The 72089-nt window shown below is 44.5% G+C and overlaps 1 protein-coding gene across 1 annotated transcript; it reads left to right on the top strand.

Moving 5' to 3' along the window:
* Nucleotides 1–42502: 42502 nt before the first annotated feature.
* YWHAB (tyrosine 3-monooxygenase/tryptophan 5-monooxygenase activation protein beta) lies at nucleotides 42503–70405 on the top strand. The gene is made up of 6 exons (XM_040330669.1): nucleotides 42503–42639; nucleotides 54492–54793; nucleotides 59617–59740; nucleotides 61256–61419; nucleotides 63264–63359; nucleotides 66237–70405. The coding sequence occupies exons 2-6, from the start codon at nucleotides 54500–54502 to the stop codon at nucleotides 66291–66293; spliced, it is 735 nt and encodes a 244-aa protein (XP_040186603.1). The 5' UTR covers nucleotides 42503–42639; nucleotides 54492–54499; the 3' UTR covers nucleotides 66294–70405.
* The last annotated feature ends 1684 nt before the right edge of the window (nucleotides 70406–72089 follow it).

The following is a 72089-nucleotide window of genomic DNA, read 5'->3' as shown; positions in this document are numbered from 1 at the left end:
ACAAAAGTGAGTATACCCCTCAAATTTTTGTAAATATTGAAATGAAACTTTGCTACAATGTAAAGTAGTGAGTGTACAGCTTGTATAACAGTGTACATTTGCTGTTTCCTCAAAATAATTCAACACACAGCCATTAATGTCTAAACCGCTGGCAACAAATGTGAGTACATCCCTAAGTGAAAATGTCCAAATTGGGCCCAAAGTGTCAATATTTTGTGTGGCCACCATTATTTTCCAGCACTGCCTTAACCCTCTTGGGCATGGAGTTCAACAGAGCTTCACAGGTTGCCACTGGAGTCCTCTTCCACTCCTCCATGATGACATCACAGAGCTGGTGGATGTTAGAGACCTTGTGCTCCTCCACCTTCCGTTTGAGGATGCTCCATAAATGCTCAATAGGGTTTAGGTCTGGAGACATGCTTGGCCAGTCCATCACCTTTACCCTCAGCTTCTTTAGGAAGGAAGTGGTCGTCTTGGAGGTGTGTTTGGGGTGGTTATCATGTTGGAATACTGCACTGTGGCCCAGTCTCCAAAGGAAGGGGATCATGCTCTGCTTCAGTATGTCACAGAACATGTTGTGATGGACTTGAAAATAAAATGAATATTTTACTAGTGTTAGAATCACTTAAATGTTGCTTTTCTTATATTCTTATATATTGTTTTTATATTCCTTTATTTCTTGATCGATATAAAGTGTAATACATATGTATGTGAGTGTATTAGAAAATTATTTTCCTTAAGAGGCATTATAGAGTTAACCAACCCTTCAGGATGTGATTAAGTGAAAGCAGATGTGTCATCCACTCACTACATCCCCCCTTCACCTTACTGCATTGAAAGTGGAGGATAAAGCTATTTTTCACCTCACCAAAGGAATTCTATGTGAGAATGGCAAATGAGTCTGAATAAAAGACACGAGAGGACTTTATGCCACATGACAAGAAGGGTGTGTGCAGCTTTCCCTGGAATGGACTTGTGAGGAGAAACCACCCTTTTATGTGAACTGACCAATGAGAAGTTTCATGCCAAGGGCAGGCCACACAGGGGAGGAGGGTAGAGTGGGTGTATCTGTATGATGTGAACCAATAAATGTATGCTTTGTGATTTCATATGGTTAATAAAACTAAAGTGAGGAGGGCTTCCTCTTCCTGTTAGGACTGCGCTGAGAAAAGGTGAGGATGTGAATCTTTTTGTCTGTAGATTGCACATATTTCACCATAGTAATTTGAATCAGACGGCAGGATGGGTTTCCCTCCTGAGAAATTGTGTCAGGGAAATTAATTAATCCACATCAATGTTGGTATTCATGGTTCCCTCAATGAACTGTAGCTCCTCAGTGCCGGCAGCACTCATGCAGCCCCAGATCATGACACTCCCACCACCATGCTTGACTGTAGACAAGACATACTTGTCTTTGTATATCTATCTATCTATCTATCTATCTATCTATCTATCTATCTATCTATCTATCTATATGTATTGTGATAGTACAGTTCCCTGCCATGGTAATGGTCGCCCATGATTCTCAAATAGGCAGGTTGAGGGGCTCCAGGGTTATTTAATGTGGAAGAATCTGTTTGATCAGTTTCCTCCAAAATTTGTAAAATCTACTTGGGGACCTGGAGCCCGGAGATTCCATAGCGATATGGGTGGGATGGAATCTCCAATCCTGGGACCAGGTTTTGGAAACAGCCAGGAGTCTGGCTGGTTGATTGAGCAGGTGGGTCCTGGGCTTATAGTAGAGTCAGGACCAGTGTTCTAGGCTCCACCCTCCCGAGGAGTCCAGGCAAGCAATGGAGAAGCATGCATGTCTGCATGGTATAGACAGAGGACCCAAAGCTGTGGGCTGAGCAGTACAGAAGCTGAGAGAAGGTACAGTGATTGTACAGGAACTTTGGTACATGGCCAAGAGGGCTGAAGTGTAAAGCCTAAGTGGCTGTATTTCTGAAGAGAGCCAGGTGGCTCTGAATTTTCGGTTGATTACTTTATTGCTGTAGCAACTTGAAACCCCTGCGTGGGAATTCTGGATGGACGTGTTTTCTTTCTTTTAATAAAAGTGGGTCAACAAGCCCTTAAAAAGCACAACTGGCGTGGACTCTGCTCACTGGTATGCTCTACACAGACGCTAAATAACCCCCAACATTACAATATATATATATATATATATATATATATATATATATACTGTATCATACTGTATTGTGTATTCCAGAATAATCCCAGATCAACTCATTTGGAATTTTTGTAATTGCGAGTCTGTGAAAATGTAATCGTCATGCTAATTTGTATCCATGCAAATCAGGCTTGAATTCATCGTAATGTTATGCTAAATAATATGCAAACAGATTGTTTTTGCTGTGTGTACCACAGCGTGAAGTTAAAAGGGGGGAAAAAATCTTCCCTAAATTAAAACACAGATCTTTCTTTTTTTTTATGGGGACATCATTTCTTCATCTTGCACCATGTGTCTTTTTTTTTCAGTGAAACCATGTCTGGCGTTACAAACTTTGGGTAGCAAAACCCACAACTACTGTCTGGAGCTTCCAGCCACAGAATAAATTAATGTCATGTATAATGTCAGTTTGCACATGGAATTCTGGGAGATTGAAATTCTCCATTTCTGTCTTGGTTAATAATTACATTTATTAGAAAAATTATAACAAACTGTTACATTGTTTCCTACAACATGAATTAGGTTTCTGAGTCTAAGGGCCCTTTCACACCTGCGGACTGTATGTCTGTATGTCATCCATCTGTCTTCGGATGAAATACGGATGTTCATCCGCTGACATCCGATCTCATCGGTCCCCACTATGGTCCATTTCTGCAGACAGAGGAAAATTCTATTTTCCATCTGTCTGCGGATCGGATGAACACGGACAGAGGAGAGCAGAGATCTGACAGGGCGGACCCTGCACAGTGTGCGAGGACCACCGCCTCATCTGCGGAGCGATCCCTGCTGAACAAGCGGATAAGAAAGGTACGGATCCTCATGGGATCCGTACATGTGAAAGGGCCCTTAATTAGCATCTAGCAGAAGCCAATACATTTTAACTATATCAAGAAAAGCTTAAAAATGCATTATTTTTAGAAATAGGGATGAGCCGAACATCCCCCGGCTCGGTTCGCACCAGAACATGCGAACAGGCAAAAAAATTGTTTGAACACCGTAAAAGTCTATGGGACCCGAACATGAACAATAAAAAGTGCTAATTTTAAAGGTTAATATGCACGTTTTTGTCATAAAAAGTGTTTGGGGACCTGGGTCCTGCCCCAGGGGACATGTATCAATGCAAAAAAAGTTTTAAAAACGTCCGGGAGCAGTGATTTTAATAATGCTTAAAGTGAAACAATAAAAGTGAAATATTTCGTACCTGGTGGTGTGTATAGTATGCCTGTAAAGTAGAGCATGTTTCCCGTGCTTAGAACTGTCCCGACACAAAATGTCATTTCTAAAAGAAAAAAAGTAATTTAAAACTACTTGTGTAGTACTACTTGTCGGGTCTCAGCAATACAGATCAAAGTCATTGAAAAAAGGCTGGGGGTTCCCCCCCAGTCCATTACCAGGCCCTTGGTCCCTGAACAAAAAAAAAGCGAGGGGGGTACCCCCCAAATTCCATATAAGGCCCTCCCCATGTTGAGGGCATGTGGCCTGGTATGGTTCAGGAGGGGGGCCGCTCTCTCGTCCCTGCCTTTTTTCCTGCGGCCTGCCAGGTTGCATGCTCGGATAAGGGTCTGGTATGAATTTTTGGGGGACCCCACGCCATTTTATTTTGGTGCAGGGTTCCCCTTAAAATCCATACCAGACTTAAAGCGGGAGTTCACCCATTTCTAAAAAAAATTTTTTTCTTCCCCTAGATTCCTGCTCGTTCGGTCTAGGGGAATCGGCTATTTGTATTAAAATAGGTGCAGTACTTACCCGTTTTCGAGCTGCATCTTCTTCCGTCGCTTCCGGGTATAGTCTTCGGGAGCGGGCGTTCCTTCTTGATTGACAGTCTTCCGAGAGGCTTCCGACGGTCGCATCCATCGCGTCACTCGTAGCCGAAAGAAGCCGAACGTCGGTGCGGCTCTATACTGCGCCTGCGCACCGACGTTCGGCTTCTTTCGGAAAATCGTGACGCGATGGATGCGACCGTCGGAAGCCTCTCGGAAACCTGTCAATCAAGAAGGAACGCCCATTCCCGAAGCCCATACCCGGAAGCGACGGAGAGGATGCGTCTCGTAAACGGGTAAGTACTGCACATATTTTTAAATAAATAGCCGATTCCCCTAGTAATAACGAGCAGGAATCTAAGGGGGAAAAGTGCCCTCTAAGGGTGAACCCCCGCTTTAAAGAGTCTGGTATGGATTTATGGATTTTTGGATTTTTGGGGGGAACCCCCACGGTTTTTTTTTTTAAATGGCGCAGGGTTCTTCTTTATATCCATGCCAGACCTGAAGGGCCTGATATGGAATTTGGGGGGGACCACCACGCTTTTTTTTTTGGTTCCATTTTTTTCAATGACTTTGATCTGTATTGCCGGGACCCGAATGGCCCCGAGTAGTTTTAAATTACTTTTTTCCTTTAGAAATTACATTTTGTGCAGGGACAGTTCTAAGCATGGGAAACATGCGCTACTTTAGAGGTATACTATAGACAGCCCCCAGGTACAAAATTTTAAGGAATATTTCACTTTAAGAATTATTAAAATCACTGCTCCTGAAAAAATTGCTGTTTTAAAACTTTTTTTGCATTGATACATGTCCCCTGTGGCAGGACCTAGGTCCCCAAACACTTTTTATGACAATAACTTGCATAATAACCTTTAACATTAACACTTTTGATTTCTCCCATAGACTTTTTTTTTTTTTTTTTATTTCTTTATAAACAAGGGATAAACAAGGGAAGGGGTCCACAGGAACCACCACGACATTACAATAGTCAGCGTAAAAAGAATACAAAATAAAACAGAAAACAGCAATGCATACACAGCACATTCAAACTAGCTAAGTCCATACATTGCAAATCGTACGACGCATCAACTAGGTGGGGACAGTTGGCGTAAATGGCCTACCTCCCTCCGGGGTGCAGCTGCCGGCACACAGCCCGCAGTGTATCTTCCCCACCCTCCTGTGCGTCACAATCTTAGTTCACAGGGTTAGTCAGGCCGCCATGGTCCCATGGGCCCAGACCCCATACTATTTTTTTTCCTTTCATAGAGAATAGTAGCAGATAGAAAAGATAGAGCGAGAGATAGAGAGCGTAATGCCCTCAGCAGAAACAGAGGGAGGCGCCCAGAGGGGCGATCGGTAGGGAGAGAGGAGAAAGCGAGAGGAGGGAGGGGAAGGGTGGAGCCTAGGGGGGAAGGGGGGGTGCAAGGGGGTGGAAGGAGAGTCCACGAACATGGACCCTACATCCCATTTACCAACGGGGCAGTGGTCGCCCCAACTAAACCACCACCATTGTCCGATCTGGGGAACTGTCTACAAATGAGGTCCTCCCATAGACTTTTAAAGGGTGTTCCGCAGCTTTTCGAATTTGCGGCAAACACCCTAAATTGTTCGCTGTTCGCCGAACGGGCGAACAGCCAATGTTCGAGTCTAACTTATGTTTGACTCAAACATAAAGCTCATCCCCAGAAACCTATACCCAAGGTACCCCCAAAAAATAAACATAAATAAAGCATGGTCCAATTTGCTACAGTAAGGGAAAAATATTGTAAATTCCCGTGTTTAGCGAAACACCAGAGTGCAGGAGAATTTTTGTTTCACTGATACAAAAGTAAAAAATTGAAGAACACTATAAAAAAGTCTTAGGGCTCTTTCACACGGAGCGGATCTGTATTGATCCGCCCCTTGTGTGTCCGTCTGCTCAGCGGGGATCATCCGTAAAACCCAGCTGAGCTGTCGGCGGACAGGGCGGTCCCCGCACACTGTGCAGAGACCGCCCTGTCTCTCCTCCGCTCTCCCCTATGGGGAATCGGATGAATACGGACCGTGTGTCCGTATTCATCCGATCCGTTCCGCTAGACGGAAGAAAAATAGGGTTTTCTTCCGTCTGAAAAAGCAGATCTTTGCGGAGTCAGATCTTTACGGACGTTAGCGGAGGCTCATCCGCTAACGTCCACAATCCCATAGGGATGCATTGTGAGTCCGTAAACGGACTTGTAAAAAACGGACCGTTCGTCCGCCCATGTGAAAGGGCCCTTAGGGGATCGAAAAGCATCGGGACATGCATTTTGCTCCCCATATTGCTTTTAATACTTATGAATTGTTATCACTTTTTTATTTTAATATGTGTATTGTTTTTTTCATTAAAACCTCTTTATGACCTACACCATTGGAGCCCCCATTTTTTTCTTCTCTTTACATGAATTTGTGGAAGATACATTTTTTTTTTAGCCTTCTCCAGTTGGTTTCCAGTACCCATGCCAGGGTTCTCACTTATCTGAACCAGATCGTGTTTGGATGCTTGGAGGATCTTTTATGATTGCCATACCCAAGGTTTACTAGGATCTTCAGTATTGGAGTAGTCGGTGGCCGATGAACATCTGGTCTTCCTGCCCTTTCCTGGGTTGACAACATCTGACTACCTAGTAGGTAGACTCCATTTCCTTCTGGACTTCCGGTGACATCTCTGTGGGACATTCCAAGCTCGATCGATCCACTGTCGTACGACATTTGGGTCCAACAGTTGCGGTAAGCTCATATGTATTCCACCTCATATTTGAAGATTTCTGTTGGGAAGTTCCTCACCATCTCATGACATCTTCATCGTTTTATTGTTTATGGACACTACATTACATTGTTGTTTATATTATTCACTTTATTGATTTTAATTCCACATTTTGTTGTGGTGCAATTTTTGCCATTACATCCTTTGTGTCACAAATAATGGTCACACCCCATTAGGTGTATACAGCCATTGCTTTTTGGCTCACACGTAGCACTATATTACCATCCACATTTGTCTGAGTTTTGTCACATTCCTGTGTAGCTGCTTCACTCCCGTTCAGGGTTCATTCGTTGTTACACTTATTTTTTTTTTTGGGTAGCACACATATTTTTTCCCTTTACATTATCTCTTCAATAGCACCCACCAAATCTCTCTGGGAGAAGCTAAACAAGGAACCCAACAGCAATTGTTGAAGATAAATTCGACTTTGACGTAATGCAGATTCAGGTATTTTTCTATTAAGAGTGAGCCAATTCAGCCTAGATAGGAATGTGAATTGTTATTTATAATAGTTATTTGGATCTCCACGGTGAACAAGAATAAGTATAAATTATGATTATATTGCTTCTTTTGCACTGTGGGAATCAAGAAATTCTTCTTTTGTCTGCCCACTCACAATGTTGGGATATTTCTGTTGACCTTATTTTTTTGTATAATATGTTTTGTACACCGCTGTTATTTGAAGTGCTGGTATATTGTTCTATGTATTTTCTGGTATATATCAATTTTTATCCTTTTCTGTGTTGTCTGTTTTTTCTGTTATTCTTTTTTCAGTTGTCCTCTCAACATCTTTTCATCAATATTTCCTATTTCGTTTGCTTACCACCCTTTACCTATTATAGAAATGTACTGTAATTTAGGAAGTGACAATAATATCACCATGCAGAAAATGTAAGGACTTTTTCCTTTTTTGCATAGTGCGGTACTCTGTACAGTTAAGGATGCACCTGTCCCTCTCCCTGTACTCCCAATCCAGAACTTAGGAAAAACTCCAGAACAGGTGCAGAACTTATCTCAGACATATGGCTGCTATCATGTACCTGGTGGAGATAGAATAGATGAGGGGGCTCCTCTTGAACCTCCTGCTCAACACTGAAGGTAAGGAGTGGCATGAGTGCTGGTATTGCACGTTATACCAGATCTGTGTTGGCGCCAGATGCGTGCAACAGAGAACTGAGGATAATGGAGCAATAACCCAGTGCAGAAACACTTTGGTACCGGTTAGGGTTGCCACCTCATCCCTTTAAACTCAAACACATATGAATTACACAGGTTCTGTGGCAAATTAAGGTGGTAATTAAACTCACTTGGTGCCTAAACTGCATTAAATCAACCTTTGTAATTAATATGTGTTTGGGCTTATAGGGATAAGGCGGCGGCAACCCTAGTACTGGTGTAAGTTACAGGAACCACGTTGAGGCCTTTCCCAAGGGCAGACATGGTCAATCAGTGGGGTACTGGATCAAGAGACAGAGCCAAAGTTGGGGCACAAACCAAAGTCAGGAACAGCTGAGCAGCACAGTACCCAATCAGGGAGCAAAGGCAGGCCAGAAAACAAGCAAAAGTTAGTAACAGACAAGCAAACAAAGTAAAAGGCAGAAGACAGTAAGCAGAGTCCAGAAGACAGGTCAAGGTCACAAAGAAGAGGCAAAAGACAAGTAGCAGGTCAGAATGCAAGTTGGGTCATGGCACGGTAAGGCAGAATCAGCAGATCAGGTCCCAGATAAACCGGAATAAGTTAAAGTCTACCCAGTAACTTCCTTCTGCAGTGTTTTATTTTATATAGGCCACTGTATGCCAATACCAGTGCAAAGCATGCTGCCAATGCATATCTGGCAGTTACCCTCAGCTCACAGGTATGTGAATGCGAATAAGCCTGCGTTGGCTTTCCTTTCTTACACCTGCTCAGGTAAGGACAATGGATCAGACAATCATGCAGGAAATTTAGTGAATTTTTATGTAAGGTTTTTTATGCTGTGTATTTTATTAAAGTTCAGATAATATTCTAACAAACTTTTTCTTCTTCTATGGTTTTGATGCATTACCCCATTGGAGTCACCAGTTACTAAATAGATAGTTGTCATCAGTTTGAGATAGTCACAAGTCTCCGGAGTCCATCCATTCCTTTTACGACTGTCTGATCCATCCTTCTTACTTGAGCGAGTATATCGGTAAGGCCGGTCATACACAGTTCGAATTTCATCTGGTTCAGCAGGAACCGGCCAAGATTTGAACCGTTAAAGAGGAAGTAAAGCCTGATGGGTTTTAGTTCCTCTTTTGCTTCCTGCAAATGAAAATATAATGGGCTAGTATGCAACGCAATGCAATGTGACACTTACCTGCAAAAGAATCCAGCGATGTCCCCTGTGTAGGCAGCGTCCATCTTCTGGCACCTCTTCCTTCCGGGCCGTAGGCTCTGGCTCTGTGATTCGCCGGAGTGGCGTGACATCACGGGAACCACCATTAACGGCACTTCATTTTGTTTCTTGTTTCATCCCTGCGCATGCGCCGTTAACATTTTAGGTGGACTACAAGTGAAATATCTCCTAAAAGGCGCATGTTTAGGAGATATTTTCACTATTTATAGCTAAACCTTATTCTAGGCTTACCTATAGGTAGAAGTCCAAAATAAGGGTTTTCCAATCACTTTAATGGGGCAGGCTGAATGTACCCAAGTTGATTGATCGATCAACTTGAGTACAACCAGCCTGCAGGATTCTCTTGCGATTATCGCTAGTGGCTTCTGTATCCGCCAGCAATAATCAATGGGGTAGATTCAGGTAGCTACGCTATAAGTTACGGTGGCGCAGCGTAGTGTATTTACGCTACGCCTCGGCAACTTACAGGAGCAAGTGCAGTATTCATAAAGCACTTGCTCCGTAAGTCGCGGCGGCGTAGCGTAAATGGGGCCGGCGTAAGCGCACGTAATTCAAATGGGGAAGGGGGGCGTGTTTTATGGTAATATGTGATGACCTGACGTGATTGACGTGATTTACGAACGGCGCATGCGCCGTCCGTGTACATATCCCAGTGTGCATTACTTCCAAGTACGGCGTAACAACGTATTGGTTTCGACGTGAACACAAATTACATCCAGCCGTATTCGCGAACGACTTACGCAAACGACGTAAATAATTCAAATTTCGAAGCGGGAACGACGTCCATACTTAACATTGACTGCGCCTCCTAATAGCAGGAGCAGCCTTACGCCGAAAAAGCCTTAGCGCAAACGACGTAAAAAACGAATGCCAGGCGCACGTACGTTTGTGAATCGGCGTATCTAGGAAATTAGCATATTCTACGCCGACAACAACGGAAGCGCCCCTAGCTGCCAAAGTTATATTGCACACAATTCTACGCCGCCGCAATCAAGTTACGTCGGTGGAGGAAGCCTATTTTTTCAGCGTAACTGCCTTTGTGAATCGGCGTAACGCTACGCGGGTGCGGAATTCAAATTACGGCGGCGTATGTGAATCTACCCCAATGTTTTCTCCTGGCAGGAGAACAATTGCCTGACAGGAGGGATTCCTCTGTCAGCACTGCCTGTGTTGATGGGGGAATCATGCTAAATTTTTTCCTGCAACCTGTGGTTGCAGGAAAGAAATTCTCACCAGGTCGGTCTTAGAAGATCTGATTGAGTTATGGATTGGGAGCACAGAGAGGGAGAAGCAGGCACACCCTTACCTGTAGTGGGTACAAGCAGTATTCTGATCTCTTACTTACTGAGTGGTCAGAGTATTTGGTGAATGTATTTGGCAGAGGTGAAGTGTCATTAGTTTTTTAAAGATTACTGTTGTCATTCATAAAGTATTAGTTGTGAATTATTACTTTTTTTTAGCCTTGCTTTGAAAAGCAGGCTTATTTTTACCAACATAAAGAACATAATATTGCAAATGCAACTAAAAGCTATTTTTATTTTCTTCTCTATGAATGCATTTATTAAGCAGGAACTTAAGGCTGTGCCCCAAATAAATCTCTGCATTGAAACTTTACCATTAGCTTACTGTGCAAAAAAAACTTTGCTGATGAGCAAAATATTTTTTTCATTCTGAGTCAATGCACAGATGAAAATGATATAATTAGAATGAAAAAAGAAAGAGTGAAAACAGAGTGACTCCAGATGCAGGTGTTCATAAGAGAACTGTGCTACGGCTGCATAATCAGAATTAGAATTGAAAAAGGAGAAGCATTAAAATATTAACCTAACAAGATGTAATGCTCCCAATGGCTGGGAATAATACATTCACGTCTATGCAATCTATGTAAAAAAAAATTGTTTTAAGCCAGGTATGTGAAATTGAAAAGATCATTTAAATGCACAAGGGAAATTTTTATTCCTTCATATATAATTAGCTTGTCGGCCCAAAAGTCATATTATGTTATACATGGAGTCAGCACTAGGTGTTGGATTTTTGTACAGTGAGATCTTCCTGCCATAATTCTAATCTTCCCCACCTACGAGTTCAGGGCTTTTCTACCTACCTTTCTTTATAATGTAGCACCCTTTCAGGTAGGTGCTAGAAAGAGCATAGTCATAGGCGTGCGCACAGGGTGTGTCGGGTGTGCCTGGGCACACCCTAATCACCCTTTGTGCATTAGCATTATCCAGGAGCAGCACCAGGTGGGTGGTTGGGGGTACCAGTGGTCAGTGTAAATGCCCCATTATATTAAAGTCTAGGTTCAACTTTAGGAACACGTTACATCTGTATTTAAGGTGTACTGTAACATGCTCCCAATCAACTGTCTCCCACCACAAGAGCCCCCTTCCTGTGACAGCAGGTGGCATGTGTGTTTGAACTTTGGGGTGCACACCCTAATGTAATAGGCTGCACACACCTATGAGTATAGTTTTTGGGTTTCATTGCCTAACAGGGGGGCTGTTAGGTAAATTTAGGTGCTCTCTGCCTAACAGGGAGCAGTGATCCATTCATAGGGTTTGCTCATTGTGCTCGGATGCTGCTCATGTTGTCTGCCTGTTTCACACTGGTCCAATAGGAAGAGGCATATTGGATGGTGGAAGGAAACCTAACAAATGGGAGCATGGGTGTAGTTACAGCCCTGGCCATTGGCAGATGAAGGTGCCTCAAGGCATGCTGGGTGACTGTATATATGGATAGAGCACTTGTGCTCTGGGTTTTCGACTGGAGAGTATGGTCCTTGGTTCCTGGAAGGAGGGGGCTGCAGCCCCTTCTCTGTACAGGCTTCCATGGCCTCAGGTGGCCAACCACAGAAGCTGCAACCCAGATGTCCTGAAGAGCTGACTAGTAGGGAGACGCGTCTAGAAGGATCTTTTCCTGGCTACTGTGTGTACAGATCTGCGTCTAGGGGCCTGTTCTTTGAGGGCCATCTCTTCAGGCTAATAAAGTTAGCGGACGAGTATCAGCTAAAGGGGATACTGGAAAGTGTCCCCGAAGAATTATAGTTCATTGAGTCTGCTGCCAGAGCAAGCAAAGGACATATTCTTCCATACAATTGTAGTTTGGTTCAGTAGGGAGTCTGCTATTCAATTCAATTTAATGAGGCCAAGTGAGAGTTGTCCTCACCTGTGCATAGTTCAAGTTTAAGCACCCCACTAATCCCTTCTCCTATCCACGTTCTACCAATAAAAAAAAATACCCTAGACCGGTGGAATGGAAGAGTGTGCGGGTGGTCGGGTGAACATACCCAAGTGTCTGGCTGCAGCATAATCAGCGGGAGGCCCAGGGAAGACTATACTCAGCAACCACCATGGGGGCAGTGCTACAATAATATCAAATAAATATTAAATGCATAAGGGACAATGAGAACCCACCATTAAGGCTCCATTCACACTTGTACGATTCAAAAGTTGTGCCGACTTTGGAGTGCAACTTTGGTGCATCTTAGAAGCAACTTTGATGCAGCTTTGGATAGGTGAAACTTGGATACAACTTTGGCTTTGACCAGTAATAATGGACAACTGTTGCGCACAAGTTGCATTGTATAACATTCGTATGACTTTTATGCAACTTTTGAAGGTTAACATTGAAGACTATGGCCCTCAAGTTGCATAAAAGTTGGGCCAAAGTAGTGCATGAACTACTTTGAAGTTTCTGCAACTTTAAGTGAATGGTTATCGTTGGAAAACATGGGGAACGACTTGTCATGCAACTTTGATGTCCAAAGTGGCATGACAAGCTGCCCAAGTGTGAATCGAGCCTTAAAGGGGTTTTAAAGGTAAAAGTTATTATACCTTAATGCATCCTATGCATTAAGGTAAAAAAACATCTGACACACTTTGAATGACAATTACACGGTCATGCAACACTGTACCCAAATATTTTTTTTAACAGAAATTTCGCTTTCTTTTGATGTTATTTAATCAACACTGGCGGCCAGATTCACAAAGAGATACGACGGTGTATCTACAGATACACCATCGTATCTCTGACGTAAACTGGTCCTATCTATGCACCTGATTCATAGAATCAGATACGCATAGATAGGGCTAGATCCGACAGTGTTACTCTGTGTTACACTGTCGGATCTTTTTTTAAATTTAAAAATGGCGCCGGGGGCTGATTTACGATAAATAATATGTAAATCAGCGAGATACGCAAATTCACGAATGTACGCGGACCCGTCGCAGTGTTCTTACGTCGTTTCCGTAGCGCGGTACCCGTCGATATACTTACCCTTTCTAAAAGCAGGCGCAGCCAATGTTAAGTATGGCCGTCGTTCCCGCGTCGAATTTGAATTTTTTTACGTAGTTTCCGTAAGTCGTTCTCGAATACGGAACTACGTAGTTTACGTACGCGTCGCAACCACTGACGTCCTAGCGACGTCAGTGGGAGCAATGCACGCCGGGAAATTTCGCGGACGGCGCCTGCGCATTTAAATCGGCGCGGGAACGCGCCTGATTTAAATATGACACTCCCCTAGCCGCAGAATTTTAATTCCGCTGGGGGATTTAGGATCCGCCGTCGCAAGTTTGGAGGTAAATGGTTTGTGAATTAGCCACTTGCCTCCTAAATTTGCGGGAGCGGATCTTAATTCACGTAGATCGAGCGGATCTATAGATCCGCTGAGCTACGTGAATCTGGCCCTGGGTTTTTATTTTTTGCTAAATAAACAGAAAAGGGCTGAACATTTTGAAAAAAAAAATTCTTTTGTTGTCTCTGTTATAAAATGTTGTAAATAAATAATCTTTCTTCATATATTTAGGCTAAAATGTATACTGCTATATTTCTTTGGTGAGAATATCCCAAACCAGTGCATATTATTTAGTCTATGATATATGATACTGTGATATATACAGTATATCTGAAAATCGATCAGTCCTCATGTACTAATTCTTGAGGCACGCAAATGTCAGAAAAGTACAAGTATCTCTCAAATATCCCTTTTTATGGATAGTAGACAGTCCAATGTATTTAGTAAGAGGCATGGCGCATTTTTTGGTCACGTTTTTTTTGGTAAGTTAGGAATTTTATTTTTTTATATAATGTCACCAGTGAAATAAATTATCATCATATAACTGATGTGGAGGTGATCAGGGACACTAACTGGTGACAGTTTGTTTACATTTTTTTTACATACTGTCACCATAGTAGTTACCATAGTAACACTATACTACTCTGAGGAGGTGATCAGGATTATTTTTTTTACACATGATGATTGCTTATAGTGAATTTCACTGTTATAAGCAAGCACTTTACTGAATGAAATAGATTCATTCAGTGTGTATTGTTGTGATTAGCTGTGATTGGCCACAGCTAATCCCATACCATATGATCACTGTGACAAATCACAGAGATCAACACAATGAAACAGCATGAATCAAAGAATCAAAGTGATTGGTCACAGCGATCACATGGTACCGGCAGCGGACCAGTACACTGATCTGTCATCTGCTGTGGGTAACAGATAATGCCGGAGCGCTCTGGGGAGGACATCTGACATCCACCCAGAACAATAGAGCTCCCACTTGGGCATCATTTTAAAATTGCCCGGGTGGAAAACAGTTAAATAAAATTTAAGGCCAAAACTTTTATTTTACTTTAATCAGTTGATCTCTGGAAGATTTACCCCCCCTTAAAAACCAGGCCATTTCTTGCGATACAGAACTGTGTTACTTTACCTGACAACTGCGCTTGACACTGTCCCCATATAAAACCTGTGTCCTTTTTTCATACAAATAGAGCTTTCTTTTGGTGGTATTTGATCACCTCTGTGTTTTTCATTTTTTGAGCTATAAATAAAAAATATTAATTTAATTGAGAAAAAAAAAACAAAACATGTTTACTTTCTGCTATAAATCATGTCTAATTAAAAAAATTTAAAAATCGAATTTCTTCATAAATTTAGGCCAATCTGTATTCTTCTACATATTTCTGGAAAAAAATCCCAATAAGTGTATATTGATTAGTTTGCGCAAAAGTTATTATAGTGTCTGCAAACTATGGAATATTTTTAATTATTGATTTTGATCAGCGACTTGTAGTGGGACTGCAATTTTGCGGCAGACATTCTGACACTAACTGACACTTTTTGGGAAACAGTGACACTAATAAACTGATCAGCGCTAAAAAATATGCACTGTCACTGTACGAATGACACTGACAGGGAAGGGGTTAGACATCAGGGTCGATCAAAGAGTTAAATATGTGCCCAGCCAGTGTTTAACTAAACTGTGGGAGGTGCTTTTGCTTTGCAGGAACACAGGAATCCAGTGCCGCCATCAGGGGGGTACAGGCAGTACATCAGGGGGGATACAGGCAGTACACCTGTAAGGGGCCCGATGATCCCCAGGGGCCCGCTCGCCCCCCCAGGGGCCTACACAGGAGGGGGAAGAGATGAGAAGTTATTTTCAACCCCCTCCCCCTTCTCAACTCGCTGGCTGCACGGGAGGAGGAAGAGGTAAGAAGCCAGCACACTGCTTCTCAACTCAAATTCTACTTTCTGGTTCGGCAGCCCCCCACTTCCCAACTTGAATATGTGAGATGTAATTTTCGACAGCCCCCCCGCTTCTCATCTCACACTTAAATATGTGAGATGCAATTTTCGGCAGCATCACCCCCCCCCCCCGCTTCTCTGCCCCAGGGGGCCCCTTCCTTGAAACTGTTTAAAGGGCCCCAAAATTCCTGATGGGGACCCTGGCTCTGTCTCTCTTGCTGATGATCAGCGGGTGCCAGCAAATGTGCAGGATCACGTATATATATAGTAAACTGCTATAGGGCGTCACTAAGTTGAGTATTGAATTGTTAAAACTAGTGTCAGGTTTAGATATTTTGCATAGTTTAATAGGTACCAGCAATGAAAGTTGCCATACCCTGTGGAAGTGCTGTGGAAGTGGAGAACCACCATAGCAATCACTGGTCTTACAGTGATCACCACTGTCTTCCAGGTCCCACATAGCTGTAGCAAATTCCTAGATAGGTACTAGGATTACATAACTCCCAACTGTCCCTGATTTTGAGGGACTTTCCCTGATTTTGAGTGTACATTGTGTACATAAGGACACTCGAGAATATCCGGTGACTACAGTTTCCTTTGAAACCTCCCTCGGTAACTTGTGTCACCGGGTGGGTTTAGTTCCCAAACTGCCACATGACGCCATTGTGGGAAGCAGTGGCGGTTCGTCCATAGAGGGCGCTGGAGCGCCGCCCCCTCTGGCTCTTACCGCCACTGAAATAACAGATTCATGCATTGCACGAATCTATGTTATTATCGCCGCTGCCGCTGTTATTCAGATGGTCGGCGCTCATGTCCGGCCATCTGAATAACGCCAGCTGGTTGGCTGTACGGAAATGTCTATCAAAGCCAACAGCTCTGATAGGCTTTCCCAATACAGCCCTCGAGTCCCGGAAGCTTATTCTTGGAGCGCACAGACTGTACGCCCCTTGAATAAGATGACAGGCGTCTCAGCCAATCAGGTTGGCCGGTTCTGGCTACCGGTAACCTGATTGGCTGAGACGCCTGTCAGTCATCGAGGGCGGGAGAAGACATCGTGGGACGTGGATGCCTGACTCCAGTAAAGGTAAGTGCCGGGCGGGGGGGGGGGGGGAGAAAGCAATTTACAGGGCACAGTGGGGACAATTGGCACAGCGGCGACCATTGGCACAGCGGCGACCATTAAAGGGCACAGTGGTGACAATTGATGGCACAGTGGCTGCGTTTAATGGCATGGCACAGTGGTGACAATGGATGGCACAATGGCTGCGTTTTAATGGCATGGCACAGTGGTGACAATGGATGGCACAGTGGCTGCGTTTAATGGCATGGCACAGTAGTGACAATGGATGGCACAGTGGCTGCGTTTAATGTCTTGGCACAGTGGTGACAATGGATGGCACAGTGGCTGCGTTTAATGGCATGGCACAGTGGTGACAATGGATGGCACAGTGGCTGCGTTTAATGGCTTGGCACAGTGGTGACAATGGATGGCACAGTGGCTGCGTTTAATGGCATGGCACAGTGGTGACAATGGATGGCACAGTGGCTGCGTTTAATGGCATGGCACAGTGGTGACAATGGATGGCACAGTGACTGCGTTTAATGGCATGGCACAGTGGTGCGAATTGATGGCACAGTGACTGCATTTGATGGCATCGCACAGTGACTGCGTTTAATGGCATGGCACAGTGGTGCGAATTGATGGCACAGTGGCTGCATTTGATGGCATGGCATAGTGACTGCGTTTAATGGCATGGCACAGTGGTGCGAATTGATGGCACAGTGGCTGCATTTGATGGCATGGCACAGTGGTGCAAATTGATGGCACAGTGGCTGCGTTTGAAGGCATGGCACAGTGGTGCAAATTGATGGCACAGTGGCTGCGTTTGATGGCATGGAACAGTGGCTGCGTTTGGGCACAGTGAGACTGCAATTTTTTTTTCCTTTGCGCCCCCCCAAAAATTTTGAGCATTTTGGCTGGTGGAATGGGATTTCCCAAAATTCTGGGAACTCTGGGACTGCCCAGATTCCCCAGTAGGTGGTTCTTCTGGGTCTGAGCCATCTACTCCAGAAACCTATAACTGAGGATTCTCCTGAGTTTCCATTCTCAGTCTTAGCAGGGGAAACACCAGTCCCTAGGGAGGAGCCGGCTACCTCAGAAGAGGAACAGTGGCCTATAGGGTTAGATGACCTCGAGGTGCACAGCAAATAAAAAAAGACACAAAATAGAGATTGTGAGTTTTTCTTTGTTTCGGTTATAAAATTTAGTAAATAAGTACGTTTTCTCCTTCACTGATGGGCACTGATGAGGCTGCACTGACGGGCACTGATAAGGCAGCACTGATGATGGACACTGATAGGCTGCACTGATGGGCACTGATAGGCGGCACTGATAGTTGGCACAGATAGTTGGCACTGATGGGCACTCATAGGCAGCACTGATGGGTGCTGATGAGTAGCACTGATGGGCACTGATAGGTGGCACTGAAAGGCTGCACTGATGGGTACTTATGGGTGGCACTGATAGGTGGCACGGATAGGGACTGATGGGCACTGATAGATGGGCACGTATGGGCACTGATGGACACAGATGGATGGCACTGATGGACACTGATAGATGGCACTGCTGGGCATCACTGATGAGACATCTGGCAGGCATTAGTAGCAGGCACTGACTGGTGCCATTTGTGGTCACTGATTGTCATATTTATATTTTGGGCACTGTCTGATATCCCTGGTGGCCATGGAGGGCATACCTGGTCATCCATGTGTGGTGGGCATCCCTGGTGGTCCTGGGTGGACATCCGCGGGGGGCTGCACTGATAAACAATCAGCACAGACCCCCCTGTCTGGGGAGCTGCCGGTCTCCTCCCCTCTTCTCATGTCTGTCAGACAAGAGTAAGGAAAAGCCAATAAATTGCTCTTCTGTTTACACTGTGGTCAGCCATGATTGGACATGACTGATCACGTGGTAAAGAGCCTTCGTCAGGGACTCTTTACAGAGATCGGTATAGCGGTGTGTCAGGCTGACATGCCGCACCACCGATCGCCACTCCCAGTCAGGATAACTGAACCACCACCCGGCCATCATTTTGCTTTAGGCCAGGCGGGAAGTGGTTAAAGAGGAAGTAAACTTATTGTTTGTCCAAATGGCTGACAGGCAGCTGTCATGTTCACTGAGCTGCGCATGCGCAGTTCAACGAACATTTACAGCCCGATCGCCCCAGATCCATGCCAAGGTGATGTGACACCCATGTGCATGCGTGGAAGTGGTGTCATAATGGCCTGGCCTATCAAGAGCCCAAAGGCACGAGACCTGGAAGGAAGACTGAAGATGGAAGCACGGGGGGCCAGCTCTGTGCTGGAAGGACACCATATGACAGGTAAGTCTGCCATAGTGTACTAATATACAGTGCATACTAGTACATTATGGCATAACCCACCTGGGGGGCCTTGAAAAAGAAAAAATACAGCAGACTTTACTTCCGCTAATGAATTTTAATGCAAAATGCATTTTAGTGCAAAAAAAACACATTATATAACACATTAAATAAAGTTTTTAGGTAAAATATAAAAGATGATGTTATGCCAAGTAAATAGATACCCAACATGTCATGCGTTAAAATTGTGCACACTCGTGGAATGGCAACAAACTACGATACTTAAAGTGTTACTAAACCCACAACAGTAAAATAAGTCTGTATATGCAGAATAGCATGCATGTTATACTCACTGTAGAACTTAAGGGGTTAATCCTCTGCATTGTGTAAAAAGGCTCTTTGATCCTGTCTGAACAGATCCTCCCGCTCCTGCAGGGTAATTCTTGGCAAGGCCAGATAAGACACAGTCAGAGTGGTCCCCCTACACATGCTCAGTTTGATCTCTTTTGCAAGAGAGAACAGTTCCTTGTTGATCAGAGCTAGCCAGGTCACATGATATTGACATCACACATGTGGGCGTGTATACAGATCCTAAATGACGGCCCAGTCCCTCCCTCCTCCTCCATGCCCAGTAACTAAAAAAGAACATAGTGGGTGGGATGTCACAACTTGATTGATGGATGATCCACCTCCCATAACAGCATGAGGACACAGGCTGTAATGAAATTATTATTATTATTTCAGGTACTTATATAGCGCCGAAAATTTACGCAGCGAAGGGCTGGCGAGCAGTTTAATAATGAGTGTCTCATGGTGGAAGTTCCTTGCAAGGTTGGGGCTGCATTTCTTACCTCCCAACATTTAAAAAATCCACTGCGGGACATTCTTGTTGAGCGGGGGGGGGATAGGGGGTGCCGCGGATCGAAGTTGTTGAGCGGGGGGGGGGATGTGTGGTGGGGTGTCTCCTCTGTATTGCTCCTATAGTCCATCCCATGCTTTCACCAATAGCCAATCATAAAGCGCTACTGCATTAGAGGCAGGACAAATCTTAATAGCCAATCAACGCTAGCTACGGTCTGCAGGTCGGGACACACTTCTAATTGGGAATCAGCAACACGCTGCCGCTTTATGGGCGGGACAAACCTAAGTCAATAGCCTATCAGCAAAGCGCATTGATCTTTCTGTGCGGGGAAATTAACCCCTTCGTGGGACTGCGGGAAGATGCAGTCTGTGCGGGAAGTTCCTGCAGAATCTGTGCGGGTTGGGAGGTATGTAATTTGGGAAATTTGGTCAAGCACAATGGTGTCCTCATTGCTGAGAATTACAGCACATACTTATCCATCATGCCATACCATCAGGGGGTATTGGCCCCAAATTTATCCTGCAGCAGGACAATGGTGGGGGGGTGGCTAACATAAGACAGCCAGCACCAACCCCCCACCTGCTCTAGGTAGGTCAGTCGGTCGGCATTTGGGTCACCCGCACCCCTACACTCCCGTTCAGTCATCAAGCCTGGCACTTACCCCAACTAGGTTGCGGGCAGGCAGAAGGTGGGTGGTGGGTAGTGGCTCCTGTGTCCTCTACTCTTCTGCATCACGCCGGCTTCCGCCGTGCGTCCCCTCCCTCCTCCTCTTAGGCATCCATTGCCTGTCCTTTCAGCCACTCAGGTGATGGGTCTCATGACTGGGAGGAGGATCTTTGTGGCAATAGCGTATATTCATTCGCTATTGTCATACAATTGGGTGGGCTCTGCCTTTTCTAATGCCTATTAGAGCCTCTGGCTCTATACATGTGTTTAGAAAAAAAACACCCCCCATTGGAATCCATGGTCCGGTGCCCTGCATGTAGATCAGGGGGCCATGCGACCCTAATGGAAGGGCCGCCACTGGACCCCAAACATACAGCCAATGTCATTAACCACTTCCCGCCCGGTCAATGGTAAATTGATGTCCGGGAAGTGGTTGTGTAATCCTGACTGGACGTCTATTGACGTCCAGCAGGATAACATGCCGGCGCGTGGGGGTGCGCCACACGGCGATCGGTGATGCGGGGTGTTAGTCTGACACCCTGCATCTCCGATCTTTAAAGAGCCTCCAGCGGAGGCTCTTTACCACGTGATCAGCTGTGTCCAATCACGGCTGATCACGACGTAAACAGGAAGAGCCATTGATCGGCTCTTCCTCACTCACGTCTGACAGATTTTTTAGCAGTGCAGCCCCCCCTCGGATGCCCACACTGGACCACCAGGGAAGCCGCCAGAACCACCAGGGAAGGGGGCAACATGTGGATGGCCAGGTAATTCCCCCATGGCCATCCACATGTAAAAAAAAAAGTACAATAGATGCCAATTAGTGCCCACAAATGGGCATTGACTGGCAACATGGGCACTGTCAAAAATTAGTAAATAAAAAAGTGATGCCCAGCAATGCCATCAGTGTCACCCCTCAGTGTCCATCAGTGCCACCACTCAGTGTCCATCAGTGCCACCTCTCAGTGCCCATCCTTGCCCAGTGCCCACCTGTCAGTGCCCATCTGTGCCACCCATAAGTACCCATCAGTGCCACCCATAAGTGCCCATCAGTGCCGCCTATGAGTGCCCATCAGTGCCGCATACCAGCGCCGCCTATCAGTGCCCATCGGTGCCACCTTATCGGTCTTTTTTTAGTTGTTGCGCAAAAAATAAAAATCGCAGAGGTGATCAAATACCACCAAAAGAAAGCTCTATTTGTGGGAACAAAATTATAAAAAAAAAATTAGGTACAGTGTAGCATGACCGCGCAATTGTCATTCAAAATGCGACAGCGCTGAAAGCTGAAAATTGGCTTGGGCAGGAAGGTGCGTAAGTGCCTGGTATGGAAGTGTTTAGTGTAAAGAAAAACAAGGAGTTCTGGAAGTGATGGTTTGGCCCCCACAGAGCCCTGATCTCAACATCATAGAATCTGTCTGGGATTACATGAAGAGACAGAAAGATTTGAGGCAGCTTACATCCAAAGAAGATCTGTGGCTAGTTCTCCAAGATGTTTGGAACAACCTACCTGCCGAATTCCTTCAAAAACTGTGTGCAAGTGTACCTAGAAGAACTGATGTGTTTTGAGGACAAAGGGTGATGACACCAAATATTGAATATTTGGATTCCTCTTCTTTTCATTTACTTTCCATTTTTTTAATTGATAAAGAAAAACTATCAACACTTCTATTTCTGAAACTTCTCTTGAGTCCAATCACTGTTCACCACATACATTTGCCATACTGTTTATGAGGATTTAAACCTAAAAGTTAGTAAATGACCACAAATTCTATGTTCATGTATCCAGATCTGACCTTTATATAATATGCTTCATTCTTTATATTTAGACCCCCAATACAGTTTACTGCTTGCATTGTAGTTGTATTTGTCTCCCTCTAGTGGTATTCCTAATTGTTACCATTCACTGTCTTTGTTCCAAATATTTTGTGTATTTGGTTTATTACTAGGTTATTTATATGACTGCCCTCCTATTACTAAAAATTGTATTTGCAGATTAATGCGGAGGTTCACCCTAAAACAATTATATAACATTACATCCAGCATACTTCCGACATGTACAGTATGCTGGTATTTTTTTTTTTCGCTGTACATACCGTTTTATAGTTCTTTTTCTTTTCTCACTCCCGCGGTGAATAGGCGTTCCTATGAAGACGCGTAGATGATTGACGTGCGGATAAGGCTCGTCAGGCGTTCCGAAAATAGCCGAACTGGGACTCGGCTATATACGGCGCCTGCGCAGTCAGCTCCTAGTCTGTGCGCAGGCGCCGTATAGCGCCAGATGTAATGTTATATAATTGTTTTAGGGTGAACCTCCGCTTTAATCTGCAAATACAGGGCCAGATTCAGAGAAGAAGTACGCCGGAGAATCTGCTGATACTCCAGCGTACTTTCAAATTTGTCGTGTCGTATCTTTATTTGTAATTCACAAACAAATATACAACGGCATTTGGCTAAGATCCGACAGGCGTACGGCTTCGTACGCCTTCGGATCTTAGAATGCAATACTTTGGCGGCTGCTGGGTGGAGATCGTGTCGTTTTCCGCGTTGGGTATGCTAATTAGCTGTTTGCGGCGATCCACGAAGGTACGCGCGTTCGTCGCATTCTCTTACGTCGTCGCTAGTCAGCTTTTCGCGTCGCAAAGTTACGGCTGCTATTTAGGTGGTGTAACAATAGACAGCCCATGTTAAAGTATGGCCGTCGTTCCCGCGTCGAATTTCAAATTTTTTTTTCCCGTAAGTCGTCCGGGAATACGAAAGTACGTAACGCACGTCGCCGTTCAAAACATTACTTTGGGGCGACGTCATTTCGCGCACAGCACGGCGGGAAATTTCAAAACGGTATCTAAACTAGGCAAATGCCTGAAGGTCAAATAACTTCTGGGGCTTTTTTTGTAGCTCGAATCGGGCAGATTTGCGCGTTTTTATTTTAGTTGCACATTTTGTCACATGTTATTGCCCAATTTCCTGCTCAAATGAAAAGAAAAGTTATTGACCTAATATATAAATAAAGAGTAAAATAAATACACAAATACCTAGAAATCATCATAAAGAATAAATAAAATACATTAATATTAAGTCATAATAAATATTATTTAACTCCTAACCTTTAAAAAAATTATTATTATTATTATTATTATTATTATTAATATTAAGAAGAAAAAGAAGAAGAAAATATTATTATTATTTTTTTTTTCGTTTGAGTGTTTATTAAACACTCAAACGGGAAAAAAAATATTTTTTGATTATTATTAATAATGTAATAACTACTGACACGATCCACTGCTTCAACCCTCTCCCCCCACAAAATGTAAAAAAAAAAATATATATACATAAAACATATCTCCCCGCTCTGCCTAGTGACATTGACACTGATCGTCTGCTCTCTCTCATCAGGAGCAGCGATCAGTGATGTGTCACAGTAAGCCACGCCCACTAACAGTTAGAATCACTCCCTAGGACACAGTTAACCCCTTCCTCGCCCCCTAGTGGTTAACCCCTGCCAGTGTAATTTACACAGTCATCTGTACATTTTTATAGCACTGATCGCTGTATAAATGTGAATGGTCCAAATATAGCGCCAAAAGTGTCTGATGTGTCCGCCATAATGTCGCAGTCACGATAAAAATCGCAGATCGCCGTGATTAGTAATAAAAAAATATTAATAAAAATGCCATACATCTTTCCCCTATTTTGTAGACGTTATAACTTTTGCGCAAACCAATCAATATATGCTTATTGCGATTTTTTTTACCATAAATATGTAGAAGAATACATAGTGGCCTAAACTGAGGAAAAAAAATGTATTTCTTTTTTGGGGATATTTATTATGGCAAAAAGTAAAAAATATTGCTTTTTTTAAAAATGATCACTTTATTTTTGTTTATAGCGCAAAAAAATAAAAACTGCAGAGGTGATCAAATACCACCAAAAGAAAGCTCTGTTTGTGGGGAAAAAGGACGTCAATTTTGTTTGGGAGCCCACAACCGCGCAATTGTCAGTTAAAGCGGTGCAGTGCCGAATCACAAAAAGTGCTCTAGTCTTTGGGAAGCCAAATGGTTCAGGGCTGAAGCGGTTAAAAAAATCCCATTACGCGTATATTGATTGGTTTGCGCAAATGTTATAGCATCTACAAACTATGGGATATATACTGGATCTATTATTTTTTTTACTAGTAATGGTGGCGATCCGCAACATATAGTGGGACTGCGATATTGCAGTGAACAAAAATATACATAAAATACATTTGTGGAAAAAATGTAATATAAATAAAAAACTATTGCCACCATCCATTGCCCTACTGACATGATCCACTGCCTCAACCCTCTCCCCTCAAAAATGACGTTGTAAAAAACAAAATGATAAAATAATTTTTTTTTTTAACTATTGCTAAATGATCTACTAAATCAACCCTCCCCCCCCAAAAAGCACTGTGAAAAAAATTATTGTAAAGAAAATTTAAAAAATACATTTGTAAAAAAAACTATAATAAATTAAATATAAAATTGTAAACTACTGTATAATGGAAAATAAAACAACAATAACAAAAAAATTACTGACACCATGCTATACCCTACTGACACTAACCACTGGCCCCCAAAAATCATTGTGAAAAAAAAAGTAAAAAAAAGGAATCGTACAAAATTTTAAAAATGTAATTGCACAAATAAAAAATAAAATATAAAAAATTGTGACACTGTCCATTGCTCTACTGCCACCATCCACTGCCCCCCCCCAAAAGCATATTATAAAAAAATGGAAAAATAATAAAAGAAATTGTAAAATAATAATTAAAAATAAAATTGTTAAAAATAAAAAGCTACTGACATGATCCACTGCCCTACTGACATAATATCCACTTCCTCAACCAGTTCCCCACCCACCCCCCTAAAAAAAAGAAAGGCATTGTAAAAGTTTTTTTTAAATGACATTTAAAAAATTGTAAAAAAAATAATAAACAAAAATAAAAAAACTACTGACACCATCCACTGCCACAAACCTCTCCCCCCAAAAAAACATGAAAAAAAAATTAATTAAAAGAAAATACAGACACTATCTACAGATCCACTGACAGTGCCCTACTGACACCATCCACTGACACCCCCCCCCCCCCCCGGATGCACTGTGAAAAAGAAATGATTACTAAAATATATATATATATTTATATATTTAAACTACTGTTTAATAGAAAATAAAATAACAAAAACAAAAAAATACTGGCGCCATCCACTGAAACCCCCCTCAAAGCATTGTGAAAAACATAAATTGTAAAAAATAATAAAATTATAAACAATAAAAAACAATTAAAGACTATTGACACCATCCACTACTCTACTGACACTGCCCTACTGACACAGTCTACTGCCCCCTCCCCAAATCATTGTGCAAAAAATACAAAAAAAATTAAACATAATTATTCAAATAATAAATTGTAAAATATTATGAAAAATAAAATGATAAAAAAATTAAAAAATTGTGACACTGTCCTTGCTCTGCTGACACCATCCACTGCCATACTGACACCATCCACTGGCATCCAAAAGCATCTAAAAAATAAATAAAAAAACAATAAACTACTCACACTTGCCTACTGACACGATCCACTGACCCAACACTGTCCCCCAAAAAAAACATTGTGAATTTTTTTAAAAGATAATAAAAAAATGACATTGTTAAAAAAATACATTTGTAAAAAGAAAATTGACAAAAATAAAAAACTACTGCACCATCCACTGCCCTACTGACATGATCGACTGCCTCAACCCCTCCCTCAAAAAGCATTGTGGGAAAAAAAATTAATAGTAAAGAAAAAAAATTAAATAACAAAGAAAAACTAATGACACAGCCCACTGTCCCTCCCCCTCCCCCTCCCCCTCCCCCGAAGCACTGTAAAAGATTAATAAAAATACATTTTAAAAAACATTAAAAATAACATTTTTAAAACAAGGAACTACTGACACCATTCACTGCCCTACTGACACAATCCACTGCTCCAACCAACCCCCCCCACCCCCCATAAAAAAAGATGAAAAAAATACATTTGTAAAAAAACTTAACAAAAATAAAAACTACTGCCACCATCCACTGACCTACTGACATTATCCACTGCCTCAACCCTTTCCCCCGAAAAGCACCGTGGAAAAAAAAGTTGCAAAACAAAAATAAAATAAAAAAATACAATTGTAAAAAAAAAATGTTTTCTTATAACTACTGACACTGTCCACTGTGCTACTGACAGTGCTTCACTGACACCGTCCACTGCTTCCCCAAAAGCACTGTGAAAATAATATTTAAAAAAAAAATTTGAATAATTTACGTGGAGGTTCACAAAAAAAGTGAATCTCCGCTTTTGGATCCCTCCCCCCTCCGGTGTCACATCTGGCACCTTCCAGGGGGAAGGGGGTGCAGATACCTGTCTGAGACAGGTATTTACACCACGTCCGGGTTCTGATCCCTGCGGGGGAATCCAGCCTGTCACGTCACCCCCCCCCCTGTCTTCTGGGAAACACTGTTCCCAGGAGAGAGCGGGGACCAGGGACGGCGCGCTGCGATCCTCGCGCATACACAGTAGGGAATCGGGCAGTGAAGCCGCAAGGCATGGACACTGATGCGATTTCTTATTATCACTTATGTGTGTTGCTTTAGGTTTGCTACTATATAGCAGTGCATGCTTCAATATCACTGAACACTCAGTATTACTGTGCCTAAAAATCGCCCAGCATGCACCTCTCCCTGAAAACCAGGAAGAGAATGGAACTGGGCTTCACATGCCCACACATATGATGGATACGGCCACAACATGAGCTGGAGGATATAAGGCAAGTGTTTGCAATGATTTCTGGAATGATTGGGGAGCTATTAATATGTTTTATGGACTATTTAATGTGATTAATTTTAGCGTGCACAAAAAAAAATCCCGCTTTAATAACAAGAATCCCCTTTTACATCAGAGTCCACAGAGTTCCCCTTTTACATCTTGAACTTGCATAGTTTCCTTTCACTGTAAGGGGGGACTCTGCAGACTCTGATGTAAGGGAGAACGCTGGTGTCTCTAACATAATGAATGATGTACGGAGAGGACTAAAGGGGAACACTGTGCACTCTGGTGTAGAGGGGAACTATGATGTAAGGGGTGCTTTGACAACCCTGAATTACCTTAGTGTAGTCAGCACCTCTCATCAAGATGTATCTGGAATCCATATTACTGAATAATGTGTCCGGGTTTCAGGCAGTATGAAACTCGGACACGTGATTCCGAACTGTCCGGGTGAATCCCGTAAAGGTGGCAAACCTAGAACATTGTCCTGAGCAGGAAGGGGGGAAAGTGCCCGGTAGTGAAGTAGTTAAATTGCTTTTCATTGCATTTTCTTTGGATGCAGCAGGTCCTATTGAGATACCTTTATATTGCAAGCGAAGCAGACCTTTTTTTTTTGTATTTTGTGTTCAAATCAGGTGTTTCAGCAGCACTGTCCTTTGAATGCAAAAGGAAGCACTTGACAACAATGCATATGTACACAAGCCCTTACTATGTTAATTATGAACTTACTATTTACAACTTGTGCACACCCTGGTATTCCTAAGCAAACATAAGGCAGTGATAAAAGTAATTGCACAAAGGGCATTTGCTTGGCTATCTATTACAAAAGTGACAATACTTCTCCTGCAGCTATTACACACAGGCTTTGCTGCCAAGATGACCATACACATTAGAGACTGGTTACACATAGTCAGACAATAGTCCTCTAAGGCCTCATTTACACTTGCTGTACGCTCAAAATGCGGGAGGAGAAAAAAGCAATGGGCCAGATTCTCAGAGATCTGCGGCGGCGTAACGTATCGTCTTTACGTTACACCGCCGCAAGTTTTCAGCGCAAGTGCCTGATTCACCAAGCACTTGCGTGTAAACTTACGGCGGTGTAACGTAAAGCCGTCCAGCGCAAGCCCGCCTAATTCAAATGGGGCGTGTACCATTTAAATTAGGCGCGCTCCCACGCCGAACGTTCTGCGCATGCTCCGTTCGGAATTTTCCAGCCGTGCTTTGCGTGAAATTACGGTGCCCCGACGTGTCTTTTGAACGGCGACGTGCGTAACGTAATTTCGTATTCCCGGACGTCTTACGCAAAAAAAAAAAAGAATTTAAATTCGATGCGGGAACGACGGCCATACTTTAACATGAAGGAGTAATTTTACCCCATGTAAATAGCACTCTTAACTTTACGACGCGAAAAACCGACGTAAGAGAATGCGACGAACGCGCGTACCGTGGATCGCCGTAATCAGCTAATTTGCATACCTGACGCTGGAAAACTACGCGAACTCCACCCAGCGGCCGCTGGAGAATTACACCTAAGATCCAAAGGCGTATGAAGCCGTACGCCTGTCGGATGTTAGCCAAAAGCCGTCGTATCTTTGTTTGTGAATGACAAATAAAGATACAACGCGGCAAATTTGAAAGTACGCCGGAGTATCAGCAGATTCTCCGGCGTACTTTTTCTGTGAATCTGGCCCAATGATTCTTTATGGAGATGATTCACATCTCCACTCCAAGTCGCCTGAATCTCCAAAAAGTCCCGGGGGCTTTTTTTGTAGCTCAAATTGGGCAGATCTGCAAATTTTTGGCTTGCTTTCATTCTTATAGAAATTAATTAAAAACACCACATTTGCACGTTTTTGTGCGCACTCGCATGTTTTGGCGTGATTTTCTGCTCAAATAAAAAAAAAATAGGAATAATATATGAATAAATAAATACACAAATAACTAAAAATCATAATAAATAAATGACTACATAAAATAAATGAGTAGTATGTAATAATAGGTGTGCATCCTAAAGCTCAAACACACGTGTGTGTGTCTACATACTGTATATATGACCCGGGCACATTGATCTCCCAGCCAGGACAGTAAAAGAAAAGTGCGTAAACACTTCTCTTATGGCATAGCTAACAAGAGGGAAGTCTTTCCCATCTTCCTGCCGACATACAGAGCAAAAATACTAATGCGCACGGGGGTGATTAGGGTGTGCCCAGGCACACCCAACACACATTTAGCTAGATTCAGGTAGATGGGCGCATCTTTGTGCCGGCGTAACACAGCGTATATGCGCTACGCTGGGATAAGTCAGAGAGGTAACTACACGATTCACAAAGCACTTGCTCTCCACGTTGCGCCGGCGTAACGTAAATTTGAAGGCGTAAGCCGGCGTAAGTGTAAGTGGGTGTGACCTTATGCAAATGATGGCCTGAGCGTGGAGCGGTGGCTTACGCCCGGCGTATCATCAACGGAGCATGCGCAGTGATGTCAATGTATGATCGCTTCCTTATGCGCATGCTCACAACTACGCCGGCCCAACTTCCTGGTATACGCCGGCTTACGCCGAGCGCATAAATACGCCCAGACATGCGCCCATCCAACGCAAAATTACATTCTGCTTTTTCCCCCCCTGAGCAAGGTCATTTTGCTGTGCTATGGCTGCTACAGTGAGCAAGAGGAAGAGGAATTTTCCTCCCAGGAGAGGGCAGTTGTCATCGCTGCCATGGAGAAATATGATACCTTCCTCCATGGTGCTCAGAGTCGAGATACTAGTCGCTCCAGGAAGCAGGACATCCTGGAGACCATCGCGACTGAAGTTAGTGCCCTTGGCAATGCCACCCACAGCGCCAAAGACATTAATAAGAAGATTAATGACCTGAAGCTCCGTGTGCGGGAGAAGCTGGCCGCCATTCGGAAGCACCAGAGTGGCACGGGGGCGGACCACCCTGCAATATCATTTTGACCCTGGAGGAGGAGGTGGTCGCTCGGTGTCTGCAGAGGGAGCAGTTGGAGGTACCTTGAGGGCTTTGATTACCGTGAGGATGCCTCAAGGACAGGTAAGTGTTTTATATCCCCTATCCGGTGTGTAGCATGTGAGGGGGTGTGGGTCATGTGACAAGTGTGTGGGTCCCCAACATGTGACTGCTTTATGTCATCCACAGATGTCCAGGAGGGAGCGGGCCCATCTGCTGCCGGTGGCCGTCCCACGACATCGTCCCTGGATCAGCCTCAGCCAGACCCCGTAGATCCAGCGGTGGAGGGGAGTGGCCACACCTCTCCTCTCGAGAAGGTGGTGGAGGAGTCGGTGGACCTTGGGCAGATAGGCCTCATTATAGAGGAGTCCAGTGTTCTGCCTGGGCCCTCTCACAAATTCCCCCCCATCAGGGGAAGCCCCTCTGTGTCAGGCACCAGCAGGGGAACCCCCTCAAGGGGCTCACCCTACACCCGCTCGCAAGCGTCTTCTGCCCCAAGAAAGGCGACAAGGAAGACTAGGGGTGTACCTCTAGTGTCCAGGACCAACTAGCCCTGGACCAGGGCCAGCAGACCCGGCATATGGGGGAGATAGCCGAGCACCTGCAGCGGGTGGCAGAAAACACTGCCCAGATTTATGACGCAGTGCAGGATGGCAAGGCCAACAGTGCAGCAGTGGTCACCTGCGTTGGGGAGCTGCAGGCCACCACTGTGAACCTAGTGGCAGAGGTTCAAACCCTTACTGAGGCCGTCCACGCCAACACGGCTGCCATCCAGGAGGAGGGGAGGCAGAGGCAGCACAACCAGCGGCATAACCTCACCCGCCAGCTGAGGACGCAGGTCCAGACAAACCACTTCATGAGCCGAATTGCCGTGGCCTTGGAGGGCAGGCAGCCATCACCTGCCAGGAGTGGCACACCCGGGGATGAGCCACCTCCAGATGTCCGAGCCCCCCCCACCCCAGGCTCCCCCCAGGCAGCTGAGGAGCCAGAGAGCTGCCACCAGGCACAGCCCCCGTCAGCCCAAATGAGTGGCTTTATTTTTTTTGGACTCAGGAGTTGAGTTTTTTTGTTTAATGCTCAGGTCATGAGCCTTTTTTTTTTTTTTTTTTTAGCACACGGTGTGGAGTTCTGGCTACAGTGTGACTGGTGTGTGAATGTGGGGGTGACACTCCTGCCAGTAAGGGGTGTCACCCTCGGTCGTCGGGGAGAAATTATCCCCACGACCGTGTGAATGTGGTATGAATGGACAGTGACATAATTGGGGCCTTGGCGTGGCGTTGCTGCTCCCAAGTCCTGCATGGTGGACTTGGGCTAATCCAATGTGATGTGGATGTGGTGTGTGTGAGCTAGGGACCACAGTGGTGTGCATGCGTGCATTCTCCTTGTGCCATAATGAATGTGTTTAACGTGCAAACATGTCTTCTGTGAGGCGTCTCCTGACTGCTGCTCCCTCAGCAGACGGGGTACCCTTGGTTAGGGGGGGAATGTGTGGTTGGGGGGTCAGGTCATCATGTAGGTCAATCTCCAGGCCCTTTCTCATGGCGTAGTTGTGCAGCACGCAACATGCATCGATGATCTGGCACAAGAAGTTTGGGGAATACAACAGGGTCCCCCCGGACTTATCCAGGCATCGGAAACAGGACTTCAGGAGGCCAAATGTGTGTTCCACCACTGCACGGGTACGTATGTGTGCAGCATTGTAGTTTTGCTCTCCTCTGGTTTGGGGATTCCGGTATGGAGTCAGGAGATGGGGCCCAAGTGCATATGCAGAGTCACCTGGAAGGGAAAAGACAGGAGGATGTTAGTCGTGCATGTGCCCCTCATGATGTCTGCATCATGGGGTCGGACAGTCATGCCTGACACCCATGTCACTCACCAACCAGCCAGCTGTCCCCATACACGTTCTGTTCGAATTCCATTGGGATGTTGCTTTGACGGTATATGTAGCTGTCGTGGCTGGACCCTGGGTGTTTGGCACGGACGTGCCATATGAGGCATTGGGCATCGGCTATCACCTGTACGTTGATGGAATGCCACTGCTTCCCATTGCGGTATATGTGCTCTGTGGCACGGGGGGGCCGTAGTGCCACATGTGTGCAATCAATGGCCCCCACGGTGCGTGGGAATCCTGCAATTCTGTATAAATCCGCCATTGCCTTCTGCCGCAGATGCTCCTGGGTGGGTCTGATTAAATGGTGGGACATGCGTCTGAGGATTGCGGGGACAACCTGGTGCACACATCTGCTCATGGTGGATTGTGACATCCCAGACACGACTCCACTTGTACGCTGAAAAGATCCACTGGCGAGGAAATGCAGTGTTGCCAGTACCTTGACCAGTGGCTGCACTGCATGTGCACGATGTGTCTTGCTGGTGATGTCATCATGCAGGGTTGTGGCTAATTCCAGGATGGCATCAGGGCTGAATCTGAAGATGCGATACACCTCGGAATCACCCATGCCAAAGACATCCATGTGCGTGCGGTATATCCTCTCCCGTGCCCTCCTACGAGTCGGTGGACCCATTAGTAGTGCTAAGACCACGGCTGCCCCTGGCATGTTGGCACACAAATGTGTTCTCCTGCAAGTGTGGTTTCTCAGCTTGCTCAGCTCGACCGTAACGGTGCTGCTGTAGCTGCTCTCCAGCTGACCTGTGACCAGCTTTTTGATGGAATAACTTTAGGCCTGACGTACGACTTAGGCCGCGTACAGACGAGCATACATGTACGATGAAACCGGTCCGCCGGACCGTTTTCACCGTACATGTCTGCCCGGGGATTTCTGTATGGTGGCTGTACTCACCATCATACAGAAATCCGCGCGTAAACAATACGCGGGGCGTGTCCGCACCGTTGCCGCGACGATGACGCGGCGACGTGGGCGGCCCTGCCAGTTCAATGCTTCCACGCATGCGTCAAAGTCATTTGACGCATGCGAGGGATGGCGGGCGCTCGGACATGTACGGTAGGTCTGTACAGACGACCGAACATGTCCGAGCGGGCAGGATTTCAGCGGGCTGTTTTAAAACAAGTCCAGAAATATTTGCCCGCTGGAAAAAGGCCCGGCGGGCAAATGTATGCTGGAATCCTGTCCGCTCGGGCCTACACACGACCGAACATGTCTGCTGAAACTGGTCCGCGGACCAGTTTCAGCAGACATGTTCGGTCGTGTGTATGGCCCATTACACGCACCGCGCGTAGCCTGCGTCGGGCGCACTTACATGCGTGAATCGGCGTATCTCCCTCATTTGCATATTTGAATAGGAAATCAATGTGAGCGCAAGATGCGTCGAGCGTAAATATGCGCCCACGATACGCCGGCGTAGGAAAGTTACGTCGGTCGGAGGAAGCCTATTTTCAGGCGTATCTTGTTCTGTGGGTACGGGCGTAAGTCTTTCTGATTCTGGCTGAGAGTGTGCAAGCCTATGATAACATTATAACCCTAAAAATAAAAATAAATAACCCTAACCCCTAATCCTAACCCAAACCCTTAATTCTAATAAAACAAGGTTTGGGCAGTGAAAGGCCGAAATATTCACACATCCCAATTATGAACAAATGTGGAGATACAAAAGACGGGACTTTAAAGGTGCCAGAATGAGTCTACAACATAATCTACAATGCATACTCCTGAACCTGCACTGTGTACAATACACACTCCTGAACCTGCACTGTGTACAATACATACTCCTGAACCTGCACTGTGTACAATACACCCTCCTGAACCTGCACTGTGTACAATACACACTCCGGAACATGCACTGTGTACAATACACACTCCTAAACATGCACTGTGTACAACACGTACTTCTGAACCTGCACTGTGTACAATACATACTCCTGAACCTGTACTGTGTACAATACATACTCCTGAACTTGCACTGTGTACAATACATACTCCTGAACCTGCACTGTGTACAATACATACTCCTGAACCTACACTCTACAATACATACTCCCGAACCTGCATTGTGTATAATACATACTCCTGAACCTGCACTCTGTACAATACATACTCCTAAACCTGCACTGTGTACAATACATACCCCTGAACTTGCACTTCATACAATACATACTCCTGAACCTGCACTGTGTACAATACATACCCCTGAACCTGTACTCTTTACAATACATACTCCTGAACCTGCACTCTTTACAATACATACTCCTAAACCTGCACTCTGTACAATACATACTCCTGAATAGGGATGAGCCGAATACCCCCCCCCCCCCCGTTCGGTTCGCATCAGAACCTTCGAACGGACCGAACGTTCGCGCGAACATTTAGAACCCCATTGACGTCTATGGGACTCGAACGTTCGAATTCAAAAGTGCTAATTTTAAAGCCTGATATGCAAGTTATTGTCGTAAAACGTCTTTGAGAACCCGGGTCTTGCCCCAGGGAACATGTATCAATGAAAAAAAAGTTTTAAAAACGGTAGTTTTTTCAGGAGCAGTGATTTTAATGATGCTTAAATAAAAAAGAAATTAAAAATTCCTTTAAATATTGTACCTGCTGGGTGTCTATAGTATGCCTGTGAAAACGTCTTTGAGAACCCGGGTCTTGCCTCAATGGAAAAAAAGTTTTAAAAACGGTCGTTTTTTTCAGGACTCCTGGAAAAACTACAGTTTTTAAAACTTTTTTTCCATTGATACATGTTCCCTCGGGCAAGACCCGGGTTCTCAAAGACGTTTTCACAGGCATACTATAGACACCCAGCAGGTACAATATTTAAAGGAATTTTTTATTTTAGCATCATTAAAATCACTGCTCCTGAATCTTTAGGTGCAAACTACAGAGCACACGGCCAGTACACACCAAGTAGCTTTAGGTGCAAACTACAGAGGACACAGGCAATAAACCACGTAAGAATACTGCAGCTAGAACAATCACCTACCTGCCAGTAAATTAGGAAGAACTGATCTAGCTAAGCTATACAGTGTATAAATATATGTAAAACACCTGGGATGTATATATATCCTCTACACACTGTGGGCCGGATTCAGAAAGGAGATACGACGGCGTATCTCCTGATACGCCGTCGTATCTCTGAGTCCAGCCGTCGTATCTATGCGCCTGATTCATAGAATCAAGTTACACATAGATATCCCTAAGATCCGACAGGTGTAAGTGTCTTACACCGTCGTATCTTAGGCTGCAATTTCACGCTGGCCGCTAGGTGGCGCTTCCGTTTGTTTACGCGAGGAATATGCATATTAGTATTTACGTCGATTCAGAAACTAACGACCGCCCGGCGCTTTTTTTTTACGTCGTTTGCGCTCGTTTTTTTCCGGCGTAAAATTACCCCTTTATATGAGGGGTATGTGCGGCGTATCCTATGTTAAGTATGGCCGTCGTTCCTGCACCTAGTTTTGAAATGTTTACGTCGTTTGCATAAGTCGTTCGCGAATACGGTTGGACGTAATTTACGTTCACGTCGAAAGCAATGACGTTTTGCGCCGGATTTTTTCGAGCATGCGCACTGGGATGTTTTCACGAACGGTGCATGCGCCGTTCGTTGAAAACGTCAAAAACGTGGGGTCAGTACTATTTTACATAGTACACGCCCCCAACCAGCCTATTTTGAATTAGGCGGGCTTACGCCGGTCCAGTTACACTACGCCGCCGTAAGTTTAAGCGCAAGTTGTATGTGAATACACAACTTGCTGCTCAAACTTACGGCGGCGTAGTGTATCTGAGATACACTACGCCCACCTAAAGATAGGCAAAGCTATCTGAATCCAGGCCACTAACATTAACTGACTAGCCTGCCTGCCTGCTCTATCTACCTGCAAAAAATGACACTCTGTCCTCTCTTATCCAACGCAACACACCACACAAGGCCGACCTGCAGGCGGCCTTTAATAGTGTGGGGCGTGTACTAAACCCCCTGAGCCATAATTGGCCAAAGCCACCCTCCATCCGTTTTTTGCAAGCTGTGATTGGCCAAGCATGCTGGTCATAGTGCATGCTTGGCCAATAATCAGCCAGCGATGCCGCAGTGAATTATGGTCTGTGAAATGTAACTCGAATTTGGTGCGAACGACCCGTTTTGTTCGTATTTCGCCGAACGATCGAACATACGATGTTCGAGTCGAACATGAGTTTGACTCGAATACAAAGCTCATCCCTACTCCTGAACCTGCCATGAATATTACCATGTATATTGTGATTAAATATTCTGGAATTATGTAAAGATGGTTTAGTGTTTTCAATATCTACACTATCCTATCCAATTTCTTTTAAATTAATAATTAAAGATACTTTTTCAAGAATTTGTTTGAATTGCCTTTAAAATCCCAATATTGAGGTTTACACAAGAAAGGGAAATATGGGATGCCCAGTAGAATTGGTAGCACTTGCTTGGGACAACTATATACAGTCCAGTATACACACTCAATTTCTCCTCCTGCACATCATTTCCTCTCTAATCTTCAGGCACAGCTAGCACAAAGTGGTTAGGGCTGACACCGGCTCAGCCAGGCCTTTATCAATTGCCCTTTGCAGGCAGGGACCGCGGGCCCCTATAATGTCACAAAACAGAAAGTCTCTGGTGCTAGCTGTCCTACATGTGGCTACTGAGCCCAGTAAGCCATTTTCAGGCCCTGCCAGCCCTCCTGGCTGCAGCTGCCTCTCTCCACTGCCCCTTTCACCACAGTCCATTATTCTGGTTCTGCACCTATCTCAGATTGCATGCTCCGAGTCCTCTTAGGCATGCCTCCCCAGTCCTCCCGACTGTGCTCCACTCACCAGCCCTCTTGGCTGCGACCAGTTGTCCTCCCTGGAGTCTCTTAGCAGTGCTTTCTCCCGCTGTTCTCTCCTTGCTCTCGTGTGCCTCCAGTCAATGACCTCTCCATGTGTTCTTAGAAGCGGTCCCGACTGCACCAGAGCCCAGGCTCAAGGTCACCCCCCAGACTGGGGAGCTCCCTCAAAGGCCTTGAACGCCTCCACACCCTCTCACTCCAGCTCTTCCACTTGACAAATCCTCCCCAGCTGGGCTAACCCTGGGTATTTAAGCAGGCCTGCCCCCTGCCAATCCAGCTTGGGGATTGTTCAGGGTTCCCTAAAACCCCGCAGGAAGCTCCACCTCTCCTCCTCTCTTTCCAGAGTTTTCCAGCAAATTCTAGAAAGAAGAGGGAGGTCTCAGTGATGTTGCCTGTGAGTCACCAGCTGCTACCCTGAGCCACTCCCAGCCCAGACCAAAACAAACAGTCTACCTGTCAGGAACGTTACTTACCGAGGCCGAGATGCCAAGGGCGGCTCACCTTTGCGACTCAATGCGATTCACCCGCTGGAGTTTGAGACAGAGGGAAGGACGCACCAAGAGGCACCGGGTCCAGTGGCAGGAGGGAATCCAAGGTGGACCGGGAACTGGATAGCCGAAGCTCACTGGAGGCTGTTCAGAAGCACACAGGAAATAGTCCAAACAGAAGGTGCTCAAACAGGGACAAGGCTGAAGAATAATCCAGAGAACAAGCCGAGGTCAAGGGGTTGAGAAGTCAGATAGTCCAAAGTTCAAGCCAGGGTCACAGGGTTGAGGAGAGCAGCAATCCAGAGAGCAAGCCAAAGGTCAGGTAAAACAGGATATCCACAAATAAGGTTTCCAGTAGCAAATACTCCAAACACTGACAACGAACCAGCAATTTGCAAGGAGGAAGGGGCTGGCTTAAATAGGCCGCTCAGGCCACTGATTGGTCCAAAGTAGCACAAGTTCAGAATCAGGTTTCCGACGGACAGCAAGAAGAATATCACTGAGCAGTGGCTCAGAGGCAAAGATCTGGACCAGCAGCAGAGAGGCCCTGGGTTCAATTCCACCCAGAGCCAACTGGGGCGCGACTACGCCTCGCTGTCTGTTTAGCACAGTAGCGATCATGACACTACCTGTCCACGAAAATCCTACCTTTAGCACAGGGGTCAGGAACCTATGGCTCACGAGCCAGATGTGGCTCTTTTGATGGCTACATCTGGCTCTCGCCTCTCAATCCGTGGTGTGTCGATCTGCAGATTGAGCCCATGGGAAAGGCCGCGGCTCTGGCCTAGCTCTGGAGCGGCAGCCATCTTGGTACACCTGGCGGCAGCCTAGGTGAGCGGTGCACTGATGTCATCATCACCCGCCTCAACTGCTTGTGGTGGATCTGCCTGCTTGTGTAGTCGCGGTAAGCAGGCAGACAATCGTAGGGGAGATGTGGATATTACAGTGGGGGGAGATGTGGACATTACAGTGGGGGTGAGATGTGGATATTATAGTGGGGGGGAGATGTGGATATTATAGTGGGGGGGAGATGTGGATATTACAGTGGGGGGAGATGTGGATATTACAGTGGGGGGGAGATGTGGATATTACAGTGGGGGGAGATGTGGATATTACAGTGGGGGAGATGATGTGGATATTACAGTGGGGGGAGATGTGGATATTACAGTGGGGGAGATGACGTGGATATTACAGTGGGGGGAGATGTGGATATGACAGTGGGGGAGTTGTGGATATTACAGTGGGGGGAGATGTGGATATTACAGTGGGGGGAGATGTGGATATTACAGTGGGGGAAGATGTGGATATTACAGTGGGGAGATGTCTGTGGATATTACAGTGGGGAGATGTCTGTGGATATTACAGTGGGGGGAGATGTGGATATTACAGTGGGGAAATGTGGATATTACAGTGGGGAGATGTGGATATTACAGTGGGGGAGATGATGTGGATATTACAGTGGAGAGATGTGGATATTACAGTGGGGGAGATGTGGATATTACATGGGGGGAGATGTGGATATTACAGTGGGGGGGAGATGTGGATATTACAGTGGGGGGAGATGACGTGGACATTACAGTGGGGGGAGATGTGGATATTACAGTGGGGGGAGATGTGGATATTACAGTGGGGGAGATGACGTGGACATTACAGTGGGGGGAGATGTGGATATTACAGTGGGGGGAGATGTGGATATTACAGTGGGGGAGATGACGTGGACATTACAGTGGGGGGAGATGTGGATGTTACAGAGGGGGAGTTGTGGATATTACAGTGGGGGGAGATGTGGATATTACAGTGGGGGGAGATGTGGATATTACAGTGGGAAGATGTCTGTGGATATTACAGTGGGGAGATGTCTGTGGATATTACAGTGGGGGGAGATGTGGATATTACAGTGGGGGAGATGTGGATATTACAGTGGGGGAGATGTGGATATTACAGTGGGGGAGATGTGGATATTACAGTGGGGGAGATGTCTGTGGATATTACAGTGGGGGAGATGTCTGTGGATATTACAGTAGGGGAGATGTGGACATTACAGTGGGGGAGATGTCTGTGGATATTACAGTGGGGAGATGTGGATATTACAGTGGGGGAGAGGTGGACATTCATCATTGGTTAGCAACAGCATAACAACGTTATTAAAATGAATTCAGAGACTTATTGTACTTTAAAAGTGTTGGTCTTACATAAAATGCACACATTTACTTGTATTTTGTTTTAAACATATTGTATGGCTCTCACGGAATTACATTTTAAAATATGTGGCGTTCATGACTCTCTCAGCCAAAAAGGTTCCTGACCCCTGCTCTAGCACCTACCTACCTAGAGGGTGCTACACATACTCCTGACACCCACACTCTTTATGTTATATACTCCTGAACCTGCACTCTGTACAATACATACTGCTGACACCTGCATTCTCTACACCTGCCCCTCCCACTGTACAGTTTTGACACACCCACAATTCACCACGGCATGCTGCCTCATTATTGTCCTTTTAGGTGTCCGAGGGGGCCTTGTCATATAGGCTGTACAGGGGCCCATGATTTCTAGTGGCAGCCCTGCATACAGATGGATCCGATTCTGAACAGACCCAAGCTCATCAGTTATATTGACATTGTGCCGGGCCAGACCAATATATGTTGGCAATAAGTATATATCATAGAGGTACACTGATAGGTGGGGCATTGATAGGTGGCACTGATTATGAGACACTGATGGGCAGCACTAATGATGATGCACTGATGGGCACTAATTGGCAGCATTGATAGAAACACTGATTGTAGGCACTGGTGAGGCTGCACTAATGGGCACCAATTGGCAGCACTGATAGGTGGCACTAATCAGGAGGCACTGATGAGGCTGCACTCATAGGTGACACTAAAAGGTGGCACTGATAGGCAGCACTGATATGCATTGATAGGTGGCACTGGTGGGCATTTATAGGTGGCACAGGTGGGCACTGGTAGGGGGCACTGCTTACCAACAGAGGGTGTCCGTGTGCAGGACCAATGTCCCGTTTACACAAGCCGGTCATTTTTTTCCCCCTCACGTTATCAGCATGAGGGGGGGGGAAAAAACGATTACCGGCTTCTGTTTACATCACATGATCAGCTTTCATTGGCTGACAAGCTGATCACGTGGTAAGGGACCTGGAACGGCCTTAGGGATGCCACCTTTCCTTTAAGTCAAACCTGAACACTTTAGCGGCACACAGCAATTTTTTTTATGGTATAAACTATACATATATTTTGCAATTAAATAACATTTCTAATCATATGAAGTTAATCACAAGAGAAGAGTCCCCCTTTACATCTGAATCCACAGAGTTCCCCCTTTACATCCAAATTTGCAGAGTTCCCTTACACTGTAAGGGGGGACTCTTCAGACTCTGATGTAAGGGAGAACTCTGGGGACTTGAACATAAGGGATGCTCTGGGAACCCTGATTTAAGGTGGAACAATGAGAACTCTGATGCACGGAGAGGAAGGGGGAACACTTTGGCTTCTGGTTTAAAGGGGAACTCTGATGTAAGGAGTGCTCTGAGTACCCTGATTTATCTTGGTGTACTCAGAGGCAGGAGAGAGAAGGGGGAGACTTGAGTCACAGACAGGGATGGATGGTGAGCTCACTCACCCCTTGACAGTCAGCACCTCTCATCCAGCTGTATCTGAGGCTGCAGGACTTCAAATTTCCAGCCCCCACTTTCCTTTTCTGAGTGATTGGAGTGTGGGCAGACACAGAGGGGTAGGGGCTGGAGGAAGGGGAGCAAATCGAGCCCTCTATCCTCTCCTGTCTAAATGTGCATAGGGGGGGTGTTAGTGCTGGCTTTGGGCAGTGCTTGCTTTGGGCAGTGTGAAAGAGAGAGTAACAGACACTCGCGGCTTAGCCCTCATTCACACCTAGGCGACAAAACGCCTGAAGCGCGACGCCCGTGCTACTGGAGGGGAGAATTTCCATTGATGTCTATGAGATGGTTCACATCTCATAGACGCCGTACGCCTGCCGTCTGAAAAAAAGTCCCGGACCCTTTTTTTCAGGCGCCATTGGCGTTCGGCCATAGACATCAATGTAAATTCTTTGTGAAAAAAATTGCGGCAAAATACGCCGCGTACGCGGCGTTACAATGTGAATGGAGCCTTAGACCTGCTGGAAAGCAACAGTGCAGTCTGAATAATGTGTCCATTTCAGGCAGTTTGAAACCCAGACACGTGATTCCAAACCCGAACTGTCCAGGTGAATCCCGGACAGGTGGCAACCCTAAACGGCCTCATGGACTCACTGATCACAGAGCATGCCGCCCATTCCCTGCAGGGGGAGCGCAGGCAGCACATGCATGGGGCGCCCTCGCGGCAATTTAGGCCCGCGTTGTGCCATCTTTTGGCTATATCGTGGGCGGAAACAGGTTATGAATGCATTAAAATTGCACCAAAATTGCACTTGGGCAGAAAAAAAACGCCAAACGCACCTGGACGCTAGTTATGTTTAGCTCCTGAGTGTTCATTTCAACTGCAAATGAATAACGTAAGCGGTGAAAAGCAAGCGCTTGGCGCACCTTTGAGCGTTTCTAAACGCTGCTTTGGGCGCATTTTTAAAGCTGCTTTTCTCCTGCAAGGCGCTCAGAAGCTGCTCGGTGTGTATGAGGCCTACAGGGGATCTCAGGTGGGATTTCTTATCACCTGTTCAGGAAATTCGGTGTTTATTTTTTACAATGACGTTTTATTTTACATTCTAGTCAGGCAGTCCTCCATAATGTCACCCTATGAGGTAACCAGGCCGCCCAGAGATACACTCTCTCCCCCCCGCCCTTAGCGCCGCTCCTCTCCACAAGGCGTTGACGTCAACCCGGTCGCCATGGTGACATTGAAAGTCACTCCCCGCTCTACACCCCGGGGAAGCAGCCAGTCCCGCTTTGAGGAGGGGGCGTGGTCATCGCGAAGCGGAAGTGGCGGCTGGAACGGAAGTAGAACGGCATTGAATCCGCAGGAGAGGGGACGGGGAGGAAGCTGATCCTGCCGGGAGTGTGTGAGCGTGTGGAAGCTGTGTCAGCGGACTGTTATTCTAAGGTAAGGGTGGGCTGAGGGAATGTCCGAGAGAGGGGGGAGGAGGTCACCGCGGCCTGCTGTGTTCCCGGACGGAGCGCTCCGTCATCCTGCAGTGACTCGGCCTAATGCTGGACGACCATGTCCGCCTGCTGTGCCCGGCCCTGGGTGTGTGACTGAGAGCCCATCCCCCCGTCCTCATACACCTCCCACACATCGGAGATCGGGGCCTTCACTACATCTTCTAACCAATTCATCATCTACATCCCATTCTATGGAGGATCTGCAATGACAGCCCTCTCTCTATTCATGGCACATCTCTTCAGGAATAGGGATCTGAGGGGGTATGCAAATCTCGACTTTTGCTGTGGAAGTCTAGATTGGCCCCACCCCCTTCCTCTTTATACAAGCTTCTGCCTCGCCCTCTTTTCTGTCCAATCATCTGCAGGCCGGACCATACATCGCCCCCCCACCGCAGTGCACACTGGGGCGGGGTGATGGCAGCGCACGTGATTCTGTTTATAGAATTAGCTCACCTTTGCTAATGTGTCAACCCATATTTAGGGTGTAACATGTTACCAAGGAGCACCTGCCTGCTCCCCTCTGATCCCTCCTCTCTGACAGCAGGCAGGGGATCCTCTCCCCGCAACAGCTGTCACAATTTGAAAATATCAGGGCTCCGCCCACACGGCCATGTCGTAGAGTTCTGTGAACTACTTGCCGACTAGTGGGCAGCTAGTTCTGGGACACCGTCATATGATTGTGTGCCATGATCATGTCAACTGTGGGGCGCGGGTGCCATGCTCTGTGATTGAAGTGTCTGGGGGACACTGCTGATCACAGATTGACATAAAGAGCCAATCGGCAGCTGTTTACCATGTGATCAGCTGCGTCCAATCAGGGATCTAAAGAGAAGCTGGTTATCAGCACTCCTTTCCTCATGCTGACAGCATGATGAGAAGAGAGCCGAGAACAGGCTTCTCTAAAATGGACATGTACACTGATAATCGGGGTGTTTATCAATGTCCTGCTTATCAGTGATGCGATTATCAGTGCTGCCTCACCTGTGGCCAACAATCAGTGCCCACCAGTGAAGGAAAAAATGACCTGTTTGCAAAATTTTATAAGGAACTTCGTTGGGTAAAAAATAAACCCAGTGGTGATTAAATGCCACCAAAAGAAAGCTCTATTTGTGTTTTAAGCGAATTTCCGCCAATTGTTTTAGTCAGCAGCTACAAATACTGCAGCTGCTGACTTTTACTATACCCGTGTTGGCACCTGAAGCCGATCTCTCCTTCGGCTCTCGGATGCTGCCGCCACCATCTTCGGTAAGGGAATCAGGAGGTGAAGACTTCCTGGTTCCCTACTGCGCAATCCCACTGGTCCCAGCTGTCTTCTGGGACATGTGTGTCTCCCAGAATACAGCGGAAGGGACGCAGAAAGTGTCGGACGTAGCACAGGTCCCAGCAGCAACCTGCTCCCTCCTGAAAGGTGCCAAATGTGACACCGGAAGGGGGGAGGGGGGAATTACAAAAAGCGGAAGTTCAATTTTTGGGTGGAACCCCCGCTTTAACAAAATGATAACAATTTTGTTTGAATGACAATTGTGCGGCCATTCAATGTACTCAAAGTGAGACAGGTGAAATTTTGTCTGGACAGGAAGGGGGTGAAAGTGCCGGTATTGAAGTGGTTAATGAACTTCCAGCATTGTGGGTGACCGCTTGTAGTTCTCATTGAACTGCGAGGGGGGGGGGGGGGTAATGGTGGGCACTCTCATAGTTCATTGATCTTCCTGCTGTCCAGTACTCCGGATGGGCAGACAGCTATACTGAGAGTTTCAAGGAGCCGGACATAACACCAGGGTGCAATGCTCTGCAGGCTCCAGAAAAATAATAATAAATACCATTTTTTTTTACCTGCATTTGTGTTTTTAAAAGGTGATCCTTTAAAGCAGGGCTGTCTAACTCAATTTCATCATGGGATGCATCAGCATTATGGTTTCCCTAAACCAGGGGTCTCCAAACTTCGGCCCGAGGGCCAGATGTGGCCCCTTTCTAGTCTTTATCCGGCCCTTGGGGCACAATTCTACCCACTGATATAAGGCACTATTTGTCCCACTGACACCAACACTGGGGCACTATATCTTCCACCGATCCCAATGATGGGATACTATACCTCCTACTAATAGGGGGAATACACCTCCTCCTATTGGCTACCAACCCTAAGGCCATATTTATTCTCACTGATGCTGGACCTGTGAAAGGTTCTGCCCCTGCTGGCCACAATCCGGCCCTCCTAAAGTCTGAAGGACCAAAAAAGTGGCCCTTTGTTTGAAACATTTGGAGATCCCTGCCCTAAAGGGACTAGTTGTATCTCAGACTAATATAAAGAGAAGATTCCTTTACTAAACTCACTAACCTGGAGTCTGGCAATCGCTCGTTCTGACAGATCGTGTCACAACTTTACCCGTCCAGGGACTTTGAAATCCCGCGGCTTTCACTCCTCTTCGCCTGCAGTGACAGGACGGGTTATGTGGGTTCCCGATTGGTCGGCGCCGCCCATCTGACCGCACTGACCAATTAGAATGCTCCTAAACATACCTCTTACGAGGTATGTTTTGGAGATTGGGCCGAGGCAGATCTCCGTTCTGACAAAGCAGGGAATAAAATCCATATCTTCCCCTAGTAAAAACAGCAAATACAGTACACAAATACTAGTAAGGTACTCACTTAACCATTTGATCACCCTAGATGTTTAACACCTTCCCAGTCAGTGTCTTTAGTACAGTGACGGTGAATATTTTTAGCACTGATCACTGTATTCGTGTCACTGGTCCCAAAAACTGTGACCGATTTACTGCCGCAATATCGCAGTCCTGCAATAAGTCACTGATCGTCGCCATTACTAGTATAAATAAAAAAAATCCAGTATATATACCATAGTGTTTGTAGACGTTATAACGTTTGCATTAACCAATCAATGTACACCTATTTAGGGCTGCAACTAACGATTATTTTCATAATCGATTAGTTGGCCATTTATTGTTTCTATTAATCGGATAATGGCCTTAAAACAAAAAAAATATAAAAATTCGCATTTTTAATTTTTTTTGGGCCAATTTGTTGTTGGGCAGCTTACAAAAACACAAATTGCAGCAAAAACACATTGCATGCTTTTCTGCAGCTTCTCCATTGAAGTATATTGAACCAAAAAAAAAATAGCACCGTTTTGCGTTAAATAAAATCATGGATATGAACGGGTCCCATAGGAAAACATGTAACTGAATTATAGTGTGTTTCTGCAAAAAGCAACAAAAAACAGAGGTGTGACCCCAGGCCTGAGATGTTTAGTAACATAATGGGGGTTAAAAAAACAAAAATAAGTACAAAAAGAGCAAATAATTGCTACTGTAAGGGTTTAATTTTTTTTACTGTGGGACAGTGAAAGTAATATTTACAGTAGCGATTTGCCTTTTTGTACTATAAAGGGCCAATTTTAGTTTTTTTTTTTTTTAACCCCATTATGTAACTGGCCGATTAATCGATTATTAAAATTGTAATCGATTAATTTCATTTCATAATTGATTAGTTGTCGATTAATCGATTAGTTGTTTCGGCCCTACACCTATTAGTATTTTTACCAAAAACATGTAGCAGAATACATATTGGCCTAAATTTATGAAGCATTTATTTTTTATTAGATATGTTTTATAGCAGAAAGTAAAAAATGATTTATAGCGAGGAAAAATAAACGCACGGGTGATCAAATGCCACCAAAAAAAAAAAAATTGTGGGGGAAAAAATGACATTAATCTTATTTGGGTATAGCGTTGCATGACCGCGCAATTGTCAGTTTAAGTAATGCAGTGCCGTATTGCAAAAAATGGCCTGGTCATGAAGGGGTAAATCTTCCAGAGATCAAGTGGTTAAAGCTGGGGTGTCGCACTCCATTTCATTGCAGGCCACATCAGCTTTATGGTTGCCCTCAAGGGGACGGTTGTATCTAAGACTGTATAAATCTATCTACTCTTTATATTAAAGAATTGCCTCCTGCATTAGATTTTTATTGGTTTTAGTAAGAAATGAAAAGTCAGCAGCTATAAATACTTTTTATTTTACTATAAGGACACGTACCTGTCCAGGAATCCTTCGATGTCGGCACCCCAAGCCGATTCGTCAATTGGCTTCGGGTGCAGGCGCCGGCATTGCAAGTAAGGGAATCGGGCATTGAAGCCTAAAGGCTTCACAGCCAGTTTCCTACTGTACATGCGTGAGTCGTGCTGCACATTCTGAATGGTCCTATTGTCTTCTGAGAAGCTCACAGGTCCCAGAAGACAGTGGGAGGGAAGAAGTGGCTGATGCAAATGCAGAAATGACGCACCTCACCGTAGGACAGAAGTACAGCTTGGGCAAATGACGTCAGCGGCACCTGGTGCCACTCAGGATATTAAATGTGGATATTCCATGAGACGCCAGGAGCATCCATCCACCAAAGCAGGAGGGGGGTGGACCTAGCAGCACATCCTCAGGAGGAGTGCTGGTGCCTCCCAATGACATCCCAGAAAAAGATGGCGGAACAGAACTTCTACAGAGAATGTGATCTCAGAGTGACAATCCTCGATCCACTGGGTTGGGAAGTATCTTGTGGGTAACACCACATCAGGTAGGTAAAGGGTGGGGGGGGGGGGATAAGGGGGTTAGGGTAAAGGTCTGCTTTAGGCTGCGAAGGGCAGAAGCAGACCGACAGAAGGTTTATATCCACTTTAAAACAGAGTTGCACCCAGAAATGGAACTTCCGCTGTTCCGGACACCCCCACTCCGGTGTCACATTTGCCACCTTTCAGGGGGGAGCAGATACCTGTCTAATCCATGTATTTGCTCCCACTTCTGGCGAAAAACAATGCAGAATCCGCGTCAAACTATGCCATGTCTGCCCACACAAGTCCCGGAAGACAGCAGGGGGCCATTTGGAATGCATGCATGCGCAGTAGGAAATAGACTGTGAAGCCTCAAGGCTTCACCTCCTTATTCCCTTTCTGAAAATGCCGGGAGCCGGGGGACAGATCGGCTTTGGGTGAGGACATGGCGGGCGCCCTGGACAGGTAAGTGTCCTTATTTTAAAAGTCAGAAGCTACAGTATTTGTAGCTGCTGACTTAAAAAAAAAAAAATCTGTATTGTATACCCATAATTATGTAACCTCAATAATGGGGGGGCTGTGTGCCATTAGGCTGCATTCACCCTTGTACGACTCAAGTTGTGGGACTTTGGAAGTGCAGCTATATGCAACTTTGGATGAATGTGACTTGTTCCTCTGCAAATTTGGACCCACTTTTGCACCACTGTTGCTCGTAAAACATTCCGGTAAGACTTTTTTTTATGCAACGTTTGAGGGTTAACTTTGAAGTCTGTGGCCCTCAAGTTGTATGAAACGTATTGCCTCCTCACCACCTGTCAAACTCCTGAAGTCTTCAACCACGGATTGCATTTCGGAGGCAGAAAGCACGGCTGCTAGTATAATCCTAGCTTTAGCCTTTCATTGCTTTGTACAGCAGCCATAGCTAATCAGAAAAATATTTCAGCGCCAATTTTATACCAATCTATAATTAATTTAAAGCTGCTTTTCTGAAAATAAAGTGTGAACTTAAAGGGTCACTAAAGGAATTTTTTTTTGCTGAAATTACTGTTTACAGGGTATAGAGACATAATAGTTAACTGATTCCTTTTAAAAATGATTGAAAATAGATAAACAATCATATAATGTACCTACAGTTTAGTTTTTGTTTTTGCTGTTGTTTCCTGGTTCTCTGATGTACAGAGCCAGAGAGCCAATAGAGGGCAGTGATGGTTTGTAAAACGAAACTGGATTGGTGCTGAGGGGTTTTGGACACACAGTAATCACACCTCCTTGATTAGTCACCACAGTGAGAAATCTCCCAGTACTGTGGTGATCAGGAAACAGACAACCAGGAAGTGTCCAGAACAAAGAGGAATTACAGCAACATCAAAGCAAAAATGAACAATGAGGACATGAAACCAGGACTGCAGTATGGTAAAGGAAAGCTATTTAGCTAAAAAAAAAAAATTCCTTTACTGACCCTTTAATTGCAATAGTGAAGATACATATAGAGAAGCGCCCTCTATATGTATCTTCACCATAGCTAATCGGAAACATGGGCAAAATTGATGGTCCATTTACTGAAGGAAAAGCGAGTGATATTGACTGCAAATGATCATATAGTAAGAGAAAAGTCAAGAGGGTGTATAGTGAATAAATAGTGTTTTATGGTGGAAAATGAAAGTGACGTTTTTAGTATCGGGTGGGGGATATTTCTGCAAATTTCTCTTTGAATAGCCAGCAGTAACCAAGTCCCGCTAACGCGTTTTGTGCTAGGCCCAGCGCTTCCTCAAATTATCTCTGGTTCCTGCCAGCTGTTTAAATAAAGAGGGAATATTATTTTGTACCTGGGTGTGCGGTGTTCCTGTAGCTAGTAAAACCGATTGCCTCGGAGACATGAGTCGTGCCAGCATGTCACTATGGCGTGTGGAGTCTAATCTCTTCTGGAGCAGCATGTAGAAAGCTCAGCATATGTAAGTTCTCACCTTCTGGTATGATCACATTAGACAGGTATGTGATAGCTGAATGCCAGGAAAACCGCCAACGATGCAGGTAAAAATCCTGTGTGTGTCTATCTGTAGAGGATAGTAGGGTTTTTAGTTCTGGTTTAATGTGGTTCTAAAGTCAAAGGTTTTTTGACAAGCGCCAGGTCCCAATGCTCCCCACACGTCCGCTCTCATCTCCTAGTTGTGAAAGTGGCGCGTGATCAAGGCCAGGAATAAATGTAATGCAGTACGATGGGCACAGGAGGAGACATGTCTCATTAACCACTTCCATACCGCAGTATGTCATAGGTCATCCTGATCTTTGAGTGGGGATATCTGATGCCTGCAGCAGCTTTTAAGTGTTTGTTTTTACAGGCGGCGGGAGGGGACATCCTCCGGACTGCGAGGAGAAATCTTCCAGCGGCGGAAGTTCACAATAGAGAATATCATGGACCAGATGGTCCCCAGCAGTGTCTATGATGTTATGACATCACATCTGCCCCAGCAGTTGTAAACACTGCCGTGTATTTGGTTGGAAAGCCAAAATCGTGTGTGGTTTTCAAGCTAGAGGAGAGATGTGGGGACTTATACTGGAGCCGTTGGCAGCGGCGGAGGCGATCGGGGTCCTCTCTCGTGGTAGGTATGGATACGAGTGAGGGCAAAATGGCCCCCATCCGTATCGTACCATAGCAGGCCCCCATCCGTATCGCACTGCTAAGGTGTTTCCTTGTGTGTCTCATTTAGACAAACTTTTATACAAGGAGTGGGACAAACCACAGAAGGTGGACCTCTCCTCCGATAGTGGACCCTCCTGTGTCCAGATTTAACAAGGTAACCACGATTCTGGTGGAAGGGGCTCCTGATTTCAAGGACCCTACGGACAAGAAGGCTTAGGCAGTCACCCGCAACCTATACACGGTGGTGGGCTCGGCTGTGCGTCCAACGATGGTTGGAGCCCTGGTGTCTTAGACACTCACTGAATGGGCAAAGTTGCTGCACAGTGGGTTAAAAGCAGGTCGGGCTCCCTCGGATGAGGTAGCTCTGGCTGACCAGTTGGTACAGGGCCTAAAATTTTGTGTGCGAGTCAGGCCCCGTACACACGACCGAGTTTCTCGGCAGAATTCAGCCAGAAACTCGGTCGGAGCTGAATTCTGCCGAGAAACCCGGCCGTATGTACACTTTCGGCCGAGGAAGCCGACGAGTTCCTCGTCGAGCCAAATAGAGAACATGTTCTCTATTTCCTCGTTGTTCTATGAGGAAAGTTGGCTCGCCGAGATCCTCGGCGGCTTCACACGGAACTCGATGAGCAAAACGATGAGTTTTGCCCGTCGAGTTCCTCGGACGTGTGTACGGGGCCTCAGCCTTGGATACTATTCCTCTGCTGGCCAGAGCCTCAAGCTATGCAGTGGTGTTGTGTCTGCTCTGGCTAAAGTGTTGGTCTGTGGACCAATCTTCCAAGAAGGCTCTGATGGATTTTCCCTTTAAGGGCGACCGTTTTTGAAGCATCTCTGGATGACATTATTAAAGATGTCACAGGGGGTAAGAGTATGCTGCTCCCACAATCCAAAAAGGGCAAGGAGCCACGCTGTAGGCATAGGCCCTCCTTCACCGCGCACAAGCGGTTTTCCGTCCACCCAGAGCGGCAAATAAATGATCCCAGGCCGATAAAGCGCCTGCTGAAGGATGGAAGCGTCCCTGGTTTCGCAAGCCCAACAAGCTTGCGAACAAATCTATGTCTGCATAAAGGTCTGCCCCCACCCATCTCTCGTGTGGGGGGGGACATCTTCGCAAATTCAGGACCCGGTGGACATCTCGGCTCTCCGACCGGTGGGTTTGTGAAGTAGTTTCCTCGGGGTACAAGATAGTTTCTCTCTTGCCCACCGAAAATATTACCAATTTCCAATACTACCAATTTGTGGCTCTCCCCTTTGGCCTGGCATCGGCACCAAGGTGCTCGCCCCGATTCTGGCCCTACTAAGACAGCGTGGCGTCACGATCGCGGGCCACTTCAAGCTCAGAATTAGAGGTGAGCGTGTCTATAACCTGTCAGACCCTCCGAGACTTTGGTTGGGTGCTGAACACTCAGAAGTCAGTATTGGTGCTGACTCGACACCTAGTGTATTTGGGGTTGATTCTGGAGGTAAAAGTTTTTCTCCCTTGGAAAAAATTGCAGACCCTTCGGGCTGCGGTGCAGCAGCTGACATCCCAAAGACGGCCGTCACTCTGCTTTTGCATGCGAGTCCTGGGTCTCATGGTAGCCTCCTTCGAAGTGGTACCGTATGCTCAATTTCACATTTTGAGTGTTGCAGAAGGAAATTATGTCCAGGTGGGACAAGTGCCCATCGTCCCTGGATTGTCAGGACCTCGTTGGTTTGGTGGCTGACATCACCGCCACTTCTGCCCAGGAAATTGATTCCTTTTCACTGGATGGTGATCACGACGGGCGCCAGCCTTGGGGGGGGGAGGAGTCTGTGGTGTTCAGTCGGCCCAGGGTTGCTGGACTCTGGAAGAATCCCGCCTTCCAATCCTGGATCTTCGGGTAATTTGGCTTTGCCTTTCTACGTGGTCTCAGGGGCGCCCAGTCAGGATCCAGTTGGACAACACCACGGCGGTGGCATATGTCAACCATCAAGGAGGAACAAGAAGCTCAGCTGCAGCTTCGGAGGTCGCTCGCATCCTGAGGTGGGCAGAAAGCGCGTACCTGTCGGCCGTATACATTCCGTGCGTGGGAAACTGGCAGGCAGACTACTTGAGTCACCAGATGCTGGACCAAGGAGAATGGTCTCTGCACCCGGATGTGTTTCAGCTCCTTTGCCAAAGATGGGGCGAGCCGGACATAGATCTGGCTTCTCGACTCGATCGGAAGGTATTGAGGTTTGTGGCCAATTAAAGATACCCATGGGCAGACGCGTTGGTGGCACCCTGGGGTCAGTATTGGCTAATCCTATGCCTTCCCTCCTATGAAGCGCCTTCCTCATCTGCTTCGCAGAGTGGAGGCAGAGGGGATTCCAATGATTCAAATTGCTCTGGATTGGCCTTGGCGTCCTTGGTACGCCGTCCTAGTGCGTCTAGTAGCAGACGTCCCTTGGCGTCTACCGCTGAGGACCTGCTGTCGGAAGGTCCCATACTTCATCCTGCTTTACAGTCGCTGGCTTTAACGGCATGGCTATTAAAAGCCAGGTGCTAAGAGACCAGGGTCTGTCGGATTCAGTGATTTCTACCATGAGGAGGGCTCGGAGGTTATTCTCTAGGAAAATTTACGATCACACTTGGAAGGCCTACTTATCCATTTGTGAGGAAATGAGGTGGAATCCACATACTTATTTGGTTTCCAGAGTCCCGCTGTTCTTACAGCAGGGGGTGGACCAAAATCTTGCCTTGAGTACAATTTAAGGGGCAGATTTCTGCCCTGACTGTCTTTTTTTTTTTCAAAGACCCCCTAGTGGCTCACTCTCGGAGTACGTTTGTGCAGGGGATTCGGCACGTGGCCCCTCCGGTCCATCCTCCACTACCTCCGTGGGACCTGAACCTGGTCCTCTCGGTGCTTCAGAAACCGTTTGAAAACTTTAGGGAGATTCCCTTGTTAACACTTTCTCAGAAAGTGGTCTTTTTGGTGGCTGTTACGTCAGACAGGTTTCTGAGCTGGCAGCCTTGTCATGCAAGGATAAGGTGGTGCTGCGTCCGCAGCCTTCTTTTCTTCCAAAGGTCGTTTCGGCCTTCCATCCCAATGAGAAGACGACGACGTCCGAGCTCTGAGAGTATACTTATCTGCGCCATTCCAGAGGTCAAACTCGCTGTTTGTTTCGGTGGCCGGTCTTGTCAGCCACCATCTCGAGGTGGACTCGACAGATCGTGATTCAGGCTTACACCATAAAGGGTCGGTCGCCCCCTTTTCCTGTCATGGCGCATTCAACCAGGGCAATAGGTGCCTCTTGGGCTTTCCGACATCAAGCGTCTGTTTCCCAGGTATGTAAGGCGGCGACTTGGTTGTCCGTTCACACTTTCACTAAATTCTACAAGGTTGATGTGAGTGCATCTTCAGATGCTAGCTTCACCTTAACACTTTGATCGCCCCCTGGTGTTAACCCCTTCCCTGACAGTCACATTTACACAGTAATCAGTGCAGTTCTATAGCACTAATCGCTAATATGAATTTGGTCCCAAAACCGTGTCAAAACTGTCCAATGTCAGTCACAATAAAAAATTGCAGATCGCCACCATTACTAGTATAAAAATAAATGTAAAAAAAGCCATAAATCTATCCCCTATTTTGCAGATGCTATAACTTTTGCGCTAAACCAATATACGCTTATTGCGTCATTTGTTAAAAAAAAAAAAAAGAGGTATACATATCGGCCTAAACTCAGGGGTAAAATAAAAAAATAAATTGTGATATTTATTAAATCAAAAAGTAAAAAATATGTTTGTTTGTTTGTTTTTTTTAAATTTTGTCGCTTTTTCTTTTTTTATTTTTTTTTGCAAAAAATAAAAACCGCAGAGGTGATTAAATACCACCAAGTGAAAGCTCTATTTGTGGGGGGAAAAACACAAAGATTTAATTTGGGTTCAGTTTTGCATGACTGCGCAATTGTCATTCAAAGTGCGAATGTGCTGAAAAGCCAACTCTTCGTTCCATTGGCTAGAAACGGACGAAGTAGCTCATGGGACGGGAGGCCTGGTCAGAGCGGCGGGAGAGGATGTCCCCTCCCCTGGCATATCAACCATGTCTGAGAGACCGGGAGGTGCAAGTTACGTCAGCAGCTCGGCCTTTACAACCACTTTAAAGTGATTTCTAAAGCTTGTTTGTTTTTTACAACAAACAGGTTTATACTTCCTCTGTGGAAGGGTTTAGCACAGAGTGGCCATGATCCTCCTTTTTCTTGGGTCCCCCTGTGGCACCCCTCTTGAGTGCCCCTGTCCCCCCTCTCATGCACAGCGCTGGCTCAGGTAATTTTTTTTTTTTTTAAGGGGCTTCCACTGACTGCAATAAAGGCTCACATTTAGGCTACAGTTGTAACATTTGTGGTTTCTGAAGGAGTTAAAGATCACAACTATTCTTTGAGAAAGTTGCTCTTAAAATTGTCTTTAGAATCAATTATATATAGATTATATATATATATATATATATATATATATATATATATATATATATATATATATATATATATATATATATAATCTATAAATTTATTTTATTATTGTGTTTGAAACTGAGTGGAAAATACTGCTTTCCTTCCCATCTGTAAGAAGTGTGTGTTTTGTTTTTTTCTAAACAGAAATCATCATGGACAAAAGTGATCTGGTACAAAAGGCCAAGCTTGCCGAACAGGCCGAGCGCTACGATGATATGGCTGCTGCCATGAAAGCTGTGACCGAGCAGGGCAGCGAGCTCTCCAACGAAGAGAGGAACCTGCTGTCCGTTGCCTACAAAAACGTTGTAGGTGCCCGTCGCTCCTCCTGGCGTGTGATCTCCAGCATCGAACAGAAGACCGAAGGCAATGAGAAGAAGCAACAGATGTCTAAAGAATACAGGGAAAAGATCGAATCGGAGCTTACTGAAATCTGCACTGATGTTCTTGTAAGTTAGGAAGTCCAAATGCAATATTCCCCACGCACACATTCCTGAAAAATGGCTGTAGTAATGTTAAAGCGGAGTTCCACCTAAAAATGGAACTTCCGCTTAACCCACTCCTCGCCCCCTTACATGCCACATTTGGCATGTAATTTTTTTGAGGGGTGAGTTGGGGCTTCAGGAGAAGGGGACTTCCTGTCCCACTTCCTCCTTCCGCCGAGGGGCTGGTAAGGCGATTAGCTTAATCGCCTTATTGCAGCCCCTCCCTGTAGGCGAGCGCCTGTCCAATCGGATGGCGCCGCATGCGCAGTGGGTGCCCGGCCGTGAAGCCGAAAGCTGTCACTGCCGGGTGCCCACACTAGGAATGAAGACGCCGGCCGGCGAGGGGGGGGGCGAGGAGCGGAGCCCCGGCCGGCGAGGAGCTGGAGCCGTGGAGCAGGTAAGTGTCTGTTTATTAAGCCAGCAGCTACACTTTTTGTAGCTGCTGACTTTTAACCAGTTAAGCCCCGGACCAATATGCAGCCTAAAGACCCAAGGTGTTTTTACAGTTCGGGACTGCGTCGCTTTAACAGACAATTGCGCGGTCGTGCGACGTGGCTCCCAAACAAAATTGGCGTCCTTTTTCCCCCCACAAATAGAGCTTTCTTTTGGTGGTATTTGATCACATCTGCGGTTTTTAGTTTTTGCGCTATAAACAAAAATAGAGCGACAATTTTGAAAAAAATGCAATATTTTTTACTTTTTGCTGTAATAAATATCCCCCAAAAACATATATAAAAACATTTTTTTTCCTCAGTTTAGGCCGATACGTATTCTTCTACCTATTTTTAGTAAAAAAAAATCGCAATAAGCGTTTATCGATTGGTTTGCGCAAAATTTATAGTGTTTACAAAATAGGGGATAGTTTTATTGCATTTTTATTAATTTTTTTTTTTTTTACTACTAATGGCGGCGATCAGCAATTTTTTTCGTGACTGCGACATTATGGCGGACACTTCGGACAATTTTGACACATTTTTGGGACCATTGTCATTTTCACAGCAAAAAATGCATTTAAATTGCATTCTTTATTGTGAAAATGACAGTTGCAGTTTGGGAGTTAACCACAGGTGGCGCTGTAGGAGTTAGGGTGCACCTAGTGTGTGTTTACAACTGTAGGGGGGTGTGGCTGTAGGAATGACGTCATCGATCGTGTCTTCCCTAACCTGGTCATGAAGGGGGGTATCTTCTGGGGGTCAAATGGATGACTAACATATTTTTTTCAACTAAATATATCTTTCTGATGCTTTACATTTGTTTTTTTAAAGGCATATACAATTTTTATATGGTACTTCTTCTTTTTTTTTTTTTTTTTTTTTTTTTTTTAAGCTCTGCTCAGATTTTACAGGATGAACAGTTCCCCCCCCCCCCCCACTCTGCACAATGAGTGCACCTAGAGATAAATACTCTGGTACCTGGCAAGGAGGGGGGGGGGGTTAAAGCCGCCTCCTCAAAATGGGGAGGACAGGGTGCCCTGCAAGAGCATCATATCATCCCCAAAGATATCAGTTTGGGGTGCTGTGGAATGGCTGGAAGAGAAGATGTGTTGAGGGGATGCAAAGCGACGAGTGATGGATGTGGGTGCAGAAATTCAGGTTGTAGGAGCGGTGCAGGGCAGCATACAGGAAAGGGTTTCATGACCACTAAAAACAAACACAATCCACATTGATAAAATGTAGGATAGTAATAAAGGAGATGGGGTTGGTGGTGAAAGAATTCTAAGCAATGGCAGATATGTTGATTAAAATATATAGGAGGAGGAGTTTGTATTTAGATTACTACACACATGCCTCTTCTTAGTTGCCAGCATGCAGTTTGGCATGGAAGAGGTTAATCTGTGCATATTTGTGGTTGCCATGGATATACTTGTTCTCTGAATCTTTTAATAGATTTTTATCTGCCATTGGTTGTGCATAACATATGATAAAACTTGTGTTAATCCACAGTGATGTCAATCTCCTCAAATAAATCATACGTATGTGTGTGTGTGTGTGTGTGTGTGTGTGTAAAATATAAATATATATATATATATATATATATATATATATATATATATAATTTCTCCTATTCTTCATCCATTTTTTTATTTGAAGTGTGTAATATCGAGCTGGCGATCTAAAGACATTTATGTTGGGTGGTAGTTTGTCCAGAGTCCGCTTCAGGCATCAATACACATTGAGCCAAAGAACTGCAAATGATCTTGAGAAAATTAGAAAATGATTTTGTTTTGGGGATTCTGATGAAAGCTGAAATCCTGTGACACCTATAGCAGCTTTTGTAAGTTTTCATCAATTTTTGTTTAACCACTTCAGCTTCTGAAGATTTCCCCCCTGATCAGGCTTTTTTTTTTTGCTATGCGACCCTGCTACTTGAACTGACAATTTTGCAGTCATGCAACGCTGCATGAATGAAAAAAACAAATTTTTTTTACACGGCTTTCTTTTGGTGGTGATAGTTGATTACCACTGTTTGTGATTTTATATATATATATATATATATATATATATATATATATATATATATATATATATATATATATACTCTATTCATCTATTTTTATATTTTTTACTTTTTGCTATAAAACATGTCCCCTAAAATAAGAAAAATCAAATCTCTTAATTTTGGTAAAAATGTAGTGGTACACCAAAATGAAAATTCACGATGCACTTGACCAAAAACTAAAATGGACAGAGCCGGGCGGCGCCTATCCGGAAATGCAAGTTGCATAGAAATATGCATGATTTTTGCGCACAGCTGCCGTCCTGTAGCAGTAAATCTACAGGAGGGGGTTGGCAACTGGCTAATGGTTGCATGGAATTGGAAAAGTCCATAGCAACCTGGCACCACACTTTAACCACTTGCCGCCCGCCAATGACATATTGAAGTCGGCAAAGTGGTTGTAGAATCCTGACTGGACGTCCACAGGATTCTGAGCCGCTGCGCATCCCCGGGGGCGCGCATTGCGGCGATCGTTGTTGCAGGGTGTCAGTCTGACACCCGCAACACCGATCAAGGTAAAGAGACTCTTTACCACTTAATCAGCCATGTCCAATCACGGCTGATCACGATGTAAATAGGAAAAGCCGGTAATCGGCTTTTCCTCACTCACGTCTGTCAGACGCGAGTAGAGGAGAAAAAGCCCCCCCCCCCCCCCCCAAGGATGCCCACTGGACCACCAGGGATGCCACCCTAGACCACCAGGGATGAGGAGGACACAAAAAATGGATGCCAATCTGTGCCGCAATGGATGCCAATCAGTGCCCACAATGGGCATCACTGATTGGCAGGCATTGTTTGGCACTGATTGGCATCCATTAGTACAACACATACAATAGTTTTTTTAATTTTTTTTTTTGCAGAAAATAAATATCCCAGAGGTGATCAAATACCACCAAAAGAAAGCTCTATTTGTGGGTACAAAATGATAAAAATGTTGTTTGGGTACAGTGTAGCATGACCGCGCAATTGTCATTCAAAGTGCAACAGCGCTGAAAGCTAGAAATTGGTCTGGGCGGGAAGGTGTATAAGTGCCCTGTATGGAAGTGGTTAAATCTTTTCCCAGTTTTAACCTTCCACATAATCTAAAACTGCATTTTTGAAACCGAATGTAGCATATTGCATGTGAACTGTTCATCTCCATGTGATCATTTTTTTTTTTTTTTTGCCCATTAAAAGGCTTTCAAAATTGCCCTTTTTTATGGCAATGATTAAGCTATACTTCAGAGCAGCAACTTGAAGATTTTGCACCTTTCCCACTATGCTTGGTTGCACTTTAGGTGCTTGTTGTACGACTGCACCATTGGCATATGTTGCCCTTAATGGCTCTTTTACACCATCTGCAGAGGCCTGCCATTTCCTGCTGCAAAAAAAAAAGCAGGTCTCTGCAAGACACAGGAAGCAATGGTTCCCTTTGTGTTTTTCATTCACACCAAAACGGAGCTGTTACATCCGGTGTGGAGCTGTTCGGGATTGTGCAGCATGTCCGTAGTTTCCCAATCGGCTCCACACTGGATCGCAGGCAAACCGGACAGCACTGCTCTGCATATATTTCTGTGAATTTTTCTTGGTAACTTTTATGCACCTTACTCCCTCTTACATATAGAGTCTTGATGTATCAAATAGTCAGTGGTAAGACGTTTCTTAGAGCTGCCAATCAACTTGCTTTGGAAAGTTGAACCTGATTGGTTATACATTTGGCACAGAGAATCTGGCTAGTGCAATTTAGAATAATCCAAACCGTCCTCTCCGCTCTTAAGACCTACTCTCAAGCTTCCTGGTCTCCTCCTCCCATGCTGGTCTCCAGGATTTTTCTAGAGCCTCTCCTATCCTCTGGAACTCACTACCTCAACCTGTCCGGCTATCTCCTACTCTTGCTACCTTCAGGCAATCCCTGAAAACTCATCTTTTCAGGGTAGCTTATCACATCTCCAACTAATCTTTTACCACTTCCATCAAATCATTCCCCAGTTACCTTTTGTACCACCTGCCCCACCCTATTGGATTGCAAGCTCTTCTGGGCAGGGCCCGCGTAATCTTGTATTTTATTGTATCACATCTGTATTGTCTCCCTTTTTTATATTGTAAAGCAATGCGTAAACTGTTGGCGCTATATAAATCCTGTATAATAATCAACCTAAGCTGCCTGGAATGGAGAAAAATGGGTAAAATTTTTAATTGAACTGTTTCTATAAATTTTTTGCAATTCACTGACTGATTTTACTCATTGCCTGAAAATGCTTTTTAAAACTTATAGCACCTGTATGACGTAACACACTTTTTTTCTTGTGCAGAATCTTCTGGAAAAGTATTTGATCGCTAATGCTACACCACCAGAAAGTAAGGTCTTCTACTTGAAAATGAAGGGAGATTATTATCGGTACCTTTCCGAAGTAGCAACTGGAGATAAGAAACAAGGTGGCGTTTTTATCAATAATTTATTAGAGCCGAGTTGTATTTGAGGTTTTCTAATCTCTTTGTGATTGTAGGGTCAGTCCATCCAAAGTGTTTTTGCTATAGGAAAAATCTGGGCATCTAATCCTATAGTTTTCTGTCTATATGGGGGGCTCCAGACATCTCTCCTGGCTTAGGATGTTTTTCTACGCCTATGGCATTATCTTTTTACACATTCAATTTTAACTTGCAGGAAGTCCCACTCCAAACCAGGTACCCAGCACCCCCACCCCCGCACACAAAAAAAAAATGACATGCCAATTGTGGCATGTCAGGGGCAAGGAGTAGTTAAAGCGGAAGTTCCACTTTTGGATTGAACTCTGCTTTAATGCATTATATGAATTTAGGTAAAGTGCCTTCTGCATGCAGCTCCCGCTCTTATACTTGAGTGCAATCGTGATGCATGAGAGCAGAGGCTCACTTGGCTCTTTCCTGCCTCATTGGCTCAGACACAGCGCTGGGAGCCATTGGCACCTGCTGCTGGCAACCGCAGCCAGTGACGAGAGGGCGGGGCCGAGCCCCGCTTTGTCAATAGACGCAGGCTGTGAGGTTTGGGAGTGAGCCCATACGAGTGCCCCCATAGCAAATGGCTTGCTATGGGGGGGGGGGGGGGCCCTATAGAAGGGAGAATCGGGGCTGTTCTGTGCAAAAAAAAATATTGCATTCAGAAACAGGGTTATTGACCGTCGGTAAATTCACAAACAGATTGTAAAATCTGCGATGGGGTTTTTTTTTTTTTTAACATCTCTATATGTACGTAATGGATATTTACACGGATGTAAAAATCAAGGATTTTACAAACTTAATTTATTGACGTTTGGCAACCCTGATTTTCAATCACTTTAACTCCATGTTGTTCTTCATTGCTACAAAACTGAGCATTCAGTGAGGAAGGGTTATAGGGAACGTGCCCTGGGGGGTGGTGACTTTGGGCGGGGGCATAACCTTCAAAAGCCAGTGTCCAATCTCCTGAAGGTACAAGCCTATAACCAATTGTATATGAATACGTTGCATGTTTTCTGTACTGTTCTCCAAGATATGGCATTTCCAGTAAATCAAAACTCCTCTTGCCTTTTTGGGTAGGGTAAGAGAGGGTTCTAACCCGTTGGCTTATTTTTTTAAATTATTTTTGCCCATCTGTGTCCCGTTAAAGGATAAGTGTGGAAAGCAAAAAAATTAAACACACACCCCCCTCCATGCTGCAGCATTGGTCTGATGCTGCATATGTCCCCTGTCAGCTCCACGCTTGAGAACTGAGCGTTCATATGACTGCTGATCGCTCAGTTCTCTGTCTTCCAGGAGCAGAGATCTGTGACTGTAAACTGCCAAAAAGGTCACTGTCCTTTCAAGTCTGGGTACTTTTGCTTCCTAATGCCCTGTGGGTGGGTTGCAATCTAATTTTAAGATGTACAACGTGGATATCTCAAGCAGTGGTGCTCTGAGGAAGTATGTAACATGTTAATTTTTTTTTTTTTACAGATACTGTAGACAACTCTCAAAAGGCTTATCAGGAAGCTTTTGAAATTAGCAAGCGAGAGATGCAGCCAACACACCCTATTCGACTTGGATTGGCTCTTAACTTCTCCGTGTTTTACTATGAAATTCTTAACTCCCAAGAAAAAGCCTGCAGCTTGGCAAAAACGGTAAGATTATATGGTTTCCTTGTCCTGTTGGCTGTGCTGACTGTAGACATTAGATGACAGTGGTACCTTTTTTGATAATTATCTAGTCCACATTATATGACATCTTTGTTTTTAAAGGGGTTGTAAAGGTAAAAAAAAATTTTTTTCCCTAAATAGCTTCCTTTACCTTAGTGCAGTCCTCCTTCACTTACCTCATCCTTCCATTTTTGCTTTTAAATATCTTTATTTCTTCTGAGAAATCCTCACTTCCTGTTCTTCTGTCTGTAACTGCACACCGTAATGCGAGGCTTTCTCCCTGGTGTGGAGAAAGCCTCTTGAGGGGCGAGCAGGAGGGTCAGGATGCTCTCTACTTTGCAGATAGAGAAAAGGAGCTGTGTGTTAGTGGGCGTCCTGACTCTCCTGCTCGCCCCCTCAAGAGGCTTTCTCCACACCAGGGAGAAAGCCTTGCATTACTGTGTGTAGTTAGACAGAAGAACAGGAAGTGAGGATTTCTCAGAAGAAATAAGGACATTTAAAAGCAAAATGGAAGGATGAGGTAAGTGAAGGAGAACTGCACTAAGGTGAAGGAAGCTATTTATGGGGAATCTTTTTATTTTACCTTTACAACCTTTTAAATGGTTTCAGTTTGCTCCTTGACGTTAGAGCTTCTTACTGCTTCAAGAGATTGACAGGCTTCAGTTTGCCCCTGCCATCCTTTTTAAAACTGATTTCTCCAAAGTTATAGGTGAAAATAATGCGCAACCTTGAGATTTGCAAAAAAATCTTGTGAGTGAATACACCAAGCCTTGTGTGTATTCGCGCACATAAGATTTTTATTTTTTTTTGCAATCTCAAGGTTGCGCATTATTTTCACCTATAACATATTTGCCTCAGTTTACTATTCAAGCTATTCAAATAATTGCAGCACCGTCACCCAGTTTACGTCGGGTACAAGATATTTGTCCGTTCCAGGATAATAATCTTATTTGCACTAGCGCACTTTTTTGCACTACTGCACTTTGCACAATTGCACTTTTTTTTCTAGGGATAGTGGGGTATATCTACATTATACATTCTCCAAACAAAGAGCCAGTTTACTGTCGTCAGACGTTGGGGGGGGGGGGGGGGGGGGGGTGCACAGTGGCAAGTGACAGTGGAAATTGTTTCAGCTTCAGTTGGTAGGTGTAGTGCCACATGATTGGTAATAGTGGGAGCCGTAGTGCCCCCATAATTGATAACGGTGGCAGGAGCAGTGCCCCATGATTGGTATGTGTGAGAGAATATAATTAATACATTATATATTGCACACGATTCAAGAGTTCTCAGGTAGGGGGCACGCACATGCCTGGCTGTGCTGTGATTTGCCTTGGCACCAGTCCCAGCCAGTGATTGACCGCCTGCTGCCAGTGATCGGCTCTGAGGCTCACGGAACACAGCTCTGTGAGTGTAAACCTCACAAAGCTATGTTCAGTGACAGGGGATCTAGTTGTTTTTTCAACAGGAGAGAATGAAAGCCTCTAGATTCACAGTAAAAGCAGCACACATTATACGTACAAACATTTGTTATGCACACATTTAACTACTATAAGTACATTGACCTTGCATATCATTGGCACTGATCAGTGTAATGTCACTGGTGATGTCAGTGGCAGTTCTCACAAAGTGTCAGATTGCCCGCCGTCCCGCTAGAAGTCGCTGATTTGTAGACGCTAAAGCTTTCATGCAAACCAATCAATATACACTTATTGGTATTCAAGGGCCAGATAAAGGCAGGCAAAGGGTTGCTACTGGCCCACAGGCAACCGTTTGGAGACCACTATATAATGGTGTGGGTTTTTTTTTTTTTTTTTTTTTTTTTTTTCTAGGCATTTGATGAGGCAATAGCTGAACTGGACACATTGAATGAGGAGTCTTACAAAGACAGCACTCTTATCATGCAGCTACTAAGGGACAATCTTACAGTAAGTACAGTCTGTTTTATTTCTGTAGTTACCATCTTTATAAAACATGACTCTTGAGCTCAAAGAGCCAGTGCCTTCCTGAACATCAAACTTTTTTTTTCATTCTCCCTTTCCTCTCTTCCCTCCCCCCCCCCCTTTCCTCTCTTCACCCCAGCGTTTTTCCTTTTTTTTTTTCCCCTTTGCTCTCTTCCCTTCCCCCCCCCTTTCCTCTCTTCCTTTCTCTCCCCCCCCCCCCCTTTCCTCTCTTCTAATAATAAGCAAATTATTCCGTGTTTCAAGACCAGCGCACCAAGAGTTCCAATGATAGTCAAAGGATGTTAGGGCACTTCTTCTACCAGCTAATATTTGTTCATATAGATAATGATTTCTATCTCGAGTGCTTCTGGGCAGGTAGGTAACATATATTGCTCCTTTCCATGTCTCGTAAGGCAGACCGCTAACAAAATATGCGCCACTATGTGTCTGAACTGTGACAGGAAGAAATCAATGCCTAGGGGTCTTGAATTAAAATTTACGGAGCTTTTATTTTAAAAATATAATTTTTTTTTTTATTTGGGTTTTTCATTTATTTTTTTAAGAAATTCTAGGTTTGCTGTGTACATAAATGGTGTGCATTTTGTTAGTGTTGAGAAAATTATGAATTTAACCTCCCTTAAATATTTGTAACTTACTCATTTAATCTAATATTGATGCCAAGTGTTTAAAGGGCAGTTATGAGGTTTTAAAAATGCTGAATAAATTCTGCATAAACACAGGGTATTGACGCATGTGAGAATGAGCCCCCACAGTCAGCAGCTCTCTATGGGGTGCCCGAGCAGAGTCCAGATCTCCGTGTATCCATCCATTCAGACACGGAGCCCCATCCTGGCCCCACTCCCTTTCTCCCCTGATTGGCTGACTGACTTTGACAGCCACGGGAGCCAATTGTGCCGCTGCTGTGTCTCAGCCAATCAGGAGTGTCCGGGGGGGGGTGGCTTAGACACTTGTGGACATCGCTGGAGAGAGATGGGGTTCATGTAAGTAATTAGGGGGTGCTGGGGAGGCTGCTACAGGTTTTTTTTTTTTTTTTTTTTTTTTTTCATCTTGCTGCATCGAATGCACTAAGATTTAAAAAAAAAAAAAATCTGCCTTTACAACTCCTTTAAAAATCTCCATAGGCGATGCTTTACATTTTTTTTTTTACAGGTTACTAGTTTAGAGTTAGGGGAGGTCTTGTGCTAGAATTATTGCTCTTGCTCTGCGATACCTCACGTGTGATTTGAATGCCGTTTACATATAGATAAATGGTATATAATGCATGCACTTATATAATCCAATTAGTCCAACTGCACCTACATCCCTTTTTATAGAAAAATAAATATAGAAATCCCCGTGTCCCGGTATGGGATTTTCAAGGTGCTCGTTGAATCATTAATAGATAAGATAACATAACTTTGTCCATACAAGAAAAAATTGAAAAAGTACTGTTAATACAGCAAATTTTATTATACAAAAATAGAAAAACATTTAAAAAGAATAGGAGAAAGAGCATATAACACCAGTGCCCTATTTCCTTGAATGTCCTATGCTAGCAGTCCTACATGTTTCTCCTGGTTGAGGCTTCTTCAGGGACGCACGGACGTAATTAAATCTACAAAATGCAAAAAATAACATAAGTCCATACAAACAGCAGCCGAGGAGAGAAACTCGCCTCATATTACATCATCGCTGTGTACCAGTACAGTCTAGTATGAATTTAAAATGTATATGATATATTTAACTAACAGGAAAGAAAATGCAGAAAATTATTGTTTCACAGAAAAGCTGGACTAGTCCTGCCTAAGGATTGCATTTTCTTTCCTGTTATTTCTTTTCCGCATCGCAATAGTGTGAACCGGGACTCCATATATCTCCTATGCTGGAAAGAAAAAAATCGATCTCGGGCTTTCCAGCAAAAAAATGGCGGTGTTTACATCTGGCCCATGGTCGGCTATTCAGTAAACTGCTGCCGCCTGCAGATTCATTCTCCAGCTCTCTGGTCGCGTTGGAGGACGGCGGGGGTGTTTGACCTCACCTGCCGCCTGTAAAGGCAATCAACCTGCCAAACAGCTGCTATGATTGCTTTTACATTGCACAAAATTGCCGGTTGAAAAAAAATGTATATTTGGTTGATGCCTGTAGCTGCACTTTAAGTCCTTGGCGTTTTGACGTCAACCCAGGGGAGGTGTTTGAAGAGAAACAGAGGTGGGGTTTGTGACTGCTGGCTGCATTGTAATGTAAAGGGGATATGAATAAAGTGCACCTTTATAGTGCAGACCCCTTTACATCACAGCCCCTCCTTTACAGTGCAGTCCACTTTAAATCAATGCAAAGGGGCTGCAATGTGAATAGGAACTGAGGACACTGGGACTTCTGTACGGGGGACCTGTAATGTAAAGGAGCCCTGTGAACACTGATATAAAGGGGGGTTGTCACCAACCACCCCCTGCAAACGCCCTCACCCCCTGGTCCCTGGAAAAATTGGCTGCCACAAAACCGGTCCCTGGTGTGAAAGATTAGCAACTGCTGATGTAAGTAGAAAATTGGTTTGCAAAATGTGAAACGCCTCTCATCCGTCATGACAGATTTCACAGCGATTGGTTTAAATTGTCTGTGTTTAAATGCTGGGGTATGTTTCCAACCTGTCCTAAGAATTGAAAGTGTGGTTTGGATAAATTGAGGAATATCTTCAATAATACAGCACAATAAAAGTTGAATGTTGCTACCTACTACTAGCAATGTTTGCTTGTGTTTTGAAGGGGAACGTTTTTTATAATTGTACAGTATATTGATTTGAGGCCACTGGCACACGTTTATGATGCACAAAATAAAGTACTGCTTTTTCTTTTTTTTTTCCAGCTATGGACCTCAGAACAACAGAACGAAGAGCCTGACAATGTAGAGGCAGATAACTAACAACTGCCACGCAACAATTACATTTTTTTTTTGTTTGTTTGTTTTGTTTTTTATTTGTTTTTTTTCTTTATTTTGTTCACCATCACTCTGTATTGTATATCCCCTTTGTGCGACCAGTAAATAGAATAGTACATCGACTTTCACAACTTCCGTGTAGCAGAACATTTTGTGGATTAAGAAGTAAATCGGGCATTTTACAGGAGAGAAACATTGTAACTTTTTATGTATATATGGTATATTCTATCTGTATATCATATATCTAAGGTTTCAATATGTAATTAGATCTTGTGTGATTTAAGTTTTCTTTTTTAAACTGAACACTGTGATTATGGGACTTTGTTGCTAAAATCACTCTAGATTTGGATTTTTCCTCATATCTTATGACCTGTTTTAGGACAAAAAGTCGAAGTACAATTCTGTTGTACGTGTAACAGATGTTAACATATTGTAACCCTTGGGTTGAGTTGACTTCTATGCTGTTTGCTCTTTATAATGATGCATTTGTCTAATCTAAATGCTACATCTGGAAGCCTCATTTTGTAAGCCTGAATACAGTCGTTTGGCATCATGTTGCATCTTTGGATTGATGTTGTGTGCACTTTTTTTAGATCTTCAGCTTTGAGGAACTTCACCCAAATGTTATGTTATTTTTGAATGGTTGCCAGTAGATTCACTCGCCTATATGTAGGCTTTCTTAACACGTTCCCAGGAAAGGTAAACTTTTTTTTTTTTATAGGTTACTGATTGATAATCAGCCCTTGGGTCAGCTTCCAGGGTTTGAAGCCCTTTCTCTGAGATTGACTCTACTAGGTTGGACTGATTTGCTCAGGCCAACACTGACGTAGGTCATTTTTTTGGTAGCACCTTTCTCTTTAATGTTGGGTTTTTATCTAAGGGCTCAGCCTTCAGAGACCTTGCTGATCCATTGTCTGTTATCAACAGCACCTCTTTTAAAGGAAGAATAAAGACCTGAATAGAGCGCCATATTCAAAACTCCTGAGCACCCCATAGACATTTTTTCACTAGAGGTCCTGGATGCAACCGCAATGCTCCTTTTTGGCATGACTTATGACTATCTAGTCTATGTGTACCTTGTGATGACGTCTAGCAAAGTGAAATTGCAGCTGTCCTGGGATAGAGATCATGGATTTTTATTTATGTATTTTCCTTCCTGGGATCACATAATAAAAAATAAAAAAAAGGGTGGGTGCCTTTTTAATGTTATAATGCAGAGATCGATGGTATGTACTAATCACTAGCATCCAATTGGAATCCATTTTCAGCAGCTTAGAATGGGCATGTAAATGAAGCTGATTAATTCATTTTTTTTTTTGCATTGGATTAGATTATGGTACACTGCTTACCTTTTTGCCTTCTAATTGGCTGTTTCTAATGTGTAAGGTATATGAAATTACAAGTTTTACTACATGTATCAGGGGCTCGAATACATACTGTAAAGTACTTGTCAATAATAGGGTGACTTTAATAGAACGATGCTGCAAGGTAATCATGCAAGTATCCTGTTTGTGGAGTAAACTTTGAAATTTGCTATGTATTGCTTAGTTTATCCACATGATTTTTAATTGTTTACATATATATATTTTTTAACTTACAGCCATCACTTGCTGTTCTGCTTCCCTCACCTGGACATTTTACCAGTCTGTATTTCATTAGGCTTTATAGTTTTATGTTGATTAAAGCTCAAATCAAATGTGACGTGACCTTTTTCATGTTGTGGTGATCCATCTAAGGCACTTTTTTGTTATGAGCAACACACTAAAACGATTGTACGTTATACCCACTTGGGTTAGTGCTAAATGCAAAACTGCACATGCAGCCGTATGAATAGGTGACATAAATTTACTTTCAGAGGGTGAATTAAATCTTAAATTAATTGGCCCTAGAAGAGACAATTCTCCCAGTTGTGGGCCAGTGAAGTACCTGTTCAGTTTCACCATAATTGAGATCACTTCCCTCACATTTTATACAGCTCAGGATCCAGAGAGGACTAGTGTAGTTGGAGGCTCTTCTGACTGGTGGTCACTTTAAAGTCATGTAAACACATTAACACATATGACTAGCCGTGCATCATGTTTTCCAGTGATGACCATTCATCTATGTGCGACTTCATGTACTACTTTGGTCTGACGTTCATGCAATTTGTGGGCCATAGACCCTCAAAAGTTGCATGAAAGTCATACCTTAATGTTTTACATGCAACAGTGGATCAGATTTTTGTAGAAAGACAACAAGCCACATCCAAGTCGCAACCATCCAAAGTTGCGTCGTGACTTTGGAGTTGTACAAGCGTGAATGGAGCCTAAGGCTGGTTTCACACAGGCTGTCCAATCAGGTCTGCCTGTCAGTTTTTCAGATAATCTGATCGGACCATCCGTAGCTCTCTATGGAGTGGCAGAAGTCAGCTGACACCTGGCATTTGATCCGACCCGGTCTGCCTAAAAACAACGGATTGGATGAAAGTTAATTGGAAACAGACAAGGTGGTCCATTTCCATCTGACAGCTCTATAGAGAACAGCGGGTCTGTGTCCCCTCTGCAGAGCGCACATGGATGCCATCCTCCTTTTCTAGCGGGGAGGTCCCTTGCTGAGCAGGTGGATGCAGACTACAGATAAAGGCTGTGTGAAACCAGCCTAATGATCCCAAAGACACCAGAGATCCATCTGTACATATTTGATGCGGCTGGCATGCATAGTATGAGGTTAGGAAATTTGTTTTGCAGTAGTTTAATTGGAAAGATTCTCTAGAGCCAACAAGGGTTTACTTGCTCAGTAATAATTTTTCTATGACAAAATTGGCAATTTCCTATAGATGTGACCGTTCTTCAATGCCAAGGCTCTGCACGTGATCAATTTTTACTTGAAAAGGGTTATTTTACATGAGCCTAATTTACTTCAAGTGGAGATCATTGGCCTCGTCTCGGCCATATACAAGGGGCATAAGTCCACTTAGCTTGGCCTAAAACATGCCCAAGATAAAAATGTACAAATTTTATTGTTCTGGTTGCTCCAGCCAGGAACTGTTATTTTAGAAGGAAGTTGGCAGTTCATCTATCTCCATGAATTGTTTTCTTTACACTTCACTTGGAGGTCAGTTTAAAGCAGCCGTTCTCAAACTTTTTAGTCAAGCGTAACCCCTGGATTTCCAGGCCTCAAAGGAACCCTTAATAAAACCAATTTATCGAGTCAATGGCCCCTTACATTGGTGTTCAGTAGTAATATTGCAACGCTTACAAACAGCCAATTGGTGGCATTGCCAAGTGTTGTTGGTCCTGAAACTATACAGGCACCATCAAATGGAAGGTCAACCAGCCACAGTTCAAGGAACTCTTGGCAACCCTGTTTGAGAATGGTTGGTTTAAAGACTAACGAATTGTAATTACAGACACCACAAGATGCTGCACTTCAGAAGTATATTTTCTGAGACTGTTTTTAGGCAAGGTCAGGCTCATTTTATACATTTACCCATGGTTGAGACCATTTCCAGTCCTGTCTTTGTTGGTGCACCGTTGGTTTGTTTTCCTTACTTTACAACATAAGTTATGAGCACACATTCAAGATACATTTTTATGTAAAACAATATATTTAACTGGTAAACTGTATTAATGCACATAGTACTGTATTCAGTTAGTCACTGTTCAGGCTCACAGCATTTTTTTTTTTTTTTAACATTCCACTCGAGTATCTTTTTTTTTTTCTTGATGTCTGTTCGTCTGTCCGCTTGAAAGCAAAAATCCATGCACTGATCTTGAAATCTCCGAACAAAACGTTAATACTTGCGCTTTATAAATGCAGTAGTGAATGTGGAACTGAGCCTGTCTGTATATCTGGTAGCTCTTTATAAATATATATAATTTTTTTTTTTTGCTTTTGTTTTTACTGACCAGTATTCTGCCTAAAAGTTTGCTTCTGTGTTGGTTTGATTACCTAGCGCACACGTGGTTGTGAAAATTTAGTCTAGCTCAAAAATGAAAAAAAAAGTGGTTATTGATGTACTCAAATTTGTGTATGTATTTTCAACCGTTCTAGTTTCACCCTACACAGGATAATCAAAACATGTAACAATTCAAAAGCAAAATAAATAATCCATGTTATCAGGCTTGTGTTTTTTTTTATCTTATTCATTTAACGGTAAAGAGATTAAAAAAAAAAAAAATAATAATTTAAACCAAACTTGTTCTTGTGCCTGTAATGTCAAAAATAATTTTCCTTTTTTTTTTCTACATACAGTTGGGGAAATAATTATTTGATCCCCCCCCCCCTTCAGATTTTATACCGTTGTCAATTGACAAAGAAATAAAGGGTCTGTAAATTTTTTTTTAACATAGGTGTATTTTAAATGAAATAGAACATTACCCCAAAATCCAGAAAAAACACATGATGCAAATTGGAGGTTGATATATCGGCTGATTTTTGTGCACTCCTCCCTTCTCCACACTCCACTGAGAGTGTCGCACACTGAGCAGCTCTGCCACTCAGTGTGTCAAACTGACGTTTGTAACTGAATGCAGAGAGAAGCTGTCAGAATTCAGCAGTGATGGAGGGGCGTGGTCAGCCGCAGAACTGTATGGCTACATTCTGAGGAAGCTCTCTGAGAACGGATCTCCCTGAGCAACATACACAGCGACCTGTGAGCCCCAAACAACACAGAGCGATACTGGAACTTACCGGGACTGTAGCAGACATGTCGGCTAACAGGAAGAACAGAGAGGGGCCCCACAAACTCAGCGCATTCTGCAGCCCGGCTGGGCCTCATACAGACCTTGCCTGTAGCCTGGACAAAAATCCCTATGATGAAAAACTACAGGCTATACCAATACTGGACACTACCTTTAAAGATATGATCATGTCTTTAAGAGGTGTATTACAGCATGATATGATCAGCCTTATGCACAAATCTAAATTGGAGATTGATTCTCTGGGAGAAAGAGTTGATTATATGGAGAATAAAATGTGCGATTTCACTGCTGCGCACAATGAATTAGTGGACTCCCACTTTGATCTAGAAGAAGAAATGAGACAACTCTGGATCAAAGTTGAACAAATTGAAGACCGAAATCGAAGAAATAACATAAAATTCAAAGGTATACAGGTGGTTCTCAAAAAATTAGCATATTGTGATAAAGTTCATTATTTTCTGTAATGTACTGATAAACATTAGACTTTCATATATTTTAGATTCATTACACACAACTGAAGTAGTTCAAGCCTTTTATTGTTTTAATATTGATGATTTTGGCATACAGCTCATGAAAACCCAAAATTCCTATCTCAAATAATTAGCATATCATGAAAAGGTTCTCTAAACGAGCTCTTAACCTAATCATCTGAATCAACTAATTAACTCTAAACACCTGCAAAAGATTCCTGAGGCTTTTAAAATCTCCCAGCCTGGTTCATTACTCCAAACCGCAATCATGGGTAAGACTGCCGACCTGACTGCTGTCCAGAAGGCCATCATTGACACCCTCAAGCAAGAGGGTAAGACACAGAAAGAAATTTCTGAACGAATAGGCTGTTCCCAGAGTGCTGTATCAAGGCACCTCAGTGGGAAGGAAAAAGTGTGGCAGAAAACGCTGCACAACGAGAAGAGGTGACCGGACCCTGAGGAAGATTGTGGAGAAGGACCGATTCCAGACCTTGGGGGACCTGCGGAAGCAGTGGACTGAGTCTGGAGTAGAAACATCCAGAGCCACCGTGTACAGGCGTGTGCAGGAAATGGGCTACAGGTGCCGCATTCCCCAGGTCAAGCCACTTTTGAACCAGAAACAGCGGCAG

Source organism: Rana temporaria, chromosome 12 (assembly GCF_905171775.1).
Source record: "Rana temporaria chromosome 12, aRanTem1.1, whole genome shotgun sequence".
NCBI lineage: Eukaryota > Metazoa > Chordata > Amphibia > Anura > Ranidae > Rana > Rana temporaria.
This window is presented reverse-complemented; position numbering and strand designations above follow the sequence as displayed.

Bases quoted from the DNA above. Each gene is read 5' to 3' on its own strand.
- YWHAB (XM_040330669.1), top strand. From the start codon at position 54,500: ATGGACAAAAGTGATCTGGTACAAAAGGCCAAGCTTGCCGAACAGGCC. The intron at 61,420-63,263 runs GTAAGATTATAT...TTTTTTTTCTAG, and splicing joins CCTGCAGCTTGGCAAAAACG to GCATTTGATGAGGCAATAGC. The intron at 63,360-66,236 runs GTAAGTACAGTC...TTTTTTTTCCAG, and splicing joins TACTAAGGGACAATCTTACA to CTATGGACCTCAGAACAACA.